A 72,089-nucleotide genomic window follows, 5' to 3' on the forward strand; every position below is an offset into this window, starting at 1 on the left:
GTCTATACTTACACATCACCTCATGATAAGATTCTAATAGGAATTTTAAAAACAAAAGGGGGCTTATCATGCTAAGTCTAAAACTTACTTAATTTCCTTCATGATAAGTAAAATATAAGCTTTAACTTGCTAATCTATTACTATATTTTGGGTCATAGGGTAGATTTATATTGGAATTATATATATACTAAGATATACCCTAAAAAGTTGTGCTAAATTTGGAATGTCTCTTTGTTTTTCCAACATAGGCTTGATTTGTTTTGTGTCATTCCTTTCCTATGTTGATTATATCTTATCATGCCATATATACATTAATTTAATTGGTAAATCATGATAAGAAACTATGGGGAGCATCATATTCTCATTGTATATCTTGATGCTTTATGTATTGTGCTTAAGTGCTTAATTCTTCCTTTTTGCTTATGCCAAAAGGGGGAGAATTTGTATAATTGATTAGATCCATTATCATATGCATTCTTGTATTATACCTTGTTGAATATATCTCATGCATATGTTGAGGGGGAGTAGTCATGATTAAATTGTCCATCTAATCCTCATAAGAGGTTCCTCCCACCTATCTAATCAATTTGGTTTGTCATCATCAAAAAGGGGGAGATTGTAAGCCCAAGGGTTCCCCATGGGTTCAGTCAATCACCTTGTTTTGATGATTAACAAATACAAATTGATTAGTCGTTTATGGACTGATCAGTTGCCTTGAGTGTTGTGTCTTAGACAGGAACTTGACATGCTTGACATGTCATATCGCCATTACACAATGCAACACAACACATGCTTGAGGATCAACATGCAAAGGAGCTTGAACACATTGGTGGCATCATCCTTGGAAGATGTTAAAGCAAGGAGCTCAAGTGAAGATCCCACAAGCAATCCAAGAACCACATTGAAGATCAAATGAAGATTGGCTCAAGAGTTCATTCAAGAGAGTGTTCAAAAGGGTAGTATGTATCACCTTTCTCTCTTGTGTTTTCTCTTGATCAAGGCACATCTTAAAACCCTTAAAAATATGTTTTTCAAAGAGACTAACACACCCTTTAAGGACTTAAATGGATAAGTGAATGGCCATGGTGGTGTACCAACATGTTGGGACCCATATGGCATTCAACACAAGAATGAACAAAACAGAGTTCCGAAGCAACAACCTGGACCAGCAACTAAATCCTATCAAAACTTATTTAAAACATTTTCAAATATTTTTGAAAATATTTTTAACAGATAGCTCTCATTTTTCTCATATCCGTAGAGTATAGAAACGTCAAAATCCGACGAGAAATGAGGGAGATATGAATTTTACAAGTTCGACACTGTTTGCTGGAAACCAGTCTCGGAACTCCGAGAATTATTCTCGGAGCTCCGAGCTCGGAACTCCGAGAACATTCTCGGAGCTCCGAGAAATGCACCAGATTCTAAATTTAAAGGCTCTGTTTGAATTCTCGGAACTCCGAGATTTGCTCGGAACTCCGAGAATTTCGCTCGGAACTCCGAGAATTTTTCTCGGAACTCCGAGAAATGTTTTTCTTCAAAAAAATATAGCCGTTGGGGTGCAACGGCTAGTTGATTTTTTGACCCAGTTTTGACTGTTTTACCCCCCAAACGGTCACATGGAGTTGGGACTTTATATATACCCATTCAAGGGTCCAAAACACTATATGAACATTGTCCAACTTCTACAAACCCTAGAAAATCACTTGTGAACTATTTTTGGGTTAAATTCTCTCACCAACCAAACTCTTTGTGTCTTGATTTGAGAAAATATTTTGAGATTGGTTTAGGCTTAAACTTGTTTATTCTTGAGAGCATCCTTGGAGCTTCAACTTGCATTGTAGCCTACATAGAGGCAAAGCTTTTATCTTCTTCTTTATTCGATCGGTGGCAAGGGCATCCGTTGTTTTTATTCCCTTGGGTGAACCGCTTAGAACTCGGCGGAGAAGGAGAGTTATTGTAAAGGTGGAAGGGCATCCTTATTTAATTCCCTTGGAGTGTAAAAGCCTCGGAGCCGGGCGTCGTGGAGGTCTCAATAGTGGAAATCCTCAAGTGCGACCTTGAGAAGAGTGGAGTAGGCCGTTTGCCGAACCACTATAAATCTTTGTGTCACTTGTGTGATTGGTATTTCTCTCACTCCCTCTCACTCTCTTATTTGATTATTTGTGCTTAGAATTGAGTGAGTAGTTAGCATTGATAATCAACCTAAATATCTTAACCTTGCTATCTAGGCTATTAAAATTACCTAATTAAGTTTGCTAATCAACAAGGGTTTTGAACGTATATTAATTTGTAATATTGTTTAAGTTCAACTATTTCAAACTTAATTAAACAAGGGATAAGTCTTGGGTGAAATCTTAGGAAAAGTTTTTAAAAGGTAAAGATTTTATAAACATCCTATTCACCCCCCCTCTAGGTTGCCAAACCAAGTCACCACTTGGATTTCAGATCTTTTAGTTCTTTCTTTCATCTTTCAAGATTTGTATTCGGGCGAGTATTCGGAGAAGCGGAGCCCTTTTTCTCCGTGGTGAGGATTGCCACCAAGGTTAAAGCAATTGTAATTGGCACCGATCTTCGCCAAGGTTAAGAAGATCAAATAGTGAAGCCATCAACGGGTTTGGTTGGTGGAGTGGAGTAGGCCTCGGGTTTGAGGACCGAACCACTTTAAATCTCGGGTGCACTCATTCTATCTCTTTGCTCTTTCATTTGCATTGCACCATTAGATTTAACTTGTATGCTTAAAATATTGTTTTTGATCTCTTAATCGGTTTAAGTTTTTCAAATTGGTAAATTCTAGTTTTCTTAAACAACCGTATTCTCCCTCCTCATAGTTGCCATTTCTAATTCAACTTGGGACCCCCTATATCGGATTTTCACTTGGTATCAGAGCCTTGGCTCTTAAAAGATTTTAAAATTTTTGTAAAAGTTATTTCAAAATCTAACTAGGGAAAGATTTTATTTGGCAACTTCTAATTGTGAAATGGCACACCAAATTGGAACCGGACTTCCGGAAGGCCATTCCACAACTAGACCTCCTTTCTTCAATGGGTCAAACTATGGACATTGGAAAACAAGGATGCGCATCTATCTTCTTTCGATAGATGTGGAACTTTGGTACATTGTTGAAAATGGATACAATGTACCTTCCAATCCTTTTGAAGAATGGAATGTGGTAGAGAAAAGGCAAGCTAATTTGAACTACAAAGCAATAAATTCCTTGTTTTGTGCCTTAGCTACCGAGGAGTTTAATAGAGTTGCTCTTTTTGATTCCGCCAAGACTATTTGGGATACCCTTGCAACTACCCATGAGGGAACATCACAAGTCAAGGATTCCAAAATAAACTTGTTAAAGAGCAAGTATGAAATGTTTAGAATGAGTCCAAACGAGAGTATTTCGGAAATGTATACTCGTTTTTCTATTATTTCTAACGAACTAGCTAATCTTGGTAAATCTTATCCTAACGATGAGCTTGTGAGTAAGTTACTTAGGTCTCTTCCTCCCCATTGGGATCCAAAGGTGACCGCGATTCAAGAGTCAAAAAATCTCAAGACTCTAACCATAGAGGAGCTTGTAGGATCTCTCATCACCCATGAGATGCTCCTTACTAGCCGACAAGAGGAAAAGAAGCCAAAGGAGAAGGAGAGGGAATTTAGATCCCTAGCACTCAAGGCTTCCAAGGAAGACTCATCAAGTGAAGCGGATAGTGACGAAGAAGAAGCTTTACGAAGATTCAAGAGCTTGTGGAGAAAGAAGCATAAGAAAGATAAGAAGAAGAAAGAGGAAAGTGATGTTGAAAGAGCCTTAAGATGCTTCAATTGCAAGAAGATTGGACACAAAAGACCGGATTGTCCACTTCTAAAATCAACTTCCTCTAAGTACAAGGGTAAGAAGGATTGGAAGAAGCATAAGGCTCTTGCCGCCGGTTGGGATGCGTTAAGCACATCGGGCAAAAGCTCAAGTGAAGGGGAAGAAAATAAAAAAGATGATCTTTGCTTCATGACAATCACCCATGAAGTTGAGGTAAACTCTAACCCCTCATATTCTTCATCTAGTAGTAAAAGTGACAGCATACCTTATGATGAATTATGTGAAACCTTGCATACCCAAATTTCCAAAAACAAAGTTCTTAAAAAATCCATTTTAAAGTTAGAAAAAGAACTTGAATTTTTGAAAAGTGATTTATCTTCTTCCATATCTCAAGAACAAGTTACACTTGAAAATCATAAACTTGAGATTAATACCCTTAAGGGTAGCTTGGATGAGAAAACTTGCCAACTTTTAAAATTTCAAAATATGGCAAGCTCCTCCAATTCTTATGAAGATGAAAGAAATGAGCTTTTAGTTCAAACATCCCATCTTCATAATGAAAATGAAAGACTTAGAATATGTTTACATGGATTTCTAAATGGAAATAAAATTATTGACATAATCCTAAGTAAAACTAGTCTTAGACCTCAACATGCTTATCATGATAGGACTAGTGTATCTAACCCTCTTGTTAGATGCCATTTTTGTGGAATGAATGGTCATTACCAATTCCAATGTGCATCCAAGAGTAGGGCTAGATGTGGGACCAAGAAATCTTGGGTTCCCAAAACCCCCATATGATGATATTCATATTGTGTAGATTAGGGGTTTTTGAACTTAAAATTGAATATATTTCATTTGTATGTTTTGTTTGATAACCCCTCTTGTATTGTAAAATTATTTTAACTAGGGGGAGTTAAAATTGAATTTTTCTTTGAAAAAGGGGGAGCTTTAAAATTGTAAATTTTAAACCCTTGTTTTTCTTACCCCTTCTTTTTGTTGATGACAAAGGGGGAGAATAATCTAGAGTAAAGTCTCTAGTGTAAGAAAAATGTGAAAAGAGTATATGCTTTGATTTGTAAATCTCTTGTGCTTGTCATCATCAAAAAGGGGGAGATTGTAAGCCCAATGGTTTTTACCTTGGCATTCCCATCTTGTTTTGATGATTCCAATACACAAGTGATCATTTATCACTAATGTGTTTGTTTGTCTAAGTTGTAGATCTTGATAAAGTAAGATCAAGGATGCTTGAATTGAAGGCCAAGAAGCCCACATTGGATCACTAATTGGAAGGCCAAAGTCATCAAGCAAGAAGTCATGAAGACTTGAAGACATGAAGAAATTAATATTGAAGACCATTTCTTAATGTAATTGATCCAAACCTAGATTAGGTTTTTAGAGGCATAATTAAGGTAATCTCACACACCCTAAATAGACAAGTGATTGTATTTGTGGAGTTCCAACACCTTGGAACCCTTATAGCAATCCCATCTTGGTTGAGAACTGGAAGCCCAAAAACAGAATTGAAAATCTGCTCTGCATAGGCTTCTCGGAACTCCGAGAGGTTTTCTCGGAACTCCGAGAATTCTCGGAACTCCGAGAATTATTCTCGGAACTCCGAGAAATGGTCCAGTAGACTTTTTCCAATTTCTGTGTGGCTTCTCGGAACTCCGAGATTTTTTCTCGGAACTCCGAGAATTCTCGGAACTCCGAGAACACTCCAACGGTCTGAAAAAGAGCCGTTTGGAATTTTGCTGGAATTACCGTAATGCCACTGAACGGTCATATTTTGTTTTTCCTATAAATATGGGTGTTCTAAACATACAAAACATCAATCCTAACACTCAAAAACTTCATTTGAATACCCAAGAGTGAATCAAGCTTCAATTGTGCCTCTCATCACCAACTCTAGGATTTGGATCATAGGCTCTCAATTGTACATCTTTTGTAACCCTTGTGAAGGGATCTTTTAGTTATTTCTTTCATCTTTCAAGATTTGTATTCGGGCGAGTATTCGGAGAAGCGGAGCCCTTTTTCTCCGTGGTGAGGATTGCCACCAAGGTTAAAGCAATTGTAATTGGCACCGATCTTCGCCAAGGTTAAGAAGATCAAATAGTGAAGCCATCAACGGGTTTGGTTGGTGGAGTGGAGTAGGCCTCGGGTTTGAGGACCGAACCACTTTAAATCTCGGGTGCACTCTTTCTATCTCTTTGCTCTTTCATTTGCATTGCACCATTAGATTTAACTTTATTGCTTAAAATATTGTTTTTGATCTCTTAATCGGTTTAAGTTTTTCAAATTGGTAAATTCTAGTTTTCTTAAACAACCGTATTCTCCCTCCTCATAGTTGACATTTCTAATTCAACTTGGGACCCCCTATATCGGATTTTCAGCCCTCCTTCATGTGGAGATCTTTGAGGATTGCAGGGGACTCGTTCCTCAGCACTATTCCCTCAGGATCGGGGTCCATAGGCTGGCGACTCTGCTGGGGAGTTCTTAAAACATTGCTTAACTCTGTAAAAATGCTATTTTTACCAATTTTAAAGAAATTTGGGTTAAAATCATTATAAATGGGAACCTTTTCTCTTAAATCCAGGGGCACCAGATAGGTGCGTAAATAAAGCAAGGGATTCACACACTGCACAACATGCATTATCATATTCTTTATTTCTTTTTATTATTTTTCATTATTATTGGCTCCACGGTATAGATACAGTACGTGCCCGAATGGGAGGTCATTACCCTGATGGCCTACTGGATCTATTTCCAAGCTACGAGCTAGTGCTGCAGCCGTAAACACTCAGTGTACCTGTGTTTACAGCAGCCGATGAGCAATGAAGCATACTATGCATAATATTTGGTGTACCTGTGTTATATATATTAAGTATGGATCATATGCGTAGTGCCCGATAGATTGAGTCAGGAGCCCTACTTTGTTTTATATATTATGTATATATCTATTTGACTTAGTGAAACTCAACTAGGAGGTGCAAGTGTTTATGTATATTACATTCATATAGGTACGAACGTGTGTTGCTTACACATGTAGAGCCTAGAGTTAGGAGCCTTTGTCCCATCTAAAGACTAGGGTAGCTCTCTTTTTGTGGCTACAAATAATGTCCTAGTACACTCACAAGTCTTTCTTGAGTCAAGATCTCCTTGACTCCGCTAGACTATATTTAGGGCTGGTGCCCCTGGTTAGGATATACGTATATGTATGTATGTATATATATATATATATATATATATATATATATATGAGAAAACGGTTCCTACACATATGTGTAGAGAGTTCTCTACACACTAGCTTAAAATACAGTGGGGGCCCACATTGTTTGGGTGATCCAAGCCATCCATTTTAAAGGCCCTCACATAGATAGGGTGTCTACAAAAAATCAGATCCATAGGATCATCCCAACCCTACGATTTGTGGAGGTAAAATGGATGTCTTTAAACCATTACAAATTAGTCCATTTTTTGCCTTCACAGTTCGAATGGTTAGGATGATCCTATGGATCTGATTTTTTGTGGACACCCTATCTATGTGAGGGCCTTAAAAATGAATGGTTTGAATCACCCAAATAATGTGGCCCCCACTGTATTTTAAGCTAGTGTGTAGATAAGTTATCTACACATATGTGTAGGAACCGTTTTCTCTCTCTCTCTCTCTCTCTCTCTCTCTCTCTCTATATATATATATATATATATATATATATATATATATATATATATATATCTATACTGATTAGTAGAATAGGGCTCTCCTCTTAGTTAGGGTTCCTTATCTAATTCAATCAATCATATCCATTCGTTTTTCTGATCCGGATCTGGTTTGTGGCTTACTTACCGTTATCATGGCCATGATCTATCCTTCGATCTTTTGGTCATCGGATCTGACCCATGAAAAGTATCAATCTCTTTATGCTCATGCATCCAAAGAGGTGAAGAATTATGCGGATTCGCAGGCGGAGAATAGGAGAGTGTTCGAGGAGTCCTTGGTGGATGCAAAGAAGCTTTATACAGATGCTCAGGCCAACCTTCAGAGGGTTACGGATGAACTTAACCAGGAAAGGGAGATCCGTGATAACCTCGAGAAGGAGCTGAATGTGGTTGCGCAGCGACAAGGAGAGATTCGGTCCAGGGCAATTGCGGAGTTTCGACAGTCCCAGGAGTACCAGACGGATATGGCCCTTCATGTCCTGGAATTTGAAGCAAAGGGGTTCCTTGATTGTCGGAATTACGTTAAGGCCATTGACTCCGAATTTCCTATCAAAAGGCTGGAGGGACCACCAGGGACCGAACTTTCTGAGGGAGAGGATTCTGAGGCGACTGAAGCGAATGTCGCGGATCCTGTGGTTGCATCTCCTTGAGTGGAATCTTCCGTTCCGCCTAGACCTGGCAAAAGTGACCCGTGCCCGCGGGTTGACCCGGCCCACCCGCAAATTTGCGGGCACGGGTCTAAGTTTTCGTGACCCGTGAAAAATCAATCCGCGGGTGACCCAACCCGCAAAAACACGGGTCGGGTCGGGTCAACCCGCGGGCACCCGCGGGCACCCGCATTTTTACAGTATGTTTAAATATTTGTGAGAATGTTATCGTCACTCACGCTGTTTGTTTTTTTATGAGGGAACTCCTCACTTTATAAAAAGTACGGTATGTCCGGCACCTTAGGATTATCCAAACTGTCCATTAGATGGGCCGTACCCTAAATAGGTTATGCTCCAAAATTATTTCCATCGGTTGATTCTAACCCTCCGATCTATAGAGGGTTAGGATCAACCCTCTAACATCAAGATTGGAGGGATAGGATCATCCTATGGAAATGATTTTTGGAGCATAACCTATTTAGGCTATGGCCCATCTAATGGACGGTTTGGATCATCCTATGGTGTGGGCCATAGCATACTTTTAATAAAGTGAGAGTGCCCAGTAGTGTTGTTAACATTTCAATGTGATTTTTATTTTATTATAATTTGCTATCAAGCTTCTCTTTTGGTAATTTCTCGGCAAGTGGGCATTGTGGGTGCACATATACGCTCATCGAAAATGTTGGTAGCAAATGTAAAAAGGTAAAAAAAAGTAATCATTACACCAGAAAAAAGTAAAATAGCGAAACTATAAAGTGTTAAATGAAAAATTACGTAGAAATGGTGATAGATTGTAAAATTACAAAAAAATACAAATAACCTGTAGAATGTTATGACAATTACAGGAAAATTATATGCTGTCAAATCAAAATAGTGATTACAATCCCATATTTGCGGCATATTTGCGGGTGCCCGCGGGTCACGAGAATTTTGACCCGCAAAAATGCGGGTCATTGGATAACCCGACCCGTATGACCCGCACCCGCATCACCCGCGGGTTGACCCGGCCCGGCCCACCCATTTGCCAGGTCTAGTTCCGCCTGTGTCCGAGTTGCGTGCAGAAGGAAACTTGGAGAAGGAAGTTTAAGGGTCGGGACTTAATGATTTTCTTTTTGCTTTTCTCAAGAACTTGTTTTGTAAAAACTTAATTTTATTTTGGTGTAGACGGAAGGGTTTGTCCTTCGAGGCAATCCATTTTTAGGATGATGTAATTGAGACGTTTTTACCTCTTATTGGTGGTGGTAAGTTCTCTACCGACCCTCATAGGATATTGGTTTATTTTTTTGAAGTAAATAGACTCTCTACCAAGCCTCTTGGGGCATAGGTTTATGGGTCATATCTTTTAAGTAAATAGACTCTCTACCGAGCCTCTTGGGGCATCGGTTTATGGGTCATATCTTTTAAGTAGATAGACTATCTACCGAGCCTCTTGGGGCATCGGTTTATGCGTCATATCTTTTTGAATTTCGACCTTAGTTCGTAGCTTGTTCGTCTTAGAGATTTATTATTGTTGGGGAGTAATCGCTCTACGAATGGAGAATACATGTCTGCACTATCACAAAGACAAAAACAAACACATAGATTTATTGAAAACACATAAAATGAAAAAGAATTACATTCTTGCCTATTGGTAGAATTTCTTCAAGTTTGATATATGCCAAGTGCGGGGAATAGGGTCGCCTTCCAGACTCTCCAACTGATATGACCCTGGTTGGAGTATGCAGAAGACGCGGTAGGGCCCTTCCCAAGTAGGAGCCAACTTCCTCGAGTTGCGAGGGTTAGAGACTTCGGCTCGTCGTAGTACCAAGTCTCCTATTTTCACTGCCCTCTCTTTCATTTTGGAGTTGTAGTATCAGGCGACTCTCTGTTGATATGCGGCCATTCAGACTCGGGCATTTTCTCGGGTTTCTTCTACAAGGTCGACACTACTTCTCAGGTGTTTGGGGTTCGCCTGTTCTTTGTATGCTTCGAGCCTTGGGGACCGGGCACCAATCTCGACCGGTATAAAAACATCTACTCCAATGGTTGGCTAAATGGTGATTCTCCTGTTGCGGTCCTCGGGGTGGTTCTATAAGCCCAGAGGAGATTTGGTAATTCTTCTGCCCATAAGCCTCGGGCGTTTTCTACGCGCTTTTTTAATCCTTGCAAGAGTGTCCGGTTGGTTACTTCAACCTGCCCATTAGCATGTGGATGGCCAACCGATGTGAATCGTTGTTCGATGCCGAGTTGCCCACAAAAGTCCTTGAACTGCCGACTTGCAAACTGGGTTCCATTGTCGGTTACGAGGACCCGCGGAATTCCGAACCTACAAATAGTATCATGGTGGAAGAAGTTTTCTGTTTCTTTAGAAGTGATCTTTTTCACTGCTTTGGCCTCGACCCATTTGGTGAAATAATCGATAGCGACATACATCATTTGGTGCCCCTTGGTCGAGTTTGGAAAAGGTCCTAGTAAGTCCATTCCCCACATGGCAAACGGGACAGGGTTGGAGATGGGTTTGTAGGGAACTGCAGGGAGACGAGGTACGGTAGTGAACTTCTGGCACTGTTCGCATTTCCTGACAAAATCTGATGCCTCTTGTTGGAGAGTCAGCCAGAAGAAACCTCGGCGGAGAATCTTGTGAGCTAATGCGTCCCCGCCCGAGTGATCATCACAGATTCCTTCGTGGACCTATCTCATGTCGAGTTCCGCAGCCGAGGGTTAGAGACATTTCAATAGTGGCCACGAGAAGTACCGCTTGTATAACGCTTATCCGTCGAAGATTGAAATTACAAGGGTGGTCCCGAATTGGCAACTAATGAGGAGGTACAAAATTAGGTTGCTAACAAGTTTTAACCTTTTTAAAAACTCAACCCAATTTTGAAGATTAAGAGATCAAGATGAAATTCAAGCACACAGGTTAAATCTAAAGGTGCAAATGCAAATATAAAGCAATAAGATAAGAGAGAGTGCACCCGAGATTTAAAGTGGTTCAGTCCTCCAAACACTAGGCCTACTCCACTCCACCAACCAAACCCGTTGATGGCTTCACTATGTGATCTTCTTAACTTCGGCGAAGATCAATGCCGATTAGAATTCTGATTGCCTTTAACCTTGGTGGCAATCTTCACCACGGAGAGTGGGCTCTGCTTCTCCAAACACTCGCCCAATACAAGTTCTTGATAAGAAAGAAAGAATAAAAAATAATCCCTCACAAGGGTTTACAAATTGTAGAAGATGTACAAATTGAGCCTAATGATCCAAATCCTAGCCTTAGAGGATGAGAGGCATAAACAAGCTTTGATTCACTCTTTAGATGTTCAAGTAGAGTTTTAGAGTGTTAGGATCTATGTTTGGGAAGTTTGGAATGCCCATATTTATAGAAAAACCCAAATATGACCCTTCAAGGGCATAGTGGTAATTCATGCGAAAATTCCCAACGGCTATAATTTTGACCGTTATAGTGTTCTCGGAGTTTCGAGAATATTTCTCGGAGTTCCGAGAAAAAATCTTGGAGTTCCGGGAATACAAACAGAAGTTGGAAAAAAGCTACTGGACCATTTCTCAGAGCTCCGAGGAATCTCTCGGAGCTCCGAGAATTCTCTCGGAGTTCTAAGAAGCCTATGTTCAGCAGATTTTCAATTCTGTTTCTTGGGCTTCCAACTTTACACCAAGTTGGGATTATTATGAGGGTTCCAAAGTGTTGGAACACCACAAAGACAATCACTTAAACATTTAGGGTGTGTGAGATTTACTTAATTTATGCCTCTTAAAATCTAATACTAAGAATGGATCTTATACATTCTAATAGATTTCGATCTTCAATAGATTCTTCAAGTCTTCATGCGTCTTGGATGTCCGATGACTTTGGCCTTCCGAATGTGGTCAAATGAGTGCTTCTTGGCCTCAATCCAAACAATCTTGACTTTAAACAATTATGATCTACAACTTAGACAATCAAACACATTAGTGATCTTAAATCACTTGTGTATTGGAATCATCAAAATAAGATGGGAATTGCCAAGGTGGGAACCATTGGGCTTACAATCTCCCCCTTTTTGATGATGACAAGCACAAGAGATTTTCCAATAAAAGCACACATTAATTTCCTTACACTAGATTTCTCTCCCCCTTTGGCATCTATAAAAAAGATGGGGTAAAATAAAAACAAAGGGATAAAATTTTCAATTTTTAAGCTCCCCCTTTTTCAAGAAAAAAGACAAACAAAGAACTCCCCCTATTTGGAAAACAAATTCAATACAAGAGGGGATATTTAAATAACTATAAAAGAATATTCAATTTTAAGAGTTAACCCCTAATCTAAACACATATGAATAGAATCATATGGGGGCTTTGGGAACCTAAGATTTCTTGGTTCCACCACAATCCCTAATCTTAGATGCACATTGGAATTGGTAATGACCATTAATTCCACAATAATGGCATCTAACATGAGGGTTAGTGTAGACACCCCATTTTGACAGTGCCCTAAACCTTCCAATTTTGTGCAAAAACCTCATCAAATGATTGAATTAGGGTCCCAAAATTCACCCTAAGCTAGGGTAGGATCCCACCAAGGTCCCTGCAAAATTTCGTCGGAATCCGAGAGCGTTTGCCTAGAGAACGAACCAAAGAGGTGTCGTGGTGCAAGTTCAGAAGGGGGGTGAGTTTATCCTGAGAGGGGGCAAATTTATCCTGGAACGGTGCAATTTTCATCCGAATGGGACATGATTCCGCGGCGCGCTCATCAAAATTTGTGCAACCGCGCGCCCATCCAATAGTAGTGCCAATATCCGCACCCTATTTTTGATATAAATATTTTGTTTAAGCTCATTTTCTAAGAAAAGAAGAAGAAAAATTCATTTTCTAGAGAGAGAAGCTCTCGGTTTTCTAGTGAGAGAAAACAGATCTCGCTCAAGCCCTATTCCGATCATCGTCTTCTCCGATCATCCTCTGCAGAAATCCGGTCAAGTTCCGAGCATATAGGTCAGTATTTTCCTTTATCTTGATATCTCCGATCTCCCAAACTTCACCTTCCTCGATCGCCCCCCATCTTCATCTATAAAAAAAACTCGATTGAGTTCTTTGAGAGGGGATTTTCATTTTTTAAAAAGGGGATCGAGAGAAAAAATGGCAGAAAGGAGCTTCCCCTACCTTCTTCTCCGATTACCTCTGGCCAACCTTCCTCTTCTCTCATCAACAACCTGTCTTTGTTGTTAGTTTGTTTCTTCACACAAGATCTTAGATCTACTTTATTAGAAACCCTAGATTTGAGGAAGAAAACCTAGATCTAAGAACCAAACCCTAACTTTCTCATGAAATTTCTCTTTTCCGATCGTCTTTCTCGATGGATTCTCCCGGATTCCGACAATCTCCAGCCAAGTTTCTTTCACTTGATTGCTTGATTTTCACTTTTGTTCTCCCTTGCTCTTTATTCTGTCCACAATCTTCTCTTATACTTTGATTAAAACCCTAGAGTACCAACTATAAGCCTCAGATTTGAGTTGTTCTGTTATCACCTTTACCTGGATTGGATTACACCTTTAAGATGAGGCCTCGAATTCTGTCTCTCCAATCTGCAACTTCGGGCCATAGATCCAACTATTACTGATATAAATCTGTGATCTGCAAAGCAAGAAAGAGATTGCTAGCCTCATTACGACAACAACTGGTTCGTCTATTTCATTATCCTCTGTTAGAAAAGAAAAGGTGCAAATTGACAATTTCTCATTTAGGTAAGTAGTTGACTTAATGTTATTCAATTTTGATTAATTATCATAATTTGTATAAATTGTTTTGGAGCTAATTTGGTTGTGTAGGATTTTGATTGATTTAAGAACTGTTATAGGTTTTCATTAATGTTATGAGTGTAAATCTTTTGTGATTAGCAAAAATTTTCTCTATGTCTTCATAATATTGCTTTGATGTTCCATCTAATGAAACACAATTTTTCTTAAAAATTTATCTATTTGTGTTTGATTCTAATACTATTAAGAATCAATAGTGGTCTTTTGTGACATAATAAAATCTACTTTTGAGTGTTTATCTTATAAGGCTTTGCTATGATTTTGTATAGAAATTGTTCCTTTTTAATCACTTCATCACTGAAATTTGTGTACAATTGGCAGATTTTGGTTTTCTTAATGGCATTTAGCAAATATAGTGGTGTTTGTATCAGTTATCCTAGTATCCTTGTTTTGGCCTTTGTATAGTATATATTGTGTAGAAGGGATTTGAAGCTAAGCACTAGCATTGTCATGCTTTGACCTCATTTATGAGAGCCTTTCATGAGATTCTTTTTTGCGCAATCAGTACAAAATGTGGTTTAATTATATATATCATAATACTCTAGTGTTCACATCATCACAGTTCGAAGGTAGCAGTATTCTGTTACTGTGTTCTTTAGTAGTTGTTCTTCCAGGTCTTTTTACATACATAATATTAATACTTTAATGGAGATATGATCATATTCCCAGCAGTTGAATATTGTAATTGGCTGAATGGTTCCATTGATATGTGTAAAATGGGTTATTACTGATAGGAGATATCATATGTTTATAAATGCTGGAATTTATACATGCTCTGAAATGTTTGTCGTCATACCTTATTGGTCACAGTTAGAATGATTTTGTACTTCACTATCGAATCATTATGGCTTCAATTTTCAGCTAATCGTATGTCCTAATTCATATTTGCACTTCTGTTGTAACATAAATAATGTTGACAAAGACTTGTTTATAAGATGTTCATAATATTATATAATCTTTCTCCAGGGTAGTTATAATTGATTTTTTTTTAGAAACTTTATGGTTAGTAAAATGTGTTTATGAATGCTGTTTATTTTGGGTCAGAAGTGGAATAGGTGAATCTTATTAGGTGAATTAGGTAATATTGATGTATTCATACATTACTTTTTTTTTAGAAAAAAGAGAATGAACTTCTTTAATTTTTAACCATCATATAAATTCGGTCCCTTTCTTTAGTTACATATAGGTTTTGGAAACTCTATGTAAAAAAATACAAATAACCTTGTGAGGGCGATGAAGGCGTTAGCCCAAGCCCAGTCTTAGAGAAATTTACCTGATGTGGTAGTACCCTCTGCTCTTATCTCCATTTCTTTAGGTATAGAGTTTGCAATCTTTTAGATGCCCTTATACTTTAGGTAATTCATTCATCGCAGGGGCGATGAAGGCGATAGCCCAAGCCCATCATTAGGGGACTTGCTTAGTCTAAGTAACACTCCCCTCTTTTGTTTGAAAGACTCGCCTAGTCTTTTAGATGTTCATTCATTAAATCTTAGGTCCCCATTCATTGCAAGGGCAATGAAAGAGACATCTTGAGCCCACCTTTTAAGGAGACAAGCTATGTCTCAGCAGATAGTCAATACCCTTTAGGGAGACAAGCTATGTCTCAATAGATAGTTCTATCCTTTAGAGACAAGCTTTGTCTCATTAGTGAGTCCATCCCTAGGAGACATGCCATGTCTCATTAGTACATCTCTTAGAGTCATTTGTTTGAGAGTCAGTCCTTTAGCATAGGAATCCGTTCTTAGCTAGAGCAGTCTTTCAGTTTCAGGAGTCAGTCCTATCATCATAGGGGTTAGGATTCTTCTCAACCTCTCATTAAATCATGTGATCTTATCCACTCTTGCAAGGTATAGGATGCTGTCCAATCCTTGCAGAGCAGTGATTTTGTCCAATTCCCTCGCAAAGCATAGGATGCTGTCCAACCTCTGCGAGATATCAGGAGTCTGTCCTACCCTTATGATGATAGGATTCTGTCATGTTGAGTCAAAAACATCAAAAACATCTGAAAAATCCAAAAACATTCTAAATGTCTAGTCATTAGGAGAGTATTAGGAAAGTCTATTTCCGAACTATGTTGGCTTGATCCCTTCCCATAGGGTACGTAGTGCAGCTTGAGATCTTTATCCCAAGTCCAGCCAAACCTTTAAAAATAAGCATTTCAAACCTTCCAAAAATACAAAAATTCTTCAAAACCTTTTAAAAAATATCTTCCCCTAGAGTTAGATTCTGTCCTAGATATATGGGATGTTTTAGAGTTAGGAGTTTATCCTGATTTGTATTGATATGGTGTGTCCTGTCGTGTGAGTGTCCCTAGAGTTAGGAGGCCTCGAGTTGTTCGGTTAGATATTTAGTCGAACCGATGGCTAGACTATGAAGCATATAGTCAGCCCGTGGTTTTCTTTAGGATGCACAGCTTAGTTACATATAGGATGTAGGGCCCACCTGCATTAGCTTAAGGCTAATCAACTTGTATTAGTTAGGGCATATAGAGAGTTTTAAAAATTACAATTCACATGAACTTAAGCAATTGTACAAAAAGCTTTAAAAATCAGTCGAGTCTAGTGGATCGAGTCTAGGATAGCGGTTCTAGATGGTTAGGCATCGTAGTATAGAATAGGTCATCGAACTATGTCGACTCTGATTCTTCCCGAGGCCGGCATACGTAGAGCAGCTGGGATGGACGGCCATCTTGGTCCGAGTCAAGTCTTGCATTAGAGTTTTAGGATTCTTTTTGTCCAGTCATGTATCGAATTGAATTGTGTTGTATGTTTTGCTATGCTTTCTTACTTTCATGTACAGATCTTATACTTTTAGCTGTAGCATGCATGTGTTTGCACACCAGAACTTAGACACCAATTAGGTATGACACTCTTAACCTAGTTATTCTCAAGTGACACTTATTTCATTTCTTTTATTTATGCTTATTATTTTTATCTCCGAGACACGCATGATTAGATAGACGTCTTCTCGGAGATATTCGTTCCCATTTCATATGATTTTGGCCCAAAACTCTTCAAAATCAATAAGTAAATGGCATAAGAGACCAGGTGTTTGCATTTGGGCGGATGAGGTGCTCTTCGGACCTTCCAAATTCGTAATCAGGCACGAACCTTATTTTATATCTCTGGTTATCTGTTGCAACAGAGCATAGTATGGGATCCTGGGCCTAATTCCTTGGATGACGACTCTTCTTTGTTTAAGGAACGCCTCGAATCTGGGCTAGTCCCCGAATCGAGAGGTATCTCACCTTTGCATCGCCACTCATGCTGTGAGCGGCACTTCTTTCGAGAGTTCCTTGGTAGAGCTCTCCATTCACATGGATGATCTGTAGAGAGAGACTTTCTGTCTCGTGGAGGCTAGTCCCCCGCCTCTCTCGGATCGGGGTCCACAATTAGATAGACTAGTCCTATCATAAATTGCATGATTAGGTCTTTGACTAGTCTTCTTTAAGATTATGTCAATAATTTTGTCACCATTTAGGAATCCATGGAGACATAATCTTAACCTTTCATTTTCATTATGAAGATGTGTTATTTGATTTAAAAAATCATTAGTTTCATCTTCATAAGATTTGGAAGAGCTTGCCACATTTTGTAATTGGCAAGATTTCTCATCCAAAATACCCTTAAGGGTTTCAATCTCAAGTTTAAAATTTTCAATTTTTACTTTAGCTTGAGATATGGAAGAGGAAGATTCATTTATCAAAACATCAAGTTCATTTTCTAATTTGGAAATAGATTTCTTTTGAACTTTATTTTTTGAAATTTGAGAATGCAAGGTTAAGGATAATTCATCAAAAGATATTTTTTCACTATCACTACTTGATGAACTACAAGAGGGGTGAGAATTTACCTCTTCTTCATGGGTGAATGCCATGAGGCAAATATCATCTTTTTTATCTTCCCCTTCGCTTGAACTTTTGTCAGAGGTGCTAGTAGCATCCCAACTGGCGGCAAGAGCCTTGTTCTTCTTCCAATCCTTCTTTCCCTTGTACTTTGAGGAAGATGACTTGAGAAGTGGACAATCCGGTCTTTTGTGTCCAATCTTCTTGCAATTGTAGCATCTTAAAGCTCCCTCAACTTCACTTTCTTCTTTCTTCTTCTTTTTATCCTTTTTATGCTTCTTTCTCCGTAAGCTTTTAAATTTCCTTAAAGCTTCTTCCTCATCGCTATCCGCATCACTTGATGATGAGTCCGTCTTGGAGGCCTTTAGAGCTAGAGAACGACTTTCTCTTTCTTTCTCTTTCGGCTTCTTCTCTTCTTGTCGGCTAGTGAGGAGCATCTCATGGGTGATGAGAGATCCTACAAGCTCCTCCATAGTTAGAGTCTTGAGATCTTTTGATTCTTGGATGGCGGTGACTTTTGGGTCCCAATAAGGAGGAAGTGACCTAAGCAATTTACTCACAAGCTCATCAGTAGGATAAGATTTACCAAGATTTGCTAATTCATTAGATATTTTAGAAAATCGGGTACACATTTCGGAAATACTTTCATTTTGACCCATTCTAAACATTTCATATTTGCTCTTTAATAAGTTTATTTTGGAATCCTTAACTTGTGATGTTTCCTCATGGGTAACGGCAAGTGTATCCCAAATAAGCTTGGCGGAATAAAAAAGAGCTACTCTATTGAACTCCTCCGTAGATAAGGCGCAAAACAAAGAGTTTATAGCTTTGTAATTTAAATTTGCATGCCTTTTATCTTCAACATTCCATTCTTCAAATGGCTTGGAAGGCAAAATGTATCAATTTTCAACAATATGCCAAAGTTCCACATCTATCGAAAGAAGATAGATGCGCATACTTGTCTTCCAATGTCCATAGTTGGTCCCATTAAAGAAAGGAGGGGTAGTTGTGGAATGGCCTTCCAGAAGTCCGGTTCCATTTATGTTTGCCATTTCAGAAATAGAAAGTTGCCAAAGATCTTATGATCTTTCCCTTGTTTGAAATTTTAAAGAAAAATTTACCAAAGATTTTTAAGAAAAGAAAATCTTTTAAGAGCCAAGGCTCTGATACCAAGTGAAATTACAAGGGTCCCGAATTGGCAACTAATGAGGAGGTAAAAAATTAGGTTGCTAACAAGTTTTAACCTTTTTAAAAACTCAACCTAATTTTGAAGATTAAGAGATCAAGATGAAATTCAAGCACACAAGTTAAATCTAAAGGTGCAAATGCAAATATAAAGCAATAAGATAAGAGAGAGTGCACCCGAGATTTAAAGTGGTTCGGTCCTCCAAACGCGAGGCCTACTCCACTCCACCAACCATACCCGTTGATGGCTTCACTATGCGATCTTCTTAACTTCGGCGAAGATCAATGCCGATTACAATTCCGATCGCCTTTAACCTTGGTGGCAATCTTCACCATGGAGAGTGGGCTTTGCTTCTCCGAACACTCGCCCAATACAAGTTCTTGATAAGAAAGAAAGAACAAAAAACAATCCCTCACAAGGGTTTACAAATTGTAGAAGATGTACAAATTGAGCCTAATGATCCAAATCCTAGCCTTAGAGGATGAGAGGCATAAACAAGCTTTGATTCACTCTTTGGATGTTCAAGTAGAATTTTAGAGTGTTAGGATCTATGTTTGGGAAGTTTGGAATGCCCATATTTATAGAAAAACCCAAAAATGACCGTTCAAGGGCATAGTGGTAATTCCTGCAAAAATTTCCAACGGCTATAATTCTGACCGTTATAGTGTTCTCGGAGTTCCGAGAAAAAATCTCGGAGTTCCGGGAATACAAACAGAAGTTGGAAAAAAGCTACTGAACCATTTCTCGGAGCTCCGAGGAATCTCTCGGAGTTCCGAGAAGCCTATGTTCAACAGATTTTCAATTCTGTTTCTTGGGCTTACAACTTTACACCAAGTTGGGATTGTTATGAGGATTCCAAAGTGTTGGAACACCACAACTTTAGGGTGTGTGAGATTAACTTAATTTATGCCTCTTAAAATCTAATACTAAGATTGGATCTTATACATTCTAATAAACTTCGATCTTCAATAGATTCTTCAAGTCTTCATGCGTCTTGGATGTCCGATGACTTTGGCCTTCCGAATGTGGTCAAATGAGTGCTTCTTGGCCTCAATCCAAACAATCTTGACTTTAAACAATTATGATCTACAACTTAGACAATCAAACACATTAGTGATCTTAAATCACTTGTGTATTGGAATCATCAAAATAAGATGGGAATTGCCAAGGTGGGAACCATTGGGCTTACAAAGATGTAATGGGCGGCTTTGGCGATCAAGCGTCGGGCCTCTTTTCTATCAGGGGTTAAAGTGCCGTCTCTTAAGTAGTGCACTATCGGGTCCATCCAACTAGACTCTTCTTCGATTTGTAGGATTTCCTTTCTCTCGACACTAGGTCGGGAGAGAATCTCGGTGAAGACGTTTCCTGATTAAACTATGCCAGATGACGCCATTTTGGAGAGTGTGTCTGCACGGGCATTCATGGTTCGGGGGATTTGTACTATTTGGAATTCTTCGAAGGCAGAGATCTCCTTACGCACCTTTTCTAGGTACTTGATCATTCGTTCTTCTTTAGCTTCACTAAAACCGTTGACTTGGCTCACGACCAGTTGCGAGTCACTATGTGCTCTGACTCGGTTGGCGCGTAACTCTGCAGCAAGGGCCATTTCAACGATTAAAGCTTCATAATCCGCTTCATTGTTCGAGGCTTTGAAGTCCAGCTTCAGGGCATATTCTTTGAGGAAGTTGTCAGGTCCTGATAAAACCAATCCAGCGCCACTGCCCCCAGCGGTGGCGGAGCCGTCAACATATAACATCCATAGAGGATTTTGGGCCAGAGAGCCAGGAGCCGGGTCCTCAGTGAAGTCATCTTGTTTTTCCGGTTCGTCCACCGGTGCCGTACGTTCAGCTATAAAGTCCACGAGTACTTGGGATTTGATCGCATGCTATGGCTTTATCTGAATGTCAAATTCCCCCAACTCAACTAACCAATTAATTAGTCGGCCCGAGGTGTCGGGCTTCTGCAATATCTTTCGAAGAGGTTGGTTGGTTAGGACTGTAATGGGATTAGCCTGAAAATATGGACGGAGTTTTCTCGCAGATATGACGACAGCAAAGGCGAAATTCTCAATCGCTTGTTACCGCGCTTTGGTGTCATGGAGTACTCTACTGACATAATAAATGGGTTGCTCCATTTTTCCATCCTACCAGACAAGTATGGAACTTACCGCAGTGGGTTCGACAGCTAGGCATAGGTATAAATCTTCCCCCGGTACCGGCTTTGAGAGTAACTAAGGCATTTGGAGATATGCCTTTAGTTGGTCGAAGGCGGTCTAACATTCCTCTTTCCACTGAAAATCTTTCACGCCTTAGAGGGTTTTGAAGAATGGCAGGCATCTTTCGTCAGATTTAGACATAAACCTGCTGAGGGCCGCGACTCTGCCTGTGAGCCTCTGCACATCTCGGACTTCCTTCGGTGCCATCATTTCTAGTAATGCTTTTATTTTCTCGGGATTGGCCTCAATTCCTCGCTGGCTGACCATGAAGCCTAGGAATTTTCTGGAGGTAACCCCAAACGCGCACTTGGTGGGGTTCAACTTCATTTGGTTTCGGCAGAGTACAGTTAAGGCCTCTTCAACGTCGGCAATGTGGCTCTGTGCTTTGAGGATTTTGACGAGCATGTCATCGACATACACCTCCATGTTTCTTCCTATTTGTTCGGCGAAGATCTTATTGACCAATCGTTGGTACATGGCACCAGCGTTCTTGAGGCCAAAAGGCATGACCTCGTACCAAAACAATTATTGGTCAATGACGAAGGAGGTTTTCAGAATGTTGGGTCCGTTCATTTGTATCTGGTTGTAGCCGGAGAAGGCACCCATGAAGCTCAGCATTTCATGTCCGGCGGTAGCGTCGATGAGATGATCGATCCTTGGTAACGGGTAACAGTCCTTTGGGCACGCTTTGTTAAGATCCATAAAATCTTTACAAATTCGCCATTTTTCGTTAGACAATGGCGAGCCACTCCGAGTACAATGGCGAGCCATCACTACGATGGCGAGCCACTCAGGGTAACGAATTTCCCTTATGAACTTGGCCTCAGGAAGCTTTTCCACTTCTTCTTTGATGTGCTTTTGTCTTTCGGCGGCAAAATTACATTTCTTTTGTTTGACCAGCTTGTAATTCGGGTCCACGTTCAACTTGTGGACCGCTACGTCGGAGGAAATTCCCTGCATGTCGGAGGCCGACCAGGCGAAGATATCCGAGTTAGTTTTTAAGAAATTGACAAGTTTGGTTTTAAACTTACCTGTCAGGAGAGAACCTATCTGGATGGTTTGTTCATCGGATTCGGGGAACAGAGGAATCTTTGTAAGTTCCTCGACCGGTTCTCCCCGCTTTACTTCGACTCGAGGGTCGGGACTGCCGATTGAGAATGTTTCTTTTGCGGCCCTCCTCTTTTTTAGCAGGGCGGCATAACATTCACGAGCTTTCTCCTGATCGCTGACGACTTCTTCGATGCCGATCCTTGTGGGGAATTTTATTTTCAAGTGGGCAGTAGAAACTACTGCCCCCAGTTCGTTCAGTGCTGGTCGTCCGATGATACCATTATAGGCAGAAGGGACGCAGACTATCACGAAGGTTTGCATTATGGTTCATTGAGTAGGGTAAGTTCCAAATGTGACGGGGAGTTTGATTTTCCCCCGCACTTTGACCTCTGCTCCGGAGAATCCATAGATAGACCAATCCACCGGTTCCAGTCTGTCTTTATGGATGTGCATCTCGGTGAAAGCATCCTGGTGGAGAACGTTGACAGAGCTTCCATTATCCACCAGAATTCGACTTACATTGAAATTGGCGATGGCGAGCCGAATGACCACAGCGTCGTCATGCTGTCGATCTATCTTTCCATAGTCTTTCTAGGTAAAAGTGATGGGCACGCTGTCGCTTGGGTCTGATTTTGACTTTTTTTGGGGGGGGGGGGTGGTGGTTCCATAGAGTTGATCTGTCCAGCATATCGGGTGCATCCTTCCACGGTCGGTCCACCAGAAGCGGGATCACTGTAATGGTGTCAATATTCCCGGTGTTCTTAGGCACTTCTTCTTGATCCGAAGCTCTTTGTCTGCTACCTTCCACTTAGAGGCCGGGCGAACGTCGATGTTCATCTAGTCAGTGTACTTCGGATCTGGGTCGCTGGTGGTTCTTTGGAGGGTTTTGAAGGTAACGATCGATCTGACCAAGTCCCGCAAGTCTTTCAATTTCATTCTTAAGATGATAACAATTGTCGGTGGTGTGCCCATGATCTTGGTGGAAATGACAATATTTACTAGAATTTTTTCCCTTTCATGCATTTCGCCTTCTTTCGGGCCAATGTATGGGTTCCCTATTACGAATTTCGTACATGATATTTGACACGGTGGTGTTCAACAGAGTATAGTTGACCCTTTCAGGATGGGGATTAGGGGTGCGACGATTCTGGCGGTCGCTGTGTCGTGCTTGTTTGTGATTTGGTCTCGATCTAAAATCGTCTTTCTGCTTCTCACTTCCTCGGTGCTCTCCATCTCTTTCTCCATGGCAAAAGATTCCTCATTATTGATATACCGATCCGCAGTGGACATGAGTTCTTGGAGGTCTCGAGGGGGGTTCACATTCAGGGCTGGTGAAGTTCGGTTCGTTTATCTGGTGAAGTTCTACGCCGAACCGACCAATGAACCTCCAGAGCGTTTCGTCCCTTCCTTGTCTCAAAGTCAGAAGAGTGTCAGCTGGGTTCCTTCGAGGCTGACTGTTAACAAAATAGGCGACAAACTCCTTCCCTAGTTCGTGAAAAGACTCGATAGAGTTAGGCCTTAATCGACTGTACCAGTTACTGGCATATTTCTTTAGGTAGGCGGAGAAGGCCTTGCACATTGTGGCGTCAGAAGCATTCCTGATTACCATCACACGGTGGTAAGCTTGAAGGAACTTAAGAGGGTCGGACGACCCGTCATAGAGGTCCAATCGAGCCATGTCAGAATTCGTAGCAACGACAACATTGTTGATTCTTGGGACGAATGGAGAAGCGATCTCGCTATCCCATTCTGCCAGGAGGTCTGGGTCACAGGGCGCCTTCACTTGCTGTTGGAGTTCTCTTATCTGGCGTTGGAGATCAGCCATGATAGTGGGATTTTCTTCCGCTCAGCCGTTTCTCGTCGAGCTCTCTCTCGGTGGAGGTATCTGATCATCAACTTGATGACCCAAATTTGTGGGTTCCACCATTGGGCCATTGCGTCTTCAATGGCGATTATCACGACGACGGTCGGATGGCGGGCTGGTGATTGATGCAGATCCTTGTTGATGCTAGCGTGGTCTTTGATTCCGAGGATTTCGTCCTTCTCAGGATTCTTGCTCCTCTGAAATTTTGGCGGGAGGGATTCCCTCGCCCAGTGGGTTTACAGGGGGGTGGTGCCGCACTTCCTGGAGGGCGGCTGCAACATCTCCGAGTTGTTGTGTAAACTGGTTGAAGGCGGTCATAGTAACTGGAGCATCGCCGGAGACAACCATTTCTCACGTCTCTTCTTGCTGTCCTCGGTCTCACGCTGACTGGCTTGGCTTCTTGTAACTATTCCACCGTTACGTTGGGAGGTTGCTTTCGACTTTGGCATAGACGTTCCCACGGATGGCGCCAATTTGATGACGCCCAGAATCTGACTGCACAAACTAGCTTGGCAGAACCTGGAATCCTGCGCTCACAGAAAAAGCGTCAGTGGGCCAGGAGTTGTGGCTCTGAACGGCCACTTCGACACTCAAGTCAGAGATAGGCAATCACAAACAATGGATGATGAATGGGGGAGGGCCAAGTCAAGTTATCAGACCAAATAAGGAGAAGGAGAAGGAGAAGGAGAATTGACTGAATGCCTTTGCTTGAGTGCGTAGACCCCTCTTTATAGGGGAGGAGACCCACGATCTTAGAGATATCAATTCGGCCTTTAATTTAGCCTATGTGGAGCGTGATGGATGGAGAATAAGATCGTGAAGATATGATTTCCAACGATTCTGGGCGGAGATCTTGGACGGTGGCCTAGGCGGGATGTTTCGAATTTGAATATTGCACCTTGCGTGTAACAGTAGTTCGGATTGGTCGCATAATGGCGAGATTCCCGCGATTGTGTTTGACTCCTCCTGAGGTTCGTTACCGTATGAAGGTGTAATCTTATGGGTATGATTTGTTAATGAGTGTTGCTTGTGGAGGTTGACGTGACCTAGTCAAGCGGTGAAGGATGGATTCGAGGGTCGGTACCGTGTATACCGATTTTACCCCTAACAAGTGTATAACCTTTTTACGGTGTGGCACAACAAATGAACTGGTTGGATCATCCTATGAAGTGGGCCCCATTGTACTTTTTGCAAAATACTGAACTTTACACCTACACACCATATAAAATCTCCCCACATATCTATCTTTTTTTTTATATAGGTAAGCTAGTGTTTGGCGGGGACCCCTACCGGTTTATTTGATAAGGAGAAAGATGATACAGTATAATGCACAAAAGACACCCTAACTTGGAACATGTGAGAGTAAGGGAAACAACCTCAGCACATATGAGCGACGAACACCATTAAGACTAAGAAATCTAAATGCTCAATCCTTGTGAGTTACATAATCACCTAATTTGGTAAGGAAATATTGGGCTCTTTGTGAGCGTCTTGGCCAATTCTTCTTGTGAGCTTCCTGCCATGATTCATTTGATTCCTAAGTTCCGGTTTCTCTTCTTCACAATCCTCCTGCTCGACTAGAATCACACGGACTTGGCATTCATCTGCCTAAGATACTTTCTTTTTTTGTGCAACTTTGGGACCTTTCGTGTTTGATGGATTGTCTTCCTTTTCTGAGGAGGATTCCGATAAGGAAGGACCCTCTCCCTCCAGGGTCGGAGTGGTCTTCCGATTCAGTGTCCTCATTCTCTATTGGACCCAAATTATCTCTATTTGGTTATGCTAGGACAATCCTTTCTTCTTCTTCCTCTAGAATTTGATTTCCATTGCTGTGGTTTGGGGAGTGTAATATAAATTGAGTCGTGTTTTAGTCAATCAAATTTGTTTCTCACTTTTATTCTCTGTCTCTTGCTTTTCATTATTGGGCTTATTTGGATCTAATCTTCTCTCTAGGTAAAATAAAATGGCTGCTGGGAAACGTTTTTGAATAGACCTTTTTCCCGGTTTTGGATTGTTAGAATCAGGAATGCGGTTCTGTTCCGATTACTATTATGTATTGGAAAAAAATATAATAAGATTTGGGAAATGATAAATGCGCCCCTTTTCATTACTTGGGACACCCAGGTGCACTTTATCTATGACTGCAAAGAGGCAGCTGTACATCACTTGGTAAGGATTGAAGGGACCCGATTGCCACCGTACACTGCATCTGGGTGTCCCAAGTAATGAAAAGGGGTGCATTTATCATTTCCATAAAAATTTCATTAAAAAATTAATAAAAAATTAATTCCAATGAGGACGAATCAGAGTACCACCTCTAGGAGCAAAACAGATTCCGGCATTTTTTCTTTCTTTCTTTAGTTTAGCCCAGGTGTTATTTTCCCCTCTGATTCCTTTTAATTTTTGTTTGAACAAAATGCTGGAATCAGGTTGAACCAGAATAGAATGATTCCAACTCCTGATTTTGGCAATCCATATGCACCCAATTTTTCCATTTTAACCTGATGGGGTGTAAAAACTCCAGCCACTCACAGGCTGCCACCTGTCCCAGAGCAGGTGAACTCCAGCCACTCACAGGCTGCCACCTGTCCCAGAGTAGGTGAACTCCAGCCACTCACAGCCTGCCACCTGTCCTGGAGTAGGTGAACTCCAGCCTCTTACAGGCCGCCATCTGTCCTGGACACCTGTCCAGGACACCTCACCAGGTTTTCCCTATAAAAAGGGATTCAAAGCTCAAACCAATGGGTAATGCGAAAATCCCTTCTCTCCCTAAACTCTTAGACATCTCCCCTTCACTCCTGCTCATACTGACTTGAGTGTCGAAGGGCCTGTCCGGAGTAAAACCCGGTCTGGTCTTCTGACCTCGCTTGCCTTGTGCAGGACTCAGCCCTCATAGCAGGACTCAGCTCCCCTAGTCATCCAGCTCAGCTCTTACATCACTGCTGTACCTGTTACCGATTTTAGGTCTAACAGATTGGCGCCATCCGTGGGACCCCAGAACTAAAGCTGTCTTTACACCCCACTCACAAAAATGGCAGGACGCAAGAGTACGCGGATGCCTACTGCGCGGGCGCGGACTACCCAAACCGCGCTACCCCGCAGGACCCGGAGCGAGCGAATTGCATCACTAGTAGTAGCAGCTTCTGCTACAGCAGAGCAGAGCCCGGCTCGCTCAGAACATCTGAATCCCTTGTCCACCCCGGAGCAGGTTCAAGCTCTATTTCAGCAGATGACAGCCCTCGTTGGGCAGTACCAGCAACTACTTCAACTGCCCCCTCAACCTCCCCCAGAGGCTCCGCGATCTGTCCAAGGAAGGCCAGACGTCCACAGGGGAGAGTCATCACACCATGGTGAGGGCCGAACTCATCATTCCACCAGACAAGTCCCTCACCCCACGACGAGGCATGCCCAAACAGAGCCTCATCACCGTGAAAGGTCGCGGTCCCCCTCCGACAGAGGCGCCGAGCTCATCAAGATCGTGCGCCACCGGCGAAACCTCGACCTGGTCGTATGAGTCGGGAGAGCCAATCCGGCTCCGCGGCGAGCCAGTCTGTGGAAAGGATCAGGTCCTTGGACCACAGGACGGATCCGCTGCTACAGAGAATGGAGGAGATGGACCATCGGATAGAGGAACTGGCGAAGGACCAGAGCCGGCCCGTCTCCAGGGCGTTCTCAAGTAGGACGCCATTCACTGATGATGTTCTGGGTGCCCCAGCACCCAGAGGGTTTAAAATGCCCGCCGTCCCTCAGTATGACGGCACTACAGACCCCGTGGACCACTTGGAGACGTTCAGAACAATTATGCTCCTGCACGGAGCTTCCGATGGCTTTCTTTGCAGAGCGTTTCCAACGACGCTAACTGGCGCAGCAAGAGACTGGTATTCCAGGATCAAACCGAACTCCATCAACAATTTTGATGATTTTGGAGAGGATCTTGTCCGCCACTTCATGAGCAGCCGCAGGCCAAGGAAAACAACAGCTTCCCTGATGGCCTTGCGACAGGACGATAACGAGCCTCTGAAGGTGTTCGTCCGCCGATTCAACAGGGAGGCACTTCAAGTGCCAAATCTAGATCCCTCAGCAGCAATGAATGCGCTCCTCGCAGGCGCCAGGTCTAATGAATTCCGTCGAGCGGTGGCTCGACAAAATCCGCACTCACTAGCGGATCTTATGGCCGGGGCAAAAGAGTACATAACGGTGGAAGAAACACTGGCAGCTCTTAATTCAAATCGGAGGATAACCTCTGAAGAGAAGAATCTCCCTAAGCAGCGCAGGGAAGATAAACCTCCCAGGAGAGAGAAGTCTCCGCCTCCTCAGAGAAGAGAAGAAAACTTCACGCCTCTCAACACCTCCAGAAAGCACATACTGGCGGCGATCAGCGAAGAAGAGTTCGTGAAGTGGCCTGCTAGAATGATCTCCAAGGGAAACAGGAGAGATCCCTCAAAGTACTGCCGGTTCCACAAGGACCACGGCCACGACACAGATGATTGTTGGCAACTCAAGCAGGAAATTGAACAACTCATCAGCCGGGGCTATTTGAAAAAGTATATCCGAACTGACGGCCGCAACCAAGAGCGCAGAGGAAAGAGCCCCCAGGGCCGCAGCCCTCGAAGATCATAGCAGCCCCCTACTCGGGACAAAACTCCTCAGCTGGGCAATGCGCAGCCTGAGGCACCCCAACCTCAGCCAAGGGGGGTCATCGGTACAATTATGGGTGGGCCTGCAGCTGGGGGCACCTCTTCTACCGCCCGCAAAGCATATGCACGGCGAGTTAACGCCGTGCACACAACCAGCAAAAAGACGAGAACGGAGAATGAGATCTCCTTCTCAGATGCAGATCTGGATAATCTTATCCTGCCCCACGACGATGCACTGGTTTTAACCATGCTCGTCGCCAACTGGGAGGTGAAGAAAATCCTCGTAAACAATGGGAGTTCGGCGGACATTCTATACTACCACGCCTTTGAGAAAATGATGATAGGCGACGACCGTCTGAAGCCGGCAAACTCAGATTTATTTGGCTTCTCCGGAGAGGTCGTGAAAGTGGTGGGGCAGATCGAGCTCCCTGTTCTTGTCGGAGATCCACCTTGTCAAGCTTTCGCCATGGTCAACTTTCTAGTAGTAAGGGCCACTTCGGTCTATAATGCTATCTTGGGACGGCCTGGCCAGAACCTCATCCGTGCAGTAGCCTCGGCCTTCCACCAAAAAATGAAGTTCATAACCCCCAATGGTGTGGGGGAAGTTCGAGGAGATCAGCCTCAATCCAGAGAGTGCTACGCAACGGCACTTAAAGGCAAAAATGCAGTGGAATCACTGCCAATTGAACTGCTCGATGTAAGGGATGAGCTCAGAGGGACTCAACCTGCTGAAGACCTCCTCTCCATCCCACTGTGCCTGGAGGACAGTGAGAAAGTCGCTCTTATCGGTTCCTCCCTCAGCACCGACATTCGGCACCAGCTCACCAATTTTCTCCAGGACAATGCAGATGTCTTTGCATGGGTTCCCGCCGATATGCCCGGCATTGATCCAGAGATCAGCACACACAGGCTCGGTGTTGATTCAACCTGCAGACCAGTGAAGCAGAAGAGACGACATTTCGCCTTCGAAAGGCGGCAGGCAATAAAAGAAGAAGTGGAGAGGCTTCTGAAGGCTGACTTCATTCGCGAGATTCGATACCCGGACTGGTTGGCAAACGTAGTCCTAGTCAAGAAGACTAATGGGAAATGGAGGACCTGCGTCGACTTCACCGATCTGAATAAGGCTTGTCCTAAGGACAGCTATCCACTCCCGAAGATCGACCAACTCATTGACGCCACAGCGGGTCATGAACTGTTGAGCTTCATGGACGCCTTCTCCGGATACAATCAGATCAGGATGTACGAGTCGGATATACCAAAGACCTCCTTCGTCACAGATCAAGGGACTTACTGCTACCGAGTTATGCCCTTCGGCCTCAAAAATGCCGGAGCCACTTATCAAAGGCTTGTGAACAAACTTTTTCAGAACCAGATCGGCCGTAACATGGAAGTCTATGTAGACGATATGCTGGTCAAAAGTCGGAGTGCGCAGGATCATGCGTCTGATCTCAGAGAAACATTCCAGGTCCTGAAGAAGCACAACATGAAACTTAACCCCACCAAGTGCACATTTGGTGTCAGCTCGGGGAAGTTCTTAGGATTCATGGTGAGCCAGCGAGGGATAGAAGCAAATCCAGAAAAGATTAGAGCCGTGATGGAGCTTACTGCCCCAAAAACCATCAGGGAAGTCCAGCGGCTCACGGGAATGATAGCGGCGTTGGGTCGCTTTATCTCCAAATCAGCGGAAAGGTGCCTCCCCTTTTTTAGCGCGGTCAAGGGACTCAAGACCGCGCCCTGGACGGAAGAATGCCAGGTTGCATTCGAAGAGCTGAAAAGATATTTGTCCTCTCCGCCATTATTAACAAAGCTGGAGCCGGGCGAGGAGCTATTTTTGTATCTCTCCATGAGCTCCATGGCTCTGGCAGCTGTACTCGTCCGTGAAGAGCACCGCCAGCAAAAACCTATTTATTATGTTAGCAAGGTTCTTCACGACGCAGAAACAAGGTACCAGCGGGTCGAGAAATTGGCTTACGCGCTGGTAATGGCCGCCAGGAAGTTAAGGCCGTACTTCCAAGCTCACACTGTAAAGGTCTTGACTGATCAGCCACTTCGACAAGTTCTCCATCGACCAGATATCTCCGGGCGACTTGTGAAATGGGCTGTAGAGCTAAGCGAGTTCGATATTCAGTACGCACCCAGGCCAGCTATCAAGGCCCAAGTACTGGCAGATTTTGTAGCAGAGTGCACTATCCCCCAGCAGGTCGTCGACCCTGAAGCATTGCAGCTCCCAGTTATAGAGAAAGTAGTCCCTGAAGAGCGTATGACAGAGGAAATTCGGACAGAAATCAGGCCAACTTCAGCCGGACAGGACTCCATAACCAGCACACCGACTTGGGAAGTATATGTCGACGGATCTTCAAATAAAAACGGCTGTGGAGCTGGCCTCATCCTCACTGGACCTGATGAGTTCACTGCGGATTACGCCCTGAGATTCGGGTTCCGTGCATCAAATAATGAGGTGGAATATGAGGCCCTCCTTGCCGGAATGAGCCTAGCAATTCAGACCGGCGCCCAAAAATTGAAAGCATACTGCGACTCGCAGCTGGTAGCAAACCAGATCCAAGGTGTCTACGAAGCCCGAGACGAGCGTATGATTAAGTACCTCGCCAAGGTTCGCCAACTTTCCAGCCGGTTTGCAAGTTTCGAGGTCATCAGAGTGCCAAGAACAGAGAATGCCAAAGCTGACGTGCTGTCAAAACTGGCTGCCTCTGGATATACCACTCTCGGAAGCATACACATGGAGTTTCTACAGAGGTCCAGCATCGACAGTAAAGCCATGGAAGTCATGCAGGTGGAAGATGAGCCGTGCTGGATGGATGAGATCATAGGTTATCTGCGCGATGCTAGACTCCCGGAGGATAAGAAAGAAGCTCGTAAGGTGATACAGAGAGCTGCCCGATTCTCCCTCAGTGGTGACAATCTATACAAAAGGTCATATACTCTCCCATATCTGAAGTGTCTGAGGCCGAGCGACGCCGCGTATGCACTACAAGAGACTCATGAAGGAATTTGCGGAGAACATCTGGGGGGCAAAGCCCTGGCGATAAAGGTGCTGCTCAGAGGACTGTATTGGCCTACTATCAGGCAGAATGCCCTGGATCTGGTTAAAAGGTGTGAGAAGTGTCAGAAGTTCTCTCCTACCATCCACCAGCCTGCCGTAGCAATGGCTCCAATTATTAGTCTGCTTCCCTTCGCAGTATGGGGGATGGACATCCTAGGCCCTTTCCCACCGGCCTCTGGAAAGCGCATGTTCGTGGTAGTGGCGATCGACTATTTCACTAAGTGGGTGGAGGCAGAACCTCTGGCCCAGATCACTGAGCAGAATGTGTAGAACTTCTTCTGGAAGGCAGTAGTCTGTAGATTTGGGATTCCCCGTATCTTGATCACAGACAACGGCAAACAGTTCGACTGCCGGAACTTTCGAAAGTTCTGCTCGGACCTAAAAATTGAACAGAGATTCACTTCGGTTGCTCACCCCCAGACCAATGGGCAAACGGAAGTAACTAATAGAATCCTGCTTCAGGGGATAAAGAAGAGGCTGGACGAAAAAGCTGGCCGTTGGGCAGATGAGCTCTATCACGTTCTGTGGGCTTACCGCACTACTCCTCGCACGACGACTGGTGAATTGCCATTCAACCTTTCCTTTGGTACTGAGGCTGTGATACCAGTCGATATAGGCGCTCCGTCTCCCCGAATCACCAGCTTCAACGAGCAGCTTAACGGCGACGGGCTCCGTGCCGATCTCGACTTACTAGAAGAAATCCGGGAAGAATCTCGAATCCGGGTCGCCGCTTATAAGCAGAGGGTATCAAATTATCACAACTCCAAGATTCGCCCCAGAGAATTCAGGACAGGAGATTTAGTCCTGAGAAAGGCAGCTGTCTCCCAACCGACGAAAGTCGGGAAACTCTCCCCGACTTGGGAAGGGCTATATCGAGTGAAAGAAGTTATCCGGCCAGGAAGCTATAAACTGGAGACACTGGAAGAGCACTTATTACCTCACGCCTGGAACTCCAAAAATCTCAGGAGATATTATCAATAGACAAAATGTACAGCGTAAAAAGGTGACTTTGTAAATTTGTCAATTTGTTGTTATAAATAAATAATCTTTTTTGCAGACTTTGTTTCACTCTTACTCTCTGGAAACCCAGTTCACAAAACTCGGGTACTCACTGGAAACCCAGTTCACAAAACTTGGGTACTCACTGGAAACCCAGTTCTTAAACTTGGGTACTCACTGGAAACCCAGTTCACAAAACTTGGGTACTCACTGGAAACCCAGTTCTTAAACTTGGGTACTCACTGGAAACCCAGTTCACAAAACTTGGGTACTCACTGGAAACCCAGTTCTTAAACTTGGGTACTCACTGGAAACCCAGTTCACAAAACTTGGGTACTCACTGGAAACCCAGTTCACAAAACTTGGGTACTTACTGGAAACCCAGTTCACAAAACTTGGGTACTTGTTGTTCCTGAACTTGGGTACTTGTTAAAAGACCAGTTCGTCACAATTCGACTATCAACAGCCTCAGTCCCAGGTTATCAAAATTAAAAAGACAAGTCAAGCAAATCACTCAGTTGAGAAGTATCAGAGACAGACAAATGTGATTTCATTGATCAGAATATGTGGGGCCTCGAGGGCCATTACAAAATTCACTTTAAAAAGGCTGGTAAGAGCTGTAGGGTCTCAAGGACCATTACAAAAAGAGGTCAAAATAAACAAAAAAAAAATAATACTAAGCATCTGGAAGAGAGGTGATGTCAGCAGGAGCATCAGTAGGAGCATCTGGCTCCTCATCAGTAATCTTCGGCCTGGCAGGGAGAGTCATGTTCTGCATCAATAAGTTTGGATTGCAGGCCTGGAGCTGCTGGAGGCAGTCGTAGTATCCAAGACTATAAGCCTCGCTCGACAGGCTGAAAAGTTCAGCCTCCTTCACCTCTGTGGCCTCCTTCACTGCCGTCTCCTGCCTCTCTTTGGCTCTTCCTCTTTGAGCCTCCATGGCTTCAGCAGCCTTGACCAGTTTCTTCTTCTCTGCGGCCAGATCCTCCATCAACAACCTCTTCTCCTCCTCTACTCGCCCGATGCTCGTTTGAAGCTCTTGCACCTCAGCGGCCAACTTTCCATTCACTTCTTCAGATGCAGTAATAGCTTGGGAGAACTTCTTACTCTTCTCCTTGAGGTCATTATAGTAAAGCAAGATCTGAAGAAAGAAACAGGCATCAGTATGGTGAAAGGAAGAAATGGGCAGAAAGTTAGCAAACGGATCACCACTTCCTTACCTGGTAAGCTGAGGATAGCACAGCCTCCTCTCCTGTAGCTGGCGGCTCGTGAAGGATCTGTTGCTTGTCCTTCCGCAGCAAACACTTGCTCATGATCTCTGCTGCTACTCGGCTCTCGCCTAGGGCAGTGTCATCCTTCAGAACGGCCCAATTGGGTCGAAAGACGTGCTCACTAAGCCCCGTAGGAGGACGAGCCCCAGAACCGGTTCCGATAGAAGCACCACCGGACTTAGAAGAGCCACCGCCCTGAGCAAAGGGGCCTATTAGCTTCACCGTAGTCTTGGGCCTCTGGGATGGGGGTGGAGTGCCCTGTGACGGGGCCGGACTCCCCAGTACAGTCGCCTTTCTCTTCTGGCGCTCCTGTTGTGCCTGTGCAGCACCCTCCTGTGCCCGTGGCTGGGCTCCCTGTCTTATCTTCTCGACAGTCGATTGTTTCTTCATTTCTGCCAGACAAGCAAGCAGTCAGAAGCAAGCATATAAAAGTAAACATATTTTAAAAGACAAGTCTAGCTACATACGTTCTGGAGTCGCGGCACTCACGCCCAGTCCAACTAGCACCTCCTCTCCTGAGAACTCTGCACAGCGGATAAGGCCTGATTGCTCAATCTCCTTCCGCATCAAGGCGAAAGTCTCTTTGTCCTCACTCTCGAGGAGCGGCTTTCGACTTAATTTGGAAGTGTCCGGAGTGTCCCACACTAGAGGGACAGGCCAGGGCTCACTGACCTCCTTATCCTCGACGTAGAAGAACCTATTCTTCCATGAATGTATTGACGAGGGGATACCGGTGATGATTTTGAGTTCAGGGCGCTGGCTGATGTAGATCCAGCCCCCTTCCTTATGCCTCTTCAGATGTGCACAAGCACGGAATAGCGACAAGCTCACGCTCCTCTCTAACCGGCCGTCGACAAGATACAAGAACCCAGTCAGTAGTCTCCATGAGTTCGGAGCTACTTGAGCTGGGGCCAGTCCGTAGTATCGAAGCACCGCTGCGAAGAATGGGTGCAGAGGAAATCGGAGTCCCGCCCTCATCGACTCCTCATAAATACAGAGATCTCGACTCTCGTTACAGGCTCTGTCTCCCTCTATAGCTGCCTTCAGTTCCAATCTTGGAGGCACACAGTACTTATTCCTAATCTCGCCTAGCATGGACCTGGTGAGGTAGTTCTCTTCGACTAGAGCTCGCAGGTTGTATTTTGGGTTGGCATCCATCCGCGCTCTAGCGACTACCTCCACCGCCTGACCAGGAGGGAATGTTGTAGACGCCTCAGCAACGTCACTTTCAACACTCCCTTCTGCTCGGGAGAGACTAACAGTGGGGAGTGGAGTGGCGTTTAAGTCTAAAAACACCTCCTCCTTGTCCCCTTCGTCGTCACTATCTACAAGATCTACTCTAGCAGACGTCCTAGCCATTACAGGCTCCTGCGGCGGCCTAAATTCTGAACTACTGCTAGTGGAGGACTCCGTACCGGACTCGGAACTCGAATTACTATCAGACATGTAGTAAAGAGAAGGGCTGAGAGGAATACCGGTGAGTGGAGCTCGTCAAGTCCTTGCGCAACTCGAACTGCGAACTGCGAACTGGGAACTGCGAACTGCGAACTGAGAACTGAGAAGTCGAAGCTCCCAGAGCAAGAAAAAGAAGAAAAGATGAAAAGTAAAAAGTAAAGAATGAAAGGGGGTAAAACCTCCTTTTATAGCTTTTCAGAGGCGGTGGGGCATTAAATACGAAGCACGCATCTCGAGGACACTCGAATGGCGCCACGTGTCCCATATTTATGACGGACACATTCTCCTACTCAAAAATACGATCAAACACGCGCGTGTTCCTACGTGCATGAAAATTCACATCTCCGCTCCGTACTACATGCTCCGCACTCCATGCTCCGTACTCCGTGCTCCGTACTCCGTACTCCATGCTCCGTACTCCGTATTGGATCTTTAAATCCGAACTGGATATAATGCGTTTCAACAAAATGACAAAAACCAGTCCGGTCCGAACCGGACTGGCTGCAAGACGACAAAAATCAGTCCGGGAAAATCCGAACTGGATATAACGCGTTTCAACAAAACGACAAAAACCAGTCCGGTCCGAACCGGACTGGCCCCAAGACGACAAAAATCAGTCCGGGAAAATCCGAACTGGATATAACACGTTTCAACAAAACGACAAAAACCAGTCCGGTCCGAACCGGACTGGCCGCTAGACGACAAAAATGAGTCCACATCCGGACTCCACTTCCAGCCGGACTCCGGACTGGATCTCCGGACTCCACTTCCAGCCGGACTCCGGACTGGATCTCCGGACTTTACTTCCAGCCGGACTCCGGACTGGACCTCCGGACTCAACTTCCAGCCGGACTCCGGACTGGACCTCCGGACTCAACTTCCAGCCGGACTCCGGACTGGATCTCCGGACTCAACTTCCAGCCGGACTCCGGACTGGATCTCCGGACTCAACTTCTAGCCGGACTCCGGACTCCACTTCCAGCCGGACTCCGGACTGGATCTCCGGACTCCACTTCCAGCCGGACTCCGGACTGGATCTCCGGACTCCACTTCCAGCCGGACTCCGGACTCCACTTCCAGCCGGACTCCGGACTGGATCTCCGGACTACACTTCCAGCCGGACTCCGGACTGGATCTCCGGACTCCACTTCCAGCCGGACTCCGGACGGGAGCTCCGGACTCCACTTCCAGCCGGACTCCGGACTGGATCTCCGGACTCCACTTCCAGCCGGACTCCGGACTGGATCTCCGGACTCCACTTCCAGCTGGACTCCGGACTGGACCTCCAGACTGAACCCTCCGATTCACTTCCACACAACACCTGTCCATCCAGATAAGCGATCAACCACACTTTCCCAAGTCACTCAATGACTTGGAAAACTGGGGGCAACTGATGGGGTGTAAAAACTCCAGCCACTCACAGGCTGCCACCTGTCCCAGAGCAGGTGAACTCCAGCCACTCACAGGCTGCCACCTGTCCCAGAGCAGGTGAACTCCAGCCACTCACAGGCTGCCACCTGTCCCAGAGTAGGTGAACTCCAGCCACTCACAGCCTGCCACCTGTCCTGGAGTAGGTGAACTCCAGCCTCTTACAGGCCGCCATCTGTCCTGGACACCTGTCCAGGACACCTCACCAGGTTTTCCCTATAAAAAGGGATTCAAAGCTCAAACCAATGGGTAATGCGAAAATCCCTTCTCTCCCTAAACTCTTAGACATCTCCCCTTCACTCCTGCTCATACTGACTTGAGTGTCGAAGGGCCTGTCCGGAGTAAAACCCGGTCTGGTCTTCTGACCTCGCTTGCCTTGTGCAGGACTCAGCCCTCATAGCAGGACTCAGCTCCCCTAGTCATCCAGCTCAGCTCTTACATCACTGCTGTACCTGTTACCGATTTTAGGTCTAACATAACCTTTTTTTATGATAAAAGTTTTCAGCAAAAAACTTTGGAAAAAAGAATCTCACGCTAATGCTATATTGCTATACCTGTATATCCATTTTTCCCGAGAAATGTTTTTACTGAAGGTTTTTTTTTTTTTTTTTTTTTTGTGATGGGCAAGCTGGGATTAGGCAGATCTCGACCAGATATATTGATGAGAAAAAAAGATTACATAAGGGGGCCACATGGGCAGAGTACATTTCAATGAAAATCTTTGGAAAGAGTACATAGGGGGCCCACATGGGCAAAAAACCATTTACTGAAGTTTCTATGGAAAGAGTACATTTCAATGAAAATCTTTTCCACCTAAACAAACATGCCATTAGCACTTGGCATTTATGTTGTGTACCAGGGAATTCAACCTGAATATTCCATGGTGAATTGTGTACGGCCAAAAACTACTCCAATAGGAAGATCTTGAATGGTAACCTACTAATAGACTGAAAATAACAATAAAAAAAGTTTTTTACATTTGAATTATTCATAAGGCCCTAACCATAAGAAGAAGGTTAGGAACATTAGATCCATTTAAAAAAAAAGGTTTGGAACATTAGATTAGTGTTACTTCGCAGGATGACCCATGAATAACATGGTTGGGTCCCACCATCACATGTCTAACACCACCGATTGTCACCACATGATCAAAGTTGTTACACAAAAAGTTTTGAGGGGCTAATGTCAAACATGCTTGCTATTTATCTCCACTTTTTAGATGTAGTAAATGGTTCTGATCATGTTGTAAGGAAGCACTATGAGGGAGCCTTTTTTTATGATTTTTTTAACCTCCAGTAGAATTAAGAGATGTTTCTAAATTTTAAAATTTGGAAATTTGGGGGCCCCGATGGCCATGGCAGTTTAAAACCTTAATAATGTAAATTGGCTCCCATGGTCAATTGAAAGGTTATATATGTTTTAAAATCTACTGTATAGGGTGTCCCCTTACGGTCATATAAAACCTTGTTAATGTAAATTGTCTCCCAAGGTCATTTGAAAACTTAATTAACGTAAATTTCTTAAGCTACTAAGTACCTTAGGATCTTTAGAACTATTATCTCTAATATCTATATAGAGTAGAGAATGGGAAAAATTCATGTGCCCTCTGTAGACACCCCATCTTGCTCCACTCTAGCGAACAAAGGCCTTCATTAGTTTCCCCATTCTAGAGTTTAGTCCTTGTGTTTTTCCATCACTTTCCCTCTAGTTTTCCTCTCATGTCTTATTGTCTAGGGGTTCATTTTCCGTGGAGAATTAGAAAGAGCGTGAATATCTATCGATCTATAATGGGGCTCACTAGTGCTTTAAAATCTTAATTTTGGGAAGTGGGTATTCAACCAATTTACGTTGTCATCCTCCAAATGAACAATTAAGATCATCTTTGGGAAATCATTTGAGGGCACGGCCAATTGACATTGCTTCCCATCTTTTGAGCGGTTCGGATCAACCCACAAAAATTGGTTTGGGCCAAGTCCATCAAGACTCACTATTTGAATGGACCAGATCATCTCATTAGAACTGTTTAAGGGATGTGGTGCAATCAATTTATGTGCTGTAGATTCATAAAAATGGATGGCCTGGATCAATTTATGTAAATAATTGGAGGGACGATTATTTATGGCCCATTGAAATGAATGATTTGAATCATCCCTTAAATGTAGAGAGTGGACCCATTATTGCCAATTTTGAAAGATTTGGACGTTTGTTCAAGGTGGGGTTCGGTTACTAATTCTTGTCTCTCGAATACATCGTTTCCATGAGAAAAATCCACTATTTTTCAGTGCTAAATTGTCAAAATAGAAGGGATGATCGTGATGTCTGCAATTGGAAAGTGAATTTCATTGAAATAAGAAATAGAAGGGTATAAGGAAACAACACTCTTTCTCTCTCACCATATATAAAAACAGCAAGGGTTATTGAAAGAAAGGATGGATAAAATAGGAAAGTGGCCATTAATGGGCAGAAGAAAAAAACAACAACAAAACTCTTATATATATGGTTGTTCCTTCTCTCTCCTTTGTTTGGCTCGACTCTCTTCTATTTTCACTGGACAGCCCTCTCTCATTAGTCTCCTCGATCTCTCACTCCTCTGGACCGAACTCTCTCATCTCTCATCATACATCCCTTTTCCCACAACAACAGTTCTTTATAGTTTTACTTGGAGAAAATTCCGGCAACGCTTTCTAGTCTCGCTTTCAAGTGATCGGGTTTCTCAAGTCCAAGTAGGTTCACTATATTCTCTTTGCTGCTAGTTATAATGGCATGTTCTTGTTTTTATTTTTTATTTTTTATTTTTACTTTTATGGCATGATTTAAACTCTAATAAAAAAACTTAACTAGGAAATCAGTTAGGAGGGATTTTGAATTCAAAGTTGTAAGGATTTTTCCAAATCTTTGGGCAAAACCAATTTTTTTTAAAATACAACTCAATCACCCAATTTTGTAGTCATTAAAACCCTCTTCGCCGGCGGTTCCCGAACCCGTCTTCATCTTCTTCCAACATCAAAACCCAAAATCCAGACTCCATTCCCACGCCCATTCACAACAGCCCATTCACGCCCAAATTTGGAATCAGATCTCTGTGGCAGATTCAACACCAAATCCAAATTTTGCAGCCACATCAATTCAGCCCCAAAACCCCAATTTTGCAGCTCCAAACCCATTTCAATTTTGCAGCCCCAAACCCATTTCAATTTTGTAGCCCAAACCCATTTCACTTTCTTAGCTAAAACTCACCTTCCCATAGCCTGCAATCCACAACATTGTGATCGCACTACCATCTTAAATTCATCTTCGAGCTCAACGTGAGACTTCAAAACCCACTGTATTGGACCCTCTCAGAAAGCCTAATTAAAACAAAAATAGAGAATGAGAGTTAAATAGGGAAACAAGAATAAAAAATAATAGATGATAACTTAACCCCTTTTTCTTCTTTGAACCACCCTTTTTCATGTTTTATATGACTATTGTTCTTTTACACTAAGAGGGATGGCCCGGGAAAGAAAAAGGGGTAGTTATATCATTCCCCTAGATAAATAAAAAGGCCACTAATATGTCAACCCAGCCATGTTTTGATAAATACACTCCCATGTTTTGATGTCCACATAGCCATGTTTTGATAACTGCACTATCCCGTTTTAAATGGATATGATAATTGCGCAACCATGTTTTATTAATTGTATGAACTCATATTGTCTTTTTCTTCTTTAACTGTGGCTGTTTTTTTAGAAATTGTAATAATGTTGGACGGACTTACGGGTAATAAAAGACAGGAGGAGTTAGTGCAATTATAAAAAAACGTGGTGGTGCCAATATCATTCCCGCCTTAATGTTAACTGCTCGTCTTTGAATAGAATTTTTGACCTCTAAACAGCAGAATCGTGGAAAATGGTTAACTACAAAGTAGAAGATATTTTTGTGCCGTTTCCAATGAGTATTCCTGCTTGATCAGAGGATGAGTGGTTAAAAAGTTATGGCCAAAATGGTTGCAGCGTACCCTTAGGAGTTTCTAGTTTAATGCTGCTGTCCCCTTTTTTGTAACACAATTTTGAACCACTAAATCAAAGATTCACAGAAAATGGTAAACTATAAAGTTTTAGCCCTTTAAAATATCTTTCCAACGCATGTTTTGGCTCTAAATTTGGCTAAGTGGTTAAAGAATTATAACAGTTTTAGTGGGTTGTATTCACTTAATCTTGAAGTAGTCGAAGTTTTGCCGTACTCGTGCATTTGTTGAATTAACCAATCTAAAATACACCAATCCTAAAAGTCACAAATCTAAAACAAACCAAACCTAAAATCTGTTAATCTAAAATACACCTAACCTAAAAGTCACAAATCTAAAATTCACTCACTTAAAAAAAATACTAATCTAAATTTGTTAAAAGTCATTAACCGAAACACCACTAAAAGTCTCAAGTGAAACCAAAACCTTCTAAATAAACAACTCAAAAGACCCAACACACACTTAAGGCCTCAAGATAACTAAAAGCCTTCAAGAAAACTTTAAAAGACTCAACCAACGTAGAAGAATTGGAAATTCCTGAGCTTTGGATTCGGAATCCCGTAGGAACCCTTGGAGTCCCTTTAGGTACACTTACGTCACGTTGTGTCCTAGGTCTTAAGGTGTCCTAGAGTTAGGGAGTTCAGCCTCATCACGACCGATTGCTATTATTAGCAAACAAGTCATAGATCTAGTTACACTAGTTACCCTTTTTTTTTTCATAGGACAAGCCTAGTTACCTAGGATGTAGGTTCACCTGCATTAGTCTAAGGATATCTTGCACTTAGATATGACCATATAGCATCTTAGATGGAGTCCTAGGATAATAAAATCTACTCAACTGAACTAAATAATCTCTCTTAAACTGTTGAAACAGTCCTTCCAGTCTAGATTGGTGTCCTAGATGTCTTAGGCATGTAGCTTAGTTTAGGCACCGAACTACGATCGACTCTGATTCCAGTGAGGCTGGGATACGAAGGCAACTTGGATACTTGAGTGGCATACCAAGCCCGAGTCGGCTCCACACATAAATGGTGGGGTTTCGTATATTAGTTTTTCTAAATTTCTAACTAAATTAATTTAAATATATAGGATTTCCTCCAAATTAGAATTTTAGGAGAACATTCACTTAGATTGAATCCAAATAAATCAAGAAAAATCAAGATACACATTAGGAAATACATTGAAATTAGATTTCATGATGCATGTCACATAGTTCGCACATTAATATAGAGTTAAATGAGCAATTTAAAAGAAATTCAAGAGAGTTAACTTTTGGAATTGAAGACCGAATTATCGAGCAAGAATGGTGCTTGTGGTGGTAATTCCCCATACCTTCCATTCTCATAATCAGATAGCGAATCTAGATTTCTGGTCATTTACGGGTCCTAGATCTCTTATCTAGGTGGCGACTCTGTCATTATCTTTTGCATGAAGTTCGGATTGCTTTAGTGATCCCAAGTTCACGGAAATGACGAATTAAATCAATAATAAAAGACACGCGCTAATCGCGTGGGTACGAGAGACCGAGAGAGAGTGAGGCGGCTCGCGGGCCGATTCTCCTCTCACGGGATCGGGTCCCACACCCTCAAGTTAATTATAATCTTAAAATGTAAGGTTACCTTTAATTATTATTTAAATCGATATAACTCTAATTCTATATGCTGAATATACTGAAAAAACTTAGGTGACCCAGGTTATTTAATCCCTTATAAATGTTGACTTCTCTTTAACTATTAAATACCTTATAGATGTAAATTTCTTCAAGCTCTGACTCATTTCAGAAAATCTCATTATAAAAGAACATTTTTTTTCGCAATGATAGCATACAGCACAAGTGTATCACGTTCTTGGGAATAATAATTCCTCTATCTCGCGTCTGATTTTCTTTTTCTTTTTTTCTTTCTAAAATAAGAAACTTTCTATTTTTTTAATCCCCATCCTTTATAAACTAAATCTAAGGTTTAATACCATCTCATTCTCAACTCAAAACTTGGCTAAAAGCTCATTGACACCTTCTCTAGGATTTTCTATGACTAAAAGGTTGATGTTTTACAAAGTTTCTAAAATAAGAAACTTTCTATTCTTTCAATCTTTATCATTCATCAACTAAATCTAAGATTCAATACCATCTTATCCTCATCCCAAAACTTGGCTAAAAGCTCCTTGATACCATCTCTACAGGTTACTCACTCTAAAAGATTTTATGTTTTATAAAATTTCTAAAATAAGAAACTTTTTATTTTTTAAATCTCCATCCTTCATCAACTAAATCTAAGATTCAATACCCTCTCATTCTCATCCCAAAACTTTGTTAAAAGCTCGTTAGCATCATCCTTAGGGTTTCCTATGTCTAAAAGATGGTTGTTTTATTAAGTTTCTAAAATAAGAAATTTCTATTTTTTCAATCTCTATCCTTCATCAACTAAATCTAAGATTCAATATCAGCTCATCCTCATCCCAAAACGTGGCTAAAAGCTCATTGACGCCGTGCTAGGGTCTCCTATCTCTAAAAGAAGGATCTTTTATAAAGTTTATAAAATAAGAAATTTTCTATTTTTTCAATCTTCACCCATTATCAACTAAATCTAAGATTCAATACCTTTTCATCCTCATCTCAATACTTGGCTAAAAGCTCCTTGACACCATCTTTAGGGTTTCCCATGTCTAAAAGATGGATGTCTTATAAAGTTTCTAAAATAAGAAACTTTCTATTTTTTCAATATCTATCTTTCACCAACTAAGTATAAGACTCAATACAATCTCATCCTTATCTCAAAACTTAGCTAAAAGCTCCTTTACACCATCTCTAGGGTGAATTAAGTCTAAGAGAAATATATTTTATAAAGTTTTTAAAATAAGAAACATTCTATTTTTTCAAACTCCATCCCTCATAAACTATATCTACGATTCAAAATCATCTCATCCTCGTCTCTAAACTTGGCTCAAAGCACCTTGAAACCATCATTAGGGTTTCTTATGTCTAAAAGATTGATGTTTTATAAAGTTTTTAAAATAAGAAACTTTCTATTTTTTCAACCTCCATCGTTTATCAACTAAATCTAAGATTCAATACCATCTCATCCTCATCTCAAAACTTGGTTAAAAGCACCTTCACACTATCTCTAAACCAGTTTCTAAAATAAGAAATTTTCAATTTTTTCAATATCATCTCATCCTCATCCCAAAATTAGGCTAAAAGCAACTTGACACAATCTCTAGGGTTTCCTATGTCTAAAAGATTGATGATTTATAAACTTTCTAAAATAAGAAACAATCTATTTTTTCAATCTCCATCTATCATCAACTAAATATAAGATTCAAAACCATCGCATCATCATCCTAAAACTAGGTTAAAAGCCCCGTGACATATGTCTAAAAGAAGGTTGCTTTATAAAGTTTCTAAAATAAGAAACTTTCTATTTTTTCAATCTCCATCTTTCATCACCAAAATCTAAGATTCAATACCATCTCATCCTCATCTCAAAACTTAGGTAAAAGCTCATTGACATAATTTCTAGGGTGTCCTATGTCTAAATGATAAATGATTTATAAAGTTTTTAAAATAAGAAACTTTCTATTTTTTCAATCTCCATCCTTCATCAACTAAATCTAAGATTCAATTCCATCTCATCCTCATCTCAAAACTTGGCTAAAAGCTCCTTCACACCATCTCTGGGGTTTACTAAGTTTAAAAGATTAATGTTTTATAATGTTTCTAAAATACGAAGCTTTCTATTTTTTTCAATCTCCAACTTAATCACCTAAATATAAAATTCAACACCCACTCGTTCTCATCCCAAAACTTGGTTAAAAGCTCGTTGACATCATCTCTAGGGTTTCCCATATCTAAATATTGATGTTCTATAAAGTTTTTAAAATGTGAAACTTTCTATTTTTTCAATCTCCATCCTTCATCAACTAAATCTAAGATTAAATACAATCTCATCCTCATCTCAATACTTGGCTAAAAGCTACTTTACACCATCTCTAGGGTTTACAAAGTCTAAAAGATTGATATTTTATAAACCTTCTAAAATAATAAACTTTATATTTTTTTCACTCTCCATCGACTTCATCAACTATATCTAAGATTCAATACCAACACGTTCACATCCCAAAACTTAGCTAAAAGCTTAGTGACATCATCTCTAGGGTTTCCTATGTCTAAAAGATGGATGTTTTATAAAGTTTCTAAAATATGAAACTTTTAATTTTTTCAATCTCCATCCTTCATTAACTAAATCAAAGATTCAATATCATCTCATCCTCATCCCAAAACATCGCTAAAAGCTCATTGACACCGTCTCTAGAGTCTCTTATGTCTAAAAGATTGATATTTTATAAAGTTTCTAAAATAAGAAACTTTCTATTTTTTCAATCCCCCATCCTTTATAAACAAAATCTAAGATTCAATACAATCTCATTCTCATCTCAAAACTTGGCTAAAAGCTCCTTGACACCTCTAGGATTATTTATGTCTAAAAGGTTGATGTTTTAAAAAGTTTCTAAAATAAGAAACTTTCTATTTTTTCAATCTCCATCCTTAATCAACTAAATTTAAGATTCAATACCATCTCATCCTCATCTCAAAACTTTGCTAAAAGCTCCTGAACATAATTTCTAGGGTGTCCTATGTCTAAACGATAGATGTTTTATAAAGTTTGTAAAATAAGAAACTTTCTATTTTTTCAATCTCCATCCTTAATCAACTAAATCTAAGATTCAATTCCATCTCATCATCATCTCAAAACTTTGCTAAAAGCTCATTCACACCATCTCTAGGGTTTACTAAGTCTAAAAGATTAATGTTTTATAATGTTTCTAAAATAAGAAGCATTCTATTTTTTCCAATCTCCATACTTAATCACCTAAATATAAAATTCAACACCCTCTCATTCTCATCCCAAAACTTGGTTAAAAGCTCGTTGACAGCATCTCTAGGGTTTCACATGTCTAAATATGGATGTTTTATAAAGTTTTTAAAATGTGAAACTTTCTACTTTTTCAATCTCCGTCCTTCATCAACTAAATCTAAGATTAAATGCAATCTCATCCTCATCTCAAAACTTGGCTAAAAGCAACTTTACACCATCTCTAGGGTTTAGATTTAGTTGATGAAGGACGGACATAGAAAAAATAAACAGTTTCTTATTTTAGAAACTTTATAAAACTTCAATCTTTTAGACTTAGTAAACCCTAGAGATGATGTCAAAGTGCTTTTAGCCAAGTTTTGAGATAAGGATGAGATGGTATTGAATCTTACATTTAGTTGAAGATGGATGGAGTTTGAAAAAATAGAAAGTTTCTTATTTTAGAAAGTTTATAAAACATCAATCTTTTAGACATAGGAAACCGTATAGATTGTGTAAATGAGCTTTTAGCCAAGTTTTGGGATGAGGATGAGAGGGTATTGAATCTTAGATTTAGTTGATGAAGGATGGAGATTGAAAAATTAAAAAGTTTCCAATTTTAGAAACTTTGTAAAACATACATCTTTTAGACACATGAGACCCTAGAGATGGTGTAAATGTGCTTTTAGCCATATTTTGGGATGAGGATGAGATGGTATTAAATCTTAGATTTAGTTGATGAATGATGGAGATTAAAAAATCAAAAATTTCTCATATTAGAAACTTTGTAAAACATCATTCTTTTAGACATAAGAGACCTTAGAGACGGTGTCAAGGAGCTTTTTGCTATGTTTTGGGATGAAGATGAGATGATATTGAATCTTAGATTTAGTTGATGAAGGATGCAGATTGAAAAAATAGAAAGTTTCTTATTTTAGAAACTTTATAAAACATCCATCTTTCAGACATAGGAAATCCTATAGATGGTGTGAAGGTGCTTTTAGCGAAGTTTTGAGATGAGGATTAGATGGTATTGAATCTTAAATTTAGTTGATCAATGATAGAGACTGAAAAAATAGAAAGTTTCTTATTTTAGAAATTTTATAAACAATCAATCTTTTAGACATAGGAAACCCCGTAGATGGTGTCATGAATTTTTAGCCAAGTTTTGAGATGAAGATGAGTTGTTATTGAATCATAGATTTAGTTGATCCAGGATGGAGATTGAAAGAAATAGAAAGTTTCTTATTTTAGAAACTTTAAAAAACATCAATCTTTTAGACATAAGAGATCTTAGAGATGGTGTTAAGGCGCTTTTAGCCATATTTTGGGATGATGATGAGATGTTATTGAATCATAGATTTAGTTGATCCAGGATGGAGATTGAAAGAAATAGAAAGTTTCTTATTTTTAGAAACTTTAAAAAACATCGATATTTTAGACATAGGAGATCCTAGAGATGGTGTCAAGGCGCTTTTAGCCATGTTTTGGGATGATGATGAGATGGTATTGAATCTTAGATTTAATTGATGAATGATAGAGATGAAAAAATAGAGAGTTTCTTATTTTAGAAACTTTATAAAACATCAATATTTTATCGTATCTGTAGACACCCCATTTTGACCGAATCCTAATAGAGTCGTTAGGATAGAAATCCTGTCAAACTAGTGTTTTAATGGTCCAAATTTGTTCCTAGAATAGGTTAGGGTCTCATTTAGGTCCCCGTGAAATTTCGTCGGAATCCGATAACGTTTGCCTAATAAAAGAGCCGAGGTAAGTGTCGTGGTGCAAGTTTATAAGGGTGGCGATTTAGCCAGAAATAGGGGTGCTCTGGAACCTGGAAAACCAGTTCAAATTTGCTGTGGTGGGCTGTCCAGGGAAATATAGGGGGTATGCGGATTAGTGTGTAGCAAAATTAGTTAGGGGAGAATCTTTGGAAGCTTCCTAGGTGGTTAGGCTTCCTTTGATCCTAGCCCTTAAACAAAAAGCTGATTTGAAGGGCTAGGATTAAAAGGAAGGAGAAGATATTTTCTCAAATTTTTCCCCCTTTGTTTTTTACTTGAGCCCCCCCTGCTAGAATAAAATGTAGTTATAAATACATTAGGGTTGGTTGTCCATGGAAAGAAAGGGGGGTCGAATACCTTTTATTTTGCTTGGGTCTGTCTTACCCGAGGCACCCCCTTAAAGAATCAAGGTAGGTGCAAATGTACTACCAAAAGGGGGGTGTCATGGAAAGAAAGGGGGTTCGAATTTACCATTTTCTTTATAGAAAACCCATTGACCTGGAGATTGAGGAGGGGATTTTCGTCGAGAAAAAGAGAGGGAGGATTTGGGAGAGAAAACAGAGGCTCGTCATTTGGGCGAGAATCACAGAGAAAGAGGGAGAGGGAGTCGCCTCCACCTCCGGCAAGCCAGCCACCGGCCAGCCACCACCACCTTTTCCCACCTCCTCCAACCATCCTCATCTTCCACCTCCATCTTCATCTTCTTTGCCATTGAAACCCACCTCCCATCGCAGCCACCAACCCCCACAGCCATCTTCACCATCTCCGGTCCCCACTCCGGCCGTGCCACCTCCGACCACCGACCCAACCATCACCTCCATTTCCACCCTTTCAAACCCTTCTCTTCTCCTCCTTCTCAGCCACCGACCCAAACCCACTCCTTCCATCTCCACCACCACCGCTACCCTCCACCACTACCACAACCACCTCCAAAACCCATTTTCCTCCATCCCCATCATCTCCTCCCATCAGCCTTTTCTTTTTTAGCAAAAGGGTTTGCAGAGAGAGGGATAGCAGAGGGAGAGGGAGAGAACATAGAGAGAAGAGAGGAGTTTCACCATCTGCTCCGGCATCACTACCGGAGCTCCGATCGGCCACTACCACCTCCTCTTCTTCTTCTTCTTCGTTTCATCTGCACCACCACCACCATCACCGGAACCCGTCCCCACCGGCCAGCCACCACCACCTTTTCCCACCTCCTCCAACCATCTCCATTAAATCCGGCACCGGCACCTTCTTCCTAAACCCCTTTCCACCATCTTCTCCATACCCTCTCCATCACAGATTCTACCGAACCCATTTCATTTTTCCACCCTCACCGATCAACACCATCATCTTCATCTTCTCCTTCATTTTTCCCTTATCCTCTGCAAAAATCCAAAAAAACCCAAAACCCCATCACCTCCATTAAATCCGGCAATGAGCTTTGATTCTCCGACCACCGACCCTACCACCACCTTCTTCTTCTCTAACTACAATTTCCACCATTTCTAACCCAAAACCCACATCAGCACCACCTCCACTGGAGCTTCACCATCCCAGTTCTGCCATTTTCACAAACCACCTCCATCATCTTCTTCGGGCATCTCGCCGGAATCCAGTCAAAACCTCACAAATCCGACCTCACTCCAACAGCAACCCTCTCCTCACTATCAAAACCTCATTCTCCCTCCATGGCCACATCTCCCTAGCAGCCACCACCGACTACCTCCTCTATTTTACCCCTTTCCCACTTCAAAACCCACTTTCCTCCATCTCATTTGCCCACCACCTTCGTCAGATCCATCTTCTCAGACCCTTGTTTGCCAAATCCATTCTCAAACCCATCCTATCCATTAAAACCTCATGACCCCTCTGTAAATCCTATTCTCCTTGAAGAGTCAGGAGCACCCTCTGCTTCTCTGGTGTTACCGTCTAAATCCAACCATCGCTGATCTCTCCATCGCCTCTAGTTCCCCAAGCAAATCCGGAGCTTTTCTTCTTTAATTGGGGCTTTGTCAAAGCTAAGCATAGAGATTGTGAGTGAAGAAGTAGAAGAACATAGGAATTTCTGTTTTTCTTCCTCGGCGATTTCGCCAGAGCTCCGGCAAACCCGAATCAAGGCCCTATCATCATCTCAATTTTCCATTGGATCTGGTTACGTCAATTTTTCCATCCAAAATCTACAACTCCGGCTATCCTGGTAATCCCATTGAATCAGTCTACACCGCCACCTTCTTTGAGTCTCCGATCGTGATCCGTCGAGAAAAAAAAATATTGAAGAAGAAAAAGGGGAGTCGCTGCTCCGTTCGTCGACACAAACTCCGGCTACCCCAGCATGCTTTAATCCAACATTTATAATTGCTTGCGATTCAGGTAGCTCTCTTACTTTATTTTTATTTCATGGCTAGAATCTAGTTCAATTGATTGTGTGATGTGATGAGTAATTGAGGTTTTAAGGGTCTACAACAAATTTCAGATCTCAGAAAAGGCTTCATGGGCTTGGGGTTTAAAATCATGTTAGCCTTATGATGTATGTTTTCCCTTCATTTTCTATGGCGTTATATGTTAATTTTTTGGCAAAACTGGAGGGGATTCCGGGGCTAAATTCATGAAGCAAAGACCTCCTTTCTTTCTAATTCCCTTTGAAACTTAATTTGAAGACTGCCCCGTTGTGGTGATAGGGAATTTAGAGTTCCAAAATTCTTAGGTTCTAGACCAGAGCATGCTCTTTGAATGATATATGAGGTCATTTGTTTTGAAAAATCGGCCATTATCATAGGGCCTTACTTTTGCACATGCGAGCAGGAGATTTTGATGCTAACACCAATAACCTTCTCCATGTAGAAATCTTGTTTAGCATATGAAACTGATTCCTTCTTTTACATTTGTTGAATTGGTTTTTTTTTTACATTAAGCACATCAATTTCAATAGCTTGCCAATGGATAGTTTCAGTAGAAATGGATTTCGAGTACCTCTTCTTGAATGGGAGTCCAAAGACTTTGTATTTGTTTTACTCGGATCTATTCTCGTTTTGATTTCTTCGCGCGTCAAAGCATGGATCATTGGTTGAGCGCATCTAGTTGTTCTAATTCGAAGGCTTGAGTTCTCCTTCTCTCCCCTTCGGGACCTTCCTCTTGTGCTGGGCGATGAAGGCGCTAGCCCAAGCCCATCCTTAGGGGACCTGCTCAGTCCTTGTAGCACTCCCCTCTTTTATTTTAGTAGGCTAGCCCAGCCTTTTGGATATTTTTATACATTAGTTTTTTTTCCCCATTGCAAGGGCGATGATAGGGATACTTTGAGCCCTCCTTTGTATATAGGATACTTGCCCAGTCTCATCAGAACCTTTGTTTACGTCATTTGTGTCTCAGAGACAAGCCTTGTCTCATATAGAGAGTTTCCCCTTTAGGAGGCTTACCTAGCCTCATGTTAGAGTGGCCTCCTCTTTTAGAGCGAGTCTTTGACTTGGTAGTGTTATTAGAGAATCTCCGACTCATTTGTACTCCCTCCCTAGTGTCATTAGTTAGGAGTTTTTCCATTAGAGACTAACTCAATCTTATTAGAGCTTTGCTTGTTTGAGATCTTAGATTCGTTTTCTCTGTTCTTGGGGCACTTCTTTACGTGTTGTGGTTCGTCTCTTTGAGATGCTTATTGCTTGTTCGGGGTTTCCCCTTTTGCTTTAGGGCTTTGCCCTAGTTTATGGTTATGCTTGTTTGTTCCCTGTAAGAGTAAAATCATTTTAAGATCCAAAAGCTTGGAAATCATTTAAAATCACAAAAAAAATCAGAAATTTAAAACAACAAAAACATTTGGAATTTCGTTAAAAGCATTAAAAATTTAAAAAAAAGAAGTTAAAGTTTTTATGAGCGTAGTTAGGAAGTTCCTTTCCAACTACGTTGGGCTTGATCCTCTTCTAAGAGGTACGTAATGCAGCTTGAGATACTTATCTCAGGTCCAGCCAAACTTTGTAAATAAATCATTTAACCCTTTTAAAAATACCAAAAATCTTCCAAAGCATTGTTTTTTCGAAAAAATCTTCCTCTAGAGTTAGGACTTTGTCTTAGATAGAGAGTTTTAGAGTTGTTGTTTTGTTTTGATTTGTTGTCTGTTTGTTGTGTGCTTGTTTTAGAGTTAGGAGTTTGTCCTAGAGTTATAGGAGCGCCTCCGTCCGGTCAGTTGGCGATCCACATCGCCGACTGATGACTATAATATGATACGTTAGTCAACCCTTTGTTTTCCTTAGGAAATACATCCTAGTTACACATAGGTTGTAGGAACCACCTGCATTAGCTTAGGGCTAATCTGCATTTAGTTAAGGCATATAGGGTGTCCTAAAATCTACAATTCACTGGAATTTAAATAATCGTTCAAGAAGTTTTAATAACTAGTCCGGTCTTTTAGATCGAGTCTAAGATAGAGGTCTAGGTGTCTTAGGCATCATAGCTTAGAATAGGCGCGAAGAACTACGTTGCCTTGATTCTCGTGGAGGCGGGGATACGTAGGCTTCTTTGAATGAATATTAGACCATCCGAGGACTCGGGCATAAGCATTAGAGTCTTAGGGTCTGTTGTTAGCGCTTGGGTTTTATGTTTGTATATCGATTTTTTACATAGGATCATGATAGTGTGTGTTCATTTCTTGGCTTTCTTACATGCTTATTCTTTTATCTGCCTGCATTGCTGCTTATTCTTTACTTCGTTCACATGTTTCTTCTTTTATCTGCCTGCATTTCTGTTTATTCTTTACTTCGTTTATTGTATCTTAATTTATTTCATGATTAACTGCTAGTTCTAGATTTTTTATCCTGTGCAGACTTTATACCTTTAGCTGTAGCATACATGTGTTTGCTCATAAGAACTTAGACACCTATCAGCATGTCACTCATAACCTAGTTATCATTAGGTGACATTTATTTCGGTTCTTTTGTGTGTGCTTATTTTCATCTCCGAGACATGCATGATTAGATAGACGTTTTCTCGGAGATGCGTGTTCCCATTTCATATGATTTTCGCTTGAAACTCTTCAAGGTTAATAATAAATGGCATAAGAGACCAAGTGTTCGCACTCGGGCGAATTGGAGGCGCTCTTCGGACCTTCTTCATTCCTCATCAGGCACGGACCTTTTGTATCTCTGGTTATCCATTGCAAACAGAGCATTTGTTTTGGTTCCATGGCGCATCCATGGATGGCGACTCTGAGTTTATTTTAGGTATGTCTCGGTTTCGAGTCCTGGCTCCGGATCGAGACATATCTCATTCTTTTTATATCGCCACTCATGCTATGCTGTGAGGGTGGCATCCGTTTCGAGAGTTCCTTGGCAAAGCTCTCCATTCACGTGGATGATCCAGAGAGGGTGTTATGGACTCGTTCCCTCATCACCGTCCTCGGATCGGGGTCCACAGTATCAAACCCTAGTCGACGAGCTTTTAGCCAACTTTTGGGAAGAGAATGAGACTGTATTGAATCTTAGATTTAGTTGATGAAGGATGGAGATTGAAAAAACAGAGAGTTTCTGATTTTTGAAACTTTATAAAACATCAATCTTTTAGACATAGGAAACCCTATAGATTGTGTAAAGGAGCTTTTAGCCAATTTTGATATTATGATTAGATGGTATAGAATCCTAGATTTAGTTGATCCAGGATGCTGATTGAAAAAATAGAAAGTTTGTTATTTTAGAAACTTTTAAAAACAACCATCTTTTAGATATAAGAGACGCAAGACACAGTGTCTGGGGGCTTTTAGCAATGTTTTTGGATGATGATGAGATGGTATTGAATCTTAGATTTAGTTGATGAAGGATGGAGATTGAAAAAATAGAAAGTTTTTTATTTTAGAAACTTTATAAAACATCCATTTTTTAGACATAGGAAACCCTATGATGGTGTAAATAAGCTTTTTGCCATGTTTTCATATGAGGATTAGATGACATTGAATCTTAGATTTAGTTGATCAATCATAGAGATTGAAAAAATTGAAAGTTTCTTATTTTAGAAACTTTATAAAATATCAATCTTTTTGACGTAGGAAATCCCATAGATGGTGTCAAAGTGCTTTTAGCCAATTTTTGAGATGAGGATGAGATGATATTGATTCTTAAATTTAGTTGATGAAGGATGGAGATTGAAAAAATAGAGAGTTTCTTATTTTAGAAACTTTATAAAATATCCATCTTTTAGACATAGGAAATCCTAGAGATGGTGTCAAGGAGCTTTTAGCCAAGTTTTGAGATAAGGATAAGATGGTAAGAAGATTTAGTTGATAAAGGATAGAGATTGAAAAAATAGATAGTTTCTTTTCCTGGAAACTATATAAAACATCAATCTTTTCGGCATAAGAGACCCTAGCGACGGTGTCAAAGAGCATTTAGCCATGTTTTGGGATGAGGATGAGATGAGGTTGAATCTTATATTTAATTGATAAATGATGGAGATTGAAAAAATAGAAATTTCTTAATTTTGAAACTTAATAAAACAACCATCTTTTAGACATTGGAAACTCTTAGGATGATGTTAACGAGCTTTTAACCAAGTTTTGGGATGAGAATGAGAGGGTATTGAATCTTAGATTTAGATGATGAATGATGGAGATTTAAAAAATAAAAAGTTTCTTATTTGAGAAACTTTATAAAACGTAAATCTTTTATAGTTAGTAAACCGTAGAGATGGTATCAAGGAGCTTTTAGCCAAGTTTTGGGATGAGGATAAGATGCTATTGAATCTTAGATTTAGTTGATGAATGATAAAGATTGAAAGAATAGAAAGTTTCTTATTTTAGAAACTTTGTAAAACATCAACCTTTTAGACATAGAAAATCATAGAGAAGGTGTCTAGGAGCTTTTAGCCAAGTTTTGAGATGAGAATGAGATGGTATTGAATCTTAAATTTACTTTATAAATGATGGGCATTGAAAAAATAGAAAGTTTCTTATTTTAGAAACTTTTTGAAACATCAATCTTTTAGACATAAGAGACTCTAGAGACGGTGTCAATGAGCTTTTAGCGATGTTTTGGGATGAAGATGAGATGATATTGAATCTTAGATTTAGTTAATGAAGGATGGAGATTGAAAAAATTAAAAGTTTCCTATTTTAGAAACTTTATAAAACATTCATCTTTTAGACATAGGAAACCCTAGAGATGATGTCAACAAGCTTTTAGCTATGTTTTGAGATGTGAACGTGTTGGTATTAAATCTTAGATATAGTTGATGAAGGATGGAGATTGAAAAAATATAAAGTTTCTTATTTTAGAAGGTTTATAAAACCTCAATCTTTTAGACTTTGTAAACCCTAGAGATGGTGCAAAGTTGCTTTTAGCCAAGTTTTGAGATGAGGATGAGGTGGTTTTTAATCTTAGATTTTAGTTGATGAAGGATGGAGAGCTTTTAACCAAGTTTTGGGATGAGAATGAGAGGGTGTTGAATTTTATATTTAGGTGATTAAGTATGGAGATTGAAAAAATAGAAAGTTTCTTATTTTAGAAACATTATAAAACATTAATCTTTTAGACTTAGTAAACACTAGAGATTGTGTGAAGGAGCTTTTAGCGAAGTTTTGACATGAGGATGAGATGAATTGAATCTTAGATTTAGTTGATGAAGGATGGAGATTGAAAAAATATAAAGTTTCTTATTTTAGAAACTTTATAAAACATCTATCGTTTAGACATAGGACACCCTAAAAATTTGTCCAGGAGCTTTTAGCTAAGTTTTGAGATGAGGATGAGATGGTATTGAATGTTAGATTTAGTTGATGAAGGATGAAGATTGAAAAAAATAGAAAGTTTCTTATTTTAGAAACTTTATAAAGCAACCTTCTTTTAGACATCGGAGACGCTAGATATGATGTCAGGGGGTTTTAACCTAGTTTTAGGATGATGATGCGATGGTTTTGAATCTTATATTTAGTTGATGATAAATGGAGATTGAAAAAATAGATTGTTTCTTATATTAGAAACTTTATAAATCATCAATCTTTTAGACATAGGAAACCTTAGAGATGGTGTCAAGGTGCTTTTAGCCAAATTTTAGGATGACGATGAGATGGTATTGAATTGTTGAATTTGTTGGTGAAGGATGGAGATTGGAAAATAGAAAATTTCTTATTAGAAACTTTCTAAAATATCCATCTTTTCGACATTGAAAACCCTAGAGAGTGTGTTAAGGAGCTTTTAGCAAAGTTTTGAGATTAGATTGAGATGGTATTGAATCTTAGATTTAGTTGATGAAGGATGAAGATTGAAAAATAGAAAATTTCTAATTTTAAAAAGTTTATAAAACAACCATCTTTTAGACATAGGAAACCGTAGATATGGTGTCAAGAAGCTTTTAGGCAAGTTTTGAGATGAGGATGAGATGATATAGAATTTTAGACTTAGTTGATAAATGATGGAGATTAAAAAAATAGAAAGTTTCTCATAATAGAAACTTTATAAAACATCAATCTTTTAGACATAGGAAACCCTAGAGAAGATGTCAACGAGCTTTTAGCCATGTTTTGGGAGGGGAATGAGAGGGTATTTAATCTGAAATTTAGTTGATAAAGGATGGAAATTGATAAAAATAGAAAGTTTCGTATTTTAGAAACTTTATAAAATATCTAACTTTTGAACTTAGGAGACCCTAGAGATGGTGTTAAGAAGTTTTTAGCAGTGTTTTGGGTTGAGGATGAGATCATATTGAAAAAATTGAAAATTTCTTATTTTAGAAACTAGTTTAGAGATAGTGTGAAGGTGCTTTTAGCGAAGTTTTGAGATGAGGATGAGATGGTATTGAATCTTTGATTTAGTTGATAAAGGATGGAGGTTGAAAAAATAGAAAGTTTCTTATTTTAAAAACTTTATAAAACATCTATCTTTTAGACATAAGAAACCCTACAAATGGTGTCAAGGTGCTTTGAGCCAAGTTTAGAGACAAGGATGAGATCATTTTGAATCGTAGATTTAGTTTATGAGGGATGGAGTTTGAAAAAACAGAATATTTCTTATTCTAAAAACTTTATAAAATATATTTCTTTTAGACTTAGTTCACCCTACAGATGGTGTAAATGAGCTCTTAGCCAAGTTTTGAGATAAGGATGAGATGGTATTGAATCTTATACTTATTTGGTGAAAGATGGATATTGAAAAAATAGAAAGTTTCTTATTTTACAAACTTTATAAGACATCCATCTTTTAGACATGGGAAACGCTAAAGATGGTGTCAAGGACCCTTTTGCCAAGTATTGAGATGAGGATGAAAAGGCATTGAATCTTAGATTTAGTTGATAATGGGTGAAGATTGAAAAAATAGAAAGTTTCTTATTTTAGAAAATTTATAAAACATCCATCTTTTAGAGATATGAGACCCTAGCACGACGTTAATGAGCTTTTAGCCATGTTTTGGGATGAGGATGAGATGATATTGAATCTTAGATTTAGTTGATGAAGGATGGAGATTGAAAAAAAGAAAGTTTCTTATTTTAGAAACTTTATAAAATATCAATCTTTTAGATTTGATAAACTCTAGAGATGGTATAAAGGAGCTTTTAGCCAAGTTTTGAGATTAGGATGAGATAGTATTGAATCTTAGATATAGTTTATGAAGAATGGAGATTGAAAAAATAAAAAGTTTCTTATTTTATAAACTTTATAACTCATCCATCTTTTATACATAAGATACCCTTGATATGTTGTCAAGGAGCTTTTAGCCAAGTCTTGAGATGAGGATGAGATGGTATTGAATCTTAGATTTTGTTGATAAAGGATGGAGATTGAAAAAACAGCAAGTTTCTTATTTTAGAAAGTTTATAAAACATCCATAATTTAGACATAGGCAACCCAAGAGATGATCTCAACGTGGTTTTAGCCATGTTTTGTGATGAGAATGAGAGGGTATTGAATATTAAATTTAGTTGATTAAGGATAGATATTGAAATTTTTTTTTTCTTATTTTAGAAACTTTATAAAACATTAATCTTTTAGACTTAGTAAACCTTAAACATTGTGTCAATGAGCTTTTAGTCAGGTTTTGGAATGAGGATGAGATGATATTGAATCTTAGATTTAGTTGATGAAGGATGGAGATTGAAAAAATAGAAAGTCTCTTATTTTAGAAACTTTGTAAGACATCCATCTTTTAGACATAGGAAACCCTAGAGATGGTGTGAATGAGCTTTTAGCCAAGTTTTGAGATGAGGATCAGATGGTATTGAATCTTTGATTTAGTTGATACATAATGGAGATTGAAAAAATTGAAAGTTTCTTATTTTAGAAACTTTATAAAACATCTGTCTTTTAGACATAAGAAGTCCTAGAGATGGTGTCAAGGAGCTTTTCGCCAAGTTTTGAGATGACGATGAGATGGTATTGAATCTTAGATTTAGTTGAAGAAGGATGGAGATCGAAAAAATAGAAAGTTTCTTATTTTAAAAACTTTATAAAACATCCATCTTTTAGGCATAGGAGACCCTAAAGACGGTGTCAAGGAGCTCTTAGCCAAGTTTTGGGATGAGGATGAGATGATATTGAATGTTAGATTTAGTTGATAAAGGATGGAGATTGAAAAAAATGAAAATTTCTTATTTTAGAAACTATATAAAACATCATTCTTTTAGACGTGGGAAACCCTAGAGATGAAAGTCATAGAGCTTTTGGAATGAGAATGTGATGATATTTAATCTTAGATTTAGTTGATGAAGGGTGGATATTGAAAAATTGAAAGTTTCTTATTTTAGCTAAAAGCTCATTGACACCTTCATCAACTAAATCTAAGATTCAATACTATCTCATCATCATCCCAAAACTTGGCTAAAAGCTCATTGACAACATCTCGAGGGTCTCCTATGTTTAAAAGATGGATGTTTTATAAAGTTACTAAAATTAGAAACTTTCAGTTTTTTCAATCTCAATCCTTCATCAACTAAATCTAAGATTCAATACCATCTCATCATAATCTCAAAACTTGGCTAAAAGCTCATTGACACCATCTCTAGGGTTTCCTATGTCTAAAAGATGGATGTTTTATAAAGTTTTGAAAATCAGAAATTTTCTATTTTTTCAATCTCCATCCTTTATCAACAAAATCTAAGATTCAATAACATCTAATCCTCATCTCAAAACTTGGCTAAAAACTCCTTGACACCATCTAGAGGGTTTCTTATATCGAAAAGATGGATGTTTTATAAAGTTTCTAAGATTACAAACTTTCTGTTTTTCAATCTCCATGTTTCATCAACTAAATCTAAGATTCAATACTATCTCATCATCATATTAAAACTTGGCTAAAACCTCCTTGACACCCTTTCCTAGGGTTTCATTCGTCTAAAGGATAGATGTTTTATAAAGTTTTTAAAATAAGAAACTTTTTATTTTTTCACAATCCTTCATCAACTAATTTTAAGATTCAATACCATCACAGAGTCATCCCAAAACTTGGCTCAAAGCTCCCTGACACCATCTCCAGGGTTTCCTAAGTCTAAAAGGTGGATGTTTTATGAAGTTTCTAAAATAAGAAACTTTCTATTTTTTCAATCTCCATCCTTTATCAACTAAATCTAAGATTCAATATCCTCTCTTTCTAATCTCAAAACTTTGCTAAAAGCTCGTTGACATCATCTGTAGGGTCTTCAATAGTCTAAAAGATTGATGTCTTATAAAGTTTCTAAATTAAGAAACTTTCTATTTTTTCAATCTCCATCCTGCGCTAACCAAATCTATGATTCAATATCATCTAATCCCCATATCAAAACTTGGCTAAAAGCTCCTTGACAGCATTTCTAGGGTTTTTTATACCTAAAAGATTGAAAAGTTAGAAAGTTTCTAGGAAACCCTATAGATGGTGTTAAGGAGCATTTAGCTAAGTTTTGAGATAAGGATTAGATGGAATTGAATCTTAGATTTAGTTGATTAAGGATGGGGATCGAAAAAATCGAAAGTTTCTTATTTTAAAAACTTTTTTAAAACCTCCATCTTTTAGACATAGCAAAACCCTAAAGATAGGGTGAAGGAGCTTTTAGCTAAGTTTTGAGATGAGGATGATATGATATTGAACCTTAGATTTTAGTTGATGAAGGATGGAGATTGAAAATATAGAAACTTTCTTATTTTAAAAACTTTATAAAACTTCCATCTTTTAGACATAGTAGATAGGAGACCCTACAGATGGTGTCATGGAGCTTTTAGCCAAGTTTTCGGATGAGGATTAGATGATACTGAATCTTAGATTTTATTGCTGAACGAGGGAGATTGAAAAAATAGAAAGCTTCTTATTATAGAAACTTTAAAAAGCATACATCTTTTAAACATAGATAACCCTAGAGACCGTGGTAAGGAGCTGTAGACACCCCATTTTGACCTGACCCAATTTTCGAAATCGAATAAATTCCCGAAAGCTGAGTGCAGAAATTTTTTGAAGAATCGAGCCCTGAATGCGAAGAAACCCCAAAATTTTATTGACCCACGGTGTTCACTAATTGATGCAAATTTTCCCAGGATGGTCAATCTCTCCGAGAGCGTCCCTACAAATTTCAGAAGAATTGGACGAGCAATGGGCATAGGCCATAGGATCAAAAGGAGAATGGATGGCTGAGATTAGGAGGAGGGTTTTAACCCTGGCTATAAAATAAAAAAAAATCTCGTGGATACAGGGAGGGTGATTTTTTTTGGGAAAAAGGGGAAGGGCAGCAAAAAGAAAAGATCCAGAGAGAAGGAGCCGAGGCACCACCACCCTTCACCACCATCTACCCCCTCTTCACCTCCACCAACAGCAGCCACCAAGGGAGAGACCGCCATCTCCATTGATTCCGGCAAGCTTGCCGGAATCCGGCCTCGAACCCGAAACCCAAAACCCATCTCCATCTTGCCACCACCACCACCGGCCTCCTTCAAAACCCCCTTTCGATCAAAAGGGATAAAAATACATAAAAATCAAATAACAAAAATCCAAAAAAAACATCAAAAACACTCAAAGGCGTATTTCGAAAAGCAATTCGAACTACGTTGGCTTGATCCCTTTTCACAGGGTACGTAGGCAGCTTGGGATTTTCGTCCCAAGTTCAGTCAAACTTTTCAATAAAATCATTTAAACCCTTCAAAAACAAAAATCATTTCAGCATCCAAAAATGTCTTTCAAGCTTTTCTCAAAAATGCAAAAATCAAAATGGGCAAGGATGGTGATTGCCAGGTCACTCGGAGCCTTCTTTTCATTTCATTTCCGATTTTGATCATGGTTTGCCGGTTTTATCGGTTTTTCGACGTTTTATCGGGTTTTGGGACGGGCGACAACGTAGCGTGGCCCCTTCACAGGGATTGTCCTCGCTGAGCCCAACGATAGGCTATGACGATCGTGAGACTTATCCGATCTTCAGCGGATCAGGATCGCTGAGCTTGATTCATTAGAATCGCTCCCTGAGCCTATCGTATGTTCCCTTTTCTTTTCCCTGGTATTCTTGGTCCTCATGTACCGTTGATTTTCTGATTCATTTCTTTCCCTGTATCTTTTAGCTCATTGTGTGTTTATCTTTGACTTCTTATGTGCTACTGTTAGCTTGCTTACTTTTCTAGCATGAGATTGATTATTATTTTCTTAGCATTATCTCTTACATAGGTTCGCATGCTAGTGTGTTTATTCTATTGCTTTGGTAGTTTATTACTGTGCTTATCTGTCATCTCACCTGCTTAGTTGTAGCATTTATTCATCTTATCTGCTATTACTTGCTTAGATGTAGCTGTGCATGCGGATGTTATTGCTTTCCTAGATGTGATGGGTTAGGAGTAGATGCGGTGAGTTAGGATTTGGATGTTATTTTCTTTTGCCCATCCCCGGGTCATGCATGCTTAGATAGACGTTTCCTCGGAGATACTCGTTCCCATTTCACATGATTTTAGCCCAAAACTCTTCAAAATTATTTAAAAATAGCATAAGAGACCATGTGCTTGCACTTGGGCGAATTGGGGGCGCTTAACACCTTCCCCATTCGTCATCAGGCAAGGACTTTTGTATCTCTGGTTATCCGTTGCAACAGAGTATTTCATGGGATCCAGGGCCTACTTCCCTGGATGGCGACTCTTCTTTGTTATAGGTACATCTTGGTTCCGGGCCAGTCCTTGAATCGAGAGGTATCTCATTTGTATCGCCACCCATGCTGTGAGTGGCATCATTTCGAGAGTTCCTTGGTAGAGCTCTCCTTCACATTGTGGAGATCTTAGAGGACAGACGTGGGATCTCATGTCCCTCGTCGCCCAACCTTCCTCGGGATCGGGGTCCACAGGCTGGCGACTCTGCTGGGGAATTCTTGGAACATTGCCTAACTCTGTAAAAATGCAATTTTTTACTAATTTTGAAGAAATTTGGACTAAAATCATTTTAAATTGGAACATTTTCCGTTAGAATGCCAGGGGCACCAAATAGATACAAAATAAAACAAGGGCTCACACACTCACTTTCATCCATTGCACATATTATCTGTTTTGTGGTTACTTTTCTGCTGTGGATATGCTATCAGGTTACTCTCGGAGAGATACTATAAGTAGGAGCCGTGAGGGCTATACCCGCCTTCTAGTGCCACCGCACCAGTAGTATCTCAACACCTGGACACCTTGTGTGTAAAACAGACATAGTTCGTATGCTGGGCGATAGTCACATCATACAAGTAACTATGCACCCGGCCAGGTGGACCTCGCGACATTACTCTCTCTATATATTGCATGGTCCTTTTGTTTGCATTTAGGGACGAACATATGTGTTGCTTACACATGTGGAGCCTAGAGTTAGGGACCTTATCCTATTTTTTTAGACTAGGGTAGCTCACTTTATGTGGCTACAGATGCGGTCCTAGTACACTCACATGTCTGTCTTGAGTCAAGTGTCTTGACTCTGCAAGATTATATTTAGGGCTGGTGCCCCTGGTTAGGATGTATATATATGTATATATATTTATTACTAGATTAGGGCTTGCTTCATGGTTAGGTTTTCTTTCCTAATCTAATCATTTTTCCCATCCACCCGTCTTTTGGATTATGATCAGATCATTGGTTTCACATCATTATCTTTATAGCCATGATCTATCTTCCCTGAGCTTGATCCTTTGATCGATCTTGATCAGATCGCTCCGCATGCCAATTATGAGTCTACTTTGCCATTATCACTACCAGAGTGTGTATTCTTGCTGAGATGCCCTGTTTCATCCTTGTCGGCGTACTCTCTATACTTGGTTATTTAGCCCCTTCGTATAGCCGTTGTGCTGTCAGATTTTCTCTAAAAAACTTGAGTGTAATCATTAGCCTCATAGGCTTGTTGACAAACCATGTGTCTATCTTGCCCCATACTGATGCTATGCTGCCGGATTTTAGCCAGGAGAAAGATGTGCTTGTGTTGCCTTTTGTTTCAACTTGCACAGTACATTGTCATGTGATTACTTCTCATTGAGCCTAGTGTTTATGGTGTCCATGACATGAGTCTCACCCAATTGCTCATCATACCTCCTAAAAACGAGCCTTCATCTTTGGACTCGCTCACTCTCGTCAGTCCAACCACACTCAGATGGCTGAGTCTCTTGAGAGTCTTGTTATGGTGAAATGAGGGAAATGATGATGAAATTCAGGACCTGATAGACGGGGATCCCCTCATTCTTCTCGAACTCAAATGCTTCCGAGAACCTTGCACCTAACCATGTTGCACCTCTTCCACCCACCATGGGAACCATTCAACTCATTTAACCCTTCACAGATCTTACCACCTTTACCTATACCACCCTGGGGCTGGGAAGTAGATTGACTGCAAAGGGAAAATAAAATAAAAAAATGTCAGAGCTTGAGCCCCTTGAAAACATCATGCCAGAGAAAGCCTCGCATTATCAGGTGTTGAAAATCAGTTTGAGCCGGGTCTACAGAAACTAAAGAGGCCGCCCCTTCCGAGATTCCTATTCCAGGGTCGAACTCCATAGTCATCACCATTGTGGAGGAAGGCACCATGTCCATGAACTTCCAGCGCTAGTCTATTGCCTCAAAAAAAAAAAAAAAACTAAGTCTCACATCTCTTTGTCGGCTGCATACTCTCTTGTCAAAGTGGGTATGTCTAAATAATTGTGTCAATGTCAAGTCTGAGTATGTTGTCTCCGTTGATCTTTCTTATTGTGAGTCAGTGTCCAGTCCTCTGTTGAGTTTGGTGTAGAGCCCATCGTGGTGTGTCAAATATCACTGATGTACTTGAATCTTCTATGAATTGAACATATGATTCCAGTGTTGTCAATATTCTTGTGTATTCGCTCTTGGATCTAATGTTAATAAACAAACTAAGACACCCTCCTCGGATGAGGATGCCGACAAAATTCCCCTCGAGATCTGAAAGATGGTCAAACGAGAGGAAGAGCGTTGAGCAAAGCCACTTGAAGTTGAAATCGAATCTGTAGATAGTGATATTGAAATCCAAGACTCGGGAAATACGGATTGGCAAAACTTTATCTCCCGAAGAGCGCGAAGAATTGATAAGCCTACTAAGAGGGTTCAAAGTAGTTCTGCTTGGCCATATGAGGATAAACCGGGAGCATGCCCTAGTGCTATTGAATGAAAGAGTCCCTTGGCTTTAGACATCAGGTCGGAGAAGTGAAAATTTCAAAGGAAGAACATTAGACATCAAGTGAAGATAATGAAAAGATTGAGAGAAAACTCTCGGGAACAAAGTCATAATCATAGAACATGAGCCTCAAAAGAACACTTGGGCTATACATTGCGATGTAATTTCAAGTTAAAGCATTCAAGGTGTAGGGGCATTCCTCACATCCAAGCAAAAAAAAAATCAGAAGAAAACGAACATCCAAAAGAAAGAAAGATGGAATCCAGAACAAAAAGGAGAAGGGAACGTGCCCCTATGTCAACTCCTTAGAAATATCAGGATCCCAAGAAGTGGAGTCGATTTTAAAGCATCTTCAGCATATAGAGAAGACCCTGAGTCTTAGAATACTGAGCATCAGTGCAAGATCACAAAGACAAAGTGGGAATTCAATCAGTCAAGTTTGGGCAGTACAGATGAAGTCTTGCCAGGAAATGCCGCCAGACTCCTAAAAAAAAGGAGAAAAAGATTCAAAGCCGTTGAACCTCAATCACTTCAGAAGCCTGTACACCAGAAGGCCATCATTGGCTGTTCGAACCTTCAAAATCAAAAATCCCAAATTCGAAAAACCCTTTTGCAAACTCCTTTGGGCCTTAACAAATTAAATATTCTTTCAACCACCCAACAAACCAGGGGCATTTGTCTCTGAACTACGCAGACCTGATCCCCAGTTCTTCGGGGGTACGTAGGCAGCCTAGTCTTCCAGGTTCGGTCAACCTTTGAGCTAAAAGCTAAATCATTCTTTTCCAAACCCCAAGCGAACTACGCGGACCTGATCCTCCATTTTTGGGGTGTGTAAGCAATCTGGTTAGACCAAATTCGATCGAAAGCGTTTGAGCCAAAGAAATATCCAACCCTCCGCGCCCACCTAGAAAGTCCTTCTGGTGAACAAGGAAAGGTTCGAGGCAAAAGCAGAAAGAAAAGAAAAAAAAACGATGGAGTCTGAAGACCCGCTAGGTTGAAAACACAAAAGGGCGGCCTAGGCAAAATTTAGGGTCATTCACCCGCTAAGTTGACAACCAAAAAGTCGGCTTAGGCAAAAGTCAGGGTACTCAAGCCCGCTGGACCGAAAACCCGAAAGGGCGATCCAGGCAAAAGATAGGGCAAGCGGTCCGCCGGATTGAAAACCTAAAAAGGCAATCTGGTCAAGGGCAATGACTTCCTGCAAGGAGCGAATCAATGAGGTGAAGAAAGAACCTTCAACCGGAGCAAAATCTCAGAGTCCAAGGAGTGCCAGCAAGCTTACTTTGACGCTTCTCTAAACTAGGGGCATTGAAACCGAGCAATCCGAAAGGAGATAATAATCATGACAGAAATACCGAAAGAGGAGATTAATGCCTCTTGACACGGTATTCGAAATACTCTAAGAGTGGCTAGGCCATACCCTTAATAAATAACACATTAGATCCAAAAGTCAGCCTTCAGTGAGTTGAGTCCTTGGAGTTATAGTCGTCTTTGGATGAGTCCATTCAAATCCATTCCTACTTTTCCATTCATTTTCTATTCCCTTTGAAGTCAAAGTCACTGGCGTTGAAAGAACTGCAGCACGCCCTCCAAACGATGAAAAAATTTCAGAGTAAATCCTGGTTTAGGTATCAGAAGGGGCAAGAGTCATCTTATTCAAACCTACCAGAGACCTTAAGCCTCCAGAAGTGAGCAAAGCAAGAAAGAGATTCTTAGACTCAGCCATTATGGTGATTGTCCTACTCTCTCCTTACTAAAAAAAAAAAAACCATGCAACTTAAAGCCTTCACAGAAAGAAGCATCTTTTCTTCAACCTCCCTTGTTTTACCTCCCTAAGACTCTTGTCATGGAAGCACAAGTACACTAGGGGCATCTTTTATGACTTGCGTCATAAAAGATGTCAAGCACAAAGGCAATCAGTGCCAATGTCTCCAGCAAGTTGAGATGAGAGAAGCTCGAGCACATCTCGAGTCAAACCTCCAAATTCCCCAGCTAGGCCTACTCCATAGTCAGCTCATCAGCAAAGCTAGTCCTCAATGGAGTCTAACATCTATCTCCCAGAGAGTCCGCTGGCAATTGCTCAAAGCGTTTAATTCCCAGCAAAAATCTAATTCTTTCAAAAATGGGTCAGTACCCAAAATCCCAGCAAATCGTGTGAGCCCGGTCCTCAGCAAGGAACTTGCACTCCCATTTTCTTGGCAAGAGACAAAGTAATCTCCAAAGAAATCAATCCAAATCAATCAATTCAAATCAATCAATCAATCAAAAGCGTGAGAGTATCAATCTTTTCATAAGAATTTTACTCCTCGATCAAATTTCCATTGCTTGTTACTGCGTGAGGGTTCCGCATAACAACGCTTTTCCTTTTGATTAGTGCGTGAGGGTTCCGTCTAATTAAAATTCCATCTTTTGTTACTGTGTGAGGGTTCCACATAACAAATTTTCATTGCTTGTTACTGCGTGAGGGTTCCGCATAACAACGCTTTCCCTTTTGTTACTGTGTGAGGGTTCCACATAACAAATTTCCGCCGCTTGTTACTGCGTGAGGGTCCGCATAACAACGCTTTCCCCTTTGATTAGTGCGTGAGGGTTCCGCCTAATTAAAATTCCACCTTTTGTTACTGTGTGAGGGTTCCACATAACAAATTTCCGTCGCTTGTTACTGCGTGAGGGTCCGCATAACAACGCTTTCCCCTTTGATTAGTGCGTGAGGGTTCCGCCTAATTAAAATTCCACCTTTTGTTACTGTGTGAGGGTTCCACATAACAAATTTGCATTGCTTGTTACTGCGTGAGGGTTCCGCATAACAACGTTTTTCCTTTTGATTAGTGCGTGAGGGTTCCGCCTAATTAAAATTTCACCTTTTGTTACTGTGTGAGGGTTCCACATAACAAATTTCCGCTATTGCGTGAGGGTCCGCATAACAACTCTTTCCCCTTTGATTAGTGCGTGAGGGTTCCGCCTAATTAAAATTCCACCTTTTGTTACTGTGTGAGGGTTCCACATAACAAATTTCCGTCGCTTGTTACTGCGTGAGGGTCCGCATAACAACGCTTTCCCCTTTGATTAGTGCGTGAGGGTTCCGCCTAATTAAAATTTCACCTTTTGTTACTGTGTGAGGGTTCCACATAACAAATTTTCATTGCTTGTTACTGCGTGAAGGTTCCGCATAACAACGTTTTTCCTTTTGATTAGTGCGTGAGGGTTCCGCCTAATTAAAATTTCACCTTTTGTTACTGTGTGAGGGTTCCACATAACAAATTTTCATTGCTTGTTACTGCGTGAGGGTTCCGCATAGCAACGCTTTCCCTTTTGATTAGTGCGTGAGGGTTCCGCCTAATTAAAATTCCATCTTTTGTTACTGTGTGAGGGTTCCACATAACAAATTTCCATTCGCTTGTTACTGCGTGAGGGTTCCGCATAACAACGCTTTCCCTTTTGATTGGTGCGTGAGGGTTCCGCTTAATTAAATTCCACCTTCTGTTACTATGAGAGCATCTAAGCCCGTTCTTACACGGCATTCAAGCCCGTTTCTACACGGCATCTAAGCCCGTCTCCCACGGCATCTAAGCCCGTCTCCCACGGCATCTAAGCCCGTTCTCATACGACATCTAAGCCCGTTCTCGCACGACATCCGCAATCCTGAGGCATTCTTTCCAAAGTCTCCTGAGACTTTCCTTCCAAAGCCCCTTGCGGCATTCCTTCTAAAGACCCCTGAGGCATCCACTCTGAGTAAGACCCTTGTGGCATCTCACCCTTCAAGGATTCAATCTTTACAAAGTCATTTTCTTTACGTTTTCCTTCGTTAACCAAGTTTTCAGGGCAGGTCAAAATGCGTCGTCCTTTTGGCTTTGACATTCGTGTGACGAGCACCCTCTGCCGAAGAGGGGCATCTGTAGACACCCCATTTTGACCTGACCCAATTTTCGAAATCGAATAAATTCCCGAAAGCTGAGTGCAGAAATTTTTTGAAGAATCGAGCCCTGAATGCGAAGAAACCCCAAAATTTTATTGACCCACGGTGTTCACTAATTGATGCAAATTTTCCCAGGATGGTCAACCTCTCCGAGAGCGTCCCTACAAATTTCAGAAGAATTGGACGAGCAATGGGCATAGGCCATAGGATCAAACGGAGAATGGATGGCTGAGATTAGGAGGAGGGTTTTAACCCTGGCTATAAAATAAAAAAAAATCTCGTGGATACAGGGAGGGTGATTTTTTTTGGGAAAAAGGGGAAGGGCAGCAAAAAGAAAAGATCCAGAGAGAAGGAGCCGAGGCACCACCACCCTTCACCACCCTTCGCCACCATCTACCCCCTCTCTTCACCACCACCAACAGCAGCCACCAAGGGAGAGACCGCCATCTCCATTGATTCCGGCAAGCTTGCCGGAATCCGGCCTCGAACCCGAAACCCAAAACCCATCTCCATCTTGCCACCACCACCACCGGCCTCCCTCAAAACCCCCTTTCGATCAAAAGGGATAAAAATACATAAAAATCAAATAACAAAAATCCAAAAAAAACATCAAAAACACTCAAAGGCGTATTTCGAAAAGCAATTCGAACTACGTTGGCTTGATCCCTTTTCACAGGGTACGTAGGCAGCTTGGGATTTTCGTCCCAAGTTCAGTCAAACTTTTCAATAAAATCATTTAAACCCTTCAAAAACAAAAATCATTTCAGCATCCAAAAATGTCTTTCAAGCTTTTCTCAAAAATGCAAAAATCAAAATGGGCAAGGATGGTGATTGCCAGGTCACTCGGAGCCTTCTTTTCATTTCATTTTCGATTTTGATCATGGTTTGCCGGTTTTATCGGTTTTTCGACGTTTTATCGGGTTTTGGGACGGGCGACAACGTAGCGTGGCCCCTTCACAGGGATTGTCCTCGCTGAGCCCAACGATAGGCTATGACGATCGTGAGACTTATCCGATCTTCAGCGGATCAGGATCGCTGAGCTTGATTCATTAGAATCGCTCCCTGAGCCTATCGTATGTTCCCTTTTCTTTTCCCTGGTATTCTTGGTCCTCATGTACCGTTGATTTTCTGATTCATTTCGTTCCCTGTATCTTTTAGCTCATTGTGTGTTTATCTTTGACTTCTTATGTGCTACTGTTAGCTTGCTTGCCTTTCTAGCATGAGATTGATTATTATTTTCTTAGCATTATCTCTTACATAGGTTCGCATGCTAGTGTGTTTATTCTATTGCTTTGGTAGTTTATTACTGTGCTTATCTGTCATCTCACCTGCTTAGTTGTAGCATTTATTCATCTTATCTGCTATTACTTGCTTAGATGTAGCTGTGCATGCGGATGTTATTGCTTTCCTAGATGTGATGGGTTAGGAGTAGATGCGGTGAGTTAGGATTTGGATGTTATTTTCTTTTGCCCATCCCCGGGTCATGCATGCTTAGATAGACGTTTCCTCGGGGATACTCGTTCCCATTTCACATGATTTTAGCCCAAAACTCTTCAAAATTATTTAAAAATAGCATAAGAGACCATGTGCTTGCACTTGGGCGAATTGGGGGCGCTTAACACCTTCCCCATTCGTCATCAGGCACGGACTTTTGTATCTCTGGTTATCCGTTGCAATAGAGTATTTCATGGGATCCAGGGCCTACTTCCCTGGATGGCGACTCTTCTTTGTTATAGGTACATCTTGGTTCCGGGCCAGTCCTTGAATCGAGAGGTATCTCATTTGTATCGCCACCCATGCTGTGAGTGGCATCATTTCGAGAGTTCCTTGGTAGAGCTCTCCTTCACATTGTGGAGATCTTGGAGGATCGGCGCGGGATCTCGTGTCCCTCGCAAACCGTCCTCGGGATCGGGGTCCACAGGAGCTTTTAGCGAAATTTTGAGATGAGGATGAGATGGTATTGAATTTTAGATTTAGTTGATAAAGAATGGAGATTGAAAAAATAGAAAGTTTCTTAATATAGAAACTTTATAAAACATTAATATTTTACACTTAGTAAACCCTAGAGAAGGTGTCATTGAGCTTTTAGCCAAGCTTTGAGATGAGGATTAAATGGTATTGAATCTTAGATTTAGTTGATGAAGGATGGAGATTGATAAAATAGAAAGCTTTTTATTTTAGAAACTTTATTAAACATCATTCATTTAGACATAGAAACTCTAGAGATGGTTTTAAGGAGATTTTAGCCAAGTTTTGAGATGAAAAACAGAGGGTATTGAATCTTTGATTTAGTTGATGAAGGATGGAGATTGAAAAAGTAGAAAGTTTCTAATTTTAGAAACTTTATAAAACATCAATCTTTCAGACATAGGAAACATTAGAGATGGTGTCAAGGAGCTTTTAGCCAAGTTTTGAGATGAGAATGAGATGATATTGAATCATAGATTTAGTTGATGAAGGACAATCTTTTATGGTATTGAAACCCTAAAGATGATGTCAGCGAGCTTTTAGCCAAGTTTTGGGATGAGAATGAGAAAGTGTTGAATCTTAGATTTAGTTGATGAGGGATGGAGATTGAAAAAATAGTAAGTTTCATATTTTAGAAACTTTATAAAACTTTCATCTTTTAGACATAATAAACCCTGGAGATGGTGCCAAGGAAGTTTTACCGAAGTTTTGAGATGAGAATTCTGGGTATTGAATCTTGGATTTAGTTGATGAAGGATGGAGATTGAAAAAGTAGAAAGTTTCTTATTTTAGAAACTTTATAAAACATAAATCTTTTACACTTAATTAACCCTAGAGATTGTGTCAAGGAGCTTTTAGCCATGTTTTACGATGAAGATGAGATGGTATTGAATTATAGATTTAGTTGATGAAGGACCATCTTTTATGGTATTGAAACCCTCAAGATGATGTCAACGAGCTTTTAGCCAAGTTTTGGAATGAGAATGAGAGGGTATTGAATCTTAGATTTAGTCTATGAAAGATGAAGATTGAAAAAATAGAAAGTTTCTTATTTTAGAAACTTATAAAAGATCCATCTTTTAGACATAGGAAACCCTAGAAATGGTGTCAAGGAACTTTTAGCAAAGTTTTGAGATGAGAATGAGATGGTACTGAATCTTAGATTTAGTTGCTGAAGGATGGAGATTGAAAAAATAAAAAGTTTCTTATTTTAGAAACTTTATAAAACATCAATCTTTTATACTTAGTAAACCTTATAGATGGTGTCAAAGAGCTTTTAGCGAAGTTTTGAGATAAAGATTAGAAGGTATTGAATCTTAGATTTAGTTATTGAATGATGGAGATTGAAGAAATGGAAAGTTTCTTATTTTAGAAACTTTGTAAAACATTAATCTTTTAGACGTAGGAAACCCTCGAGATTGTGTTAATGAGCTTTTTGCTAAGTTTTGAGATTTGTATGACATGGTATTTAATCTTAGATTTAGTTAATAAAGTTTGAAGATTGAAAAAACAGATGATGTCAACCAGCTTTTAGCCAAGTTTTGGGATGAGAACCAGAGGTTATTGAATTTTAGATTTAGTTGATTAAGGATGGAGATTGAAAAAATTGAAACTTTCTTATTTTAGAAACTTTCTAAAACATCCATCTTTTAGACATATGAAACCCTAGAAACGGTGTCAAGGAGCTTTTAGCCAAGTTTTGAGATTAGAATGAGAGGGTATTGGATCATAGATTTAGTTGCTGAAGGATAGAGATTGAAAAAATAAAAAGTTTCTTATTTTAGAAACTTTATAAAACAGTAATCCTTTTCTTTTGGTAAACCTTAAAGATGATTTCAAAGAGCTTTTAGCTAAGTTTTGAGATGAGGATTAGATGGGATTGAATTTTAGATTTTGTTGATAAAGGATGGAGATTGAAAAATAGAAAGTTTTTTATTTTTAAAACTTTATAAAACATCCATCTTTTAGAAATAGGAAAACCTCGAGATGGTGTTAAGGGGCTTTTAGCCAAGTTTTGAGATGAGAATGAGAGGGCATTGAATCATAGATTTAGTTAATAAAGGA

The 72,089-nt window shown here is 40.6% G+C and overlaps 3 protein-coding genes across 3 annotated transcripts; all 3 read right to left on the reverse strand.

Annotated features, from left to right (window-relative positions):
- Positions 1–20,360: 20,360 nt before the first annotated feature.
- Positions 20,361–21,270, reverse strand: LOC143859604 (uncharacterized). The gene is made up of 2 exons (XM_077370264.1): positions 21,159–21,270; positions 20,361–20,839 (listed from the first exon to the last, which is right to left on the reverse strand). Exons 1-2 carry the CDS (start codon positions 21,268–21,270, stop codon positions 20,361–20,363), a joined length of 591 nt encoding a protein of 196 aa, XP_077226379.1.
- Positions 21,271–21,731: 461 nt separating this feature from the next.
- LOC143859605 (uncharacterized) lies at positions 21,732–22,577 on the reverse strand. The gene has a single exon (XM_077370265.1). It carries the CDS (start codon positions 22,575–22,577, stop codon positions 21,732–21,734), a length of 846 nt encoding a protein of 281 aa, XP_077226380.1.
- A 10,851-nt stretch (positions 22,578–33,428) lies between these two features.
- On the reverse strand, positions 33,429–34,913 carry LOC143859678 (uncharacterized). The gene is made up of 2 exons (XM_077370331.1): positions 34,038–34,913; positions 33,429–33,958 (listed from the first exon to the last, which is right to left on the reverse strand). The coding sequence occupies exons 1-2, from the start codon at positions 34,476–34,478 to the stop codon at positions 33,494–33,496; spliced, it is 906 nt and encodes a 301-aa protein (XP_077226446.1). The 5' UTR covers positions 34,479–34,913; the 3' UTR covers positions 33,429–33,493.
- Between the last annotated feature and the right edge of the window lie 37,176 nt (positions 34,914–72,089).

Source organism: Tasmannia lanceolata, unplaced genomic scaffold (assembly GCF_043159265.1).
Source record: "Tasmannia lanceolata isolate RefF3 unplaced genomic scaffold, GAP_Taslan_0.1 ptg000035l, whole genome shotgun sequence".
NCBI lineage: Eukaryota > Viridiplantae > Streptophyta > Magnoliopsida > Canellales > Winteraceae > Tasmannia > Tasmannia lanceolata.

What these genes read in the sequence shown, in the direction of transcription:
- LOC143859605 (XM_077370265.1), bottom strand. Translation starts at nt 22,577, where the DNA reads ATGCAAACCTTCGTGATAGTCTGCGTCCCTTCTGCCTATAATGGTATC.
- LOC143859604 (XM_077370264.1), bottom strand. Translation starts at nt 21,270, where the DNA reads ATGTTAGACCGCCTTCGACCAACTAAAGGCATATCTCCAAATGCCTTA. An exon ending in TAGCTGTCGAACCCACTGCG is followed by an intron (nt 20,840 to 21,158) that starts GTAAGTTCCATA and finishes TGGACTTTATAG; the next exon opens with CTGAACGTACGGCACCGGTG.
- LOC143859678 (XM_077370331.1), bottom strand. Translation starts at nt 34,478, where the DNA reads ATGAAGAAACAATCGACTGTCGAGAAGATAAGACAGGGAGCCCAGCCA. An exon ending in TGCTATCCTCAGCTTACCAG is followed by an intron (nt 33,959 to 34,037) that starts GTAAGGAAGTGG and finishes TTCTTTCTTCAG; the next exon opens with ATCTTGCTTTACTATAATGA.